The sequence below is a fragment of the Grus americana genome, chromosome Z (assembly GCF_028858705.1).
Source record: "Grus americana isolate bGruAme1 chromosome Z, bGruAme1.mat, whole genome shotgun sequence".
In the NCBI taxonomy this organism is placed as follows: domain Eukaryota; kingdom Metazoa; phylum Chordata; class Aves; order Gruiformes; family Gruidae; genus Grus; species Grus americana.
Genome location: NC_072891.1, coordinates 53914080 through 53975627, shown reverse-complemented (window position 1 = coordinate 53975627; position 61548 = coordinate 53914080). Strand labels below are relative to the sequence as shown.

At 43.3% G+C, this 61548-nt stretch overlaps 3 protein-coding genes across 4 annotated transcripts; 1 reads left to right on the top strand and 2 right to left on the bottom strand.

Moving 5' to 3' along the window:
• The first annotated feature begins 11901 nt into the window (after window positions 1-11901).
• Window positions 11902-33907, top strand: PDE6B (phosphodiesterase 6B). Its single transcript, XM_054809848.1, has 22 exons — window positions 11902-12312; window positions 14643-14795; window positions 15133-15222; window positions 17658-17798; window positions 18860-18934; window positions 19025-19089; window positions 20153-20219; window positions 20365-20412; window positions 20594-20743; window positions 21746-21889; window positions 22467-22532; window positions 23142-23288; window positions 24850-24957; window positions 25932-26041; window positions 27067-27154; window positions 27741-27841; window positions 29229-29336; window positions 30074-30137; window positions 30886-30960; window positions 31890-31973; window positions 32250-32406; window positions 33579-33907. The coding sequence occupies exons 1-22, from the start codon at window positions 11902-11904 to the stop codon at window positions 33635-33637; spliced, it is 2511 nt and encodes an 836-aa protein (XP_054665823.1). The 3' UTR covers window positions 33638-33907.
• Window positions 33908-38934: 5027 nt separating this feature from the next.
• On the bottom strand, window positions 38935-42301 carry ATP5ME (ATP synthase membrane subunit e). Its single transcript, XM_054809974.1, has 4 exons — window positions 41195-42301; window positions 40913-40967; window positions 40527-40625; window positions 38935-39070 (listed from the first exon to the last, which is right to left on the bottom strand). Exons 1-4 carry the CDS (start codon window positions 41228-41230, stop codon window positions 39045-39047), a joined length of 216 nt encoding a protein of 71 aa, XP_054665949.1. The 5' UTR covers window positions 41231-42301; the 3' UTR covers window positions 38935-39044.
• A 3502-nt stretch (window positions 42302-45803) lies between these two features.
• Window positions 45804-59360, bottom strand: TMEM175 (transmembrane protein 175). 2 transcript variants are annotated; one of them, XM_054809972.1, is made up of 10 exons: window positions 59146-59360; window positions 58523-58561; window positions 57295-57392; window positions 55240-55291; window positions 53931-53966; window positions 52673-52756; window positions 51845-52009; window positions 50465-50543; window positions 48581-48722; window positions 45804-48039 (listed from the first exon to the last, which is right to left on the bottom strand). In XM_054809972.1, exons 1-10 carry the CDS (start codon window positions 59308-59310, stop codon window positions 47376-47378), a joined length of 1524 nt encoding a protein of 507 aa, XP_054665947.1. In that variant the 5' UTR covers window positions 59311-59360; the 3' UTR covers window positions 45804-47375. The 2 variants fall into 2 exon arrangements, with proteins under 2 accessions (XP_054665947.1, XP_054665948.1); XM_054809973.1 differs by lacking the exon at window positions 57295-57392 and having other exon boundaries at window positions 59146-59244.
• Window positions 59361-61548: the final 2188 nt, after the last annotated feature.

The window sequence follows — 61548 nt, the reverse complement described above, 5'->3', positions numbered from 1 at the left end:
CATTATTTGCTGTTTGGGACAAGAAGAAAACAAAATCAAACTAACCTTCATTTTCACAGTATCATGGTAATTTGTGCTGGGCATAGAAAAAAAAGGGAGGCATCAAAGCACTGAAGCATTTTCCTGGGCCTGTTAAATGTGATGTAACATGAAGCGGATTGTATAAAAACAAAGGTGCACTGCAGGATCTGGTTGTCAAAGAAGATATCTAAGGGTGTATTCCATACCTGCTCATCAAAACTGTCTGTTTTTTAATAGAAGAGGTGGCCTGACCAAATAAAACATATATTCAGTGTACTGGACTCAGCACAAGAGTGACTGGTAGTTTTAATGGCCTGTTGTAAAACAGGTATGCAGATGAGATGATTAATCTTATCTTCTGCCCTATCCTATGAAATATAGCAGTAGCAGTTTTGGATTTCCTACCCCTAACAGCCCTCCTTTTTCCTCCTTATTATTGGAATAAGCATTGGGTAAACTGTTCTGGGAATTACTGCAATTGCACTGCTGGTTTGGATTTAGTAACCTGTGCTAGCTCAGCAGCCAACGGCACAGTGTGAGATCTCCTGCATCAGGCATTGAGTTCCCTGCTGTCCAGCAGGCAATCAAGTTGTGGGCTTGTTTACCAGAGTGCTGGAGAACAACTACATGTAGATGCATTTTGAGTTGCCCTTGACAGCTTTTGTAGTGCTTATTGCACTGTAGGTCGGGAGGATTTCCTTCTCTAGCTTTAGATCTAATTTGTACTGCTGAGGATGCAGGGCTTCCTTCTGGGGTGTCAACACACATGTGCCTGCTTTGGTGGAGGACCTGGGTTCCTGTCCCAGGTCTGCCAAGGACTGAGAGGACAGCGACAGTCTGCTCTACTCCCTCACCAGGGTGGGAGGCAGGAGAAGTAAGGCTTTCCCATAGTGGCACACCACATGAAGGCCGTTGGCTAAGAGGTTCTCGGATTCTGTGACTTCTGCTCAGAAATGCTGATCTTTCCCAATGAAGAGAGTGATGCAATATAGAGGAAGAGGAAATAATTTGAAGTTTGTTCCTCTGTGGTTCAAGGGTAAGGTTCTTGGGTGTGTTACATCATTAGATAAAAAAGCATCATAAATCACTGCCTTATGACTTTCAAGGTGCCATTCAAATACCTCACAACTTTAAATGACATAAACTGAAAGGCACCTTCTTCTGAAGTATGATAGTGTCATTCTTGCTAAACGTGTTGGCTGACAATTGGTAGAGCAGGGGCTCACATGCTCCTGTGCACACAACACCTCTCAGACGCAGACAGGCACACATGTCCCCCAGTTCGCAAGTGAAAACAGGAGGGTGCTGAAAGCTTCTTTACCGTGACAGTTTCCCTAATGGCTTGTTGCTACTCTGTACCAAAAGACCATCCACGCCTGAGTCAACCTGATGAAGAAGGGACCTTTTTTGACCATCAAATAAAGAGGTAGACATTTTGGTGGTTGTTTTCTAGTATTTACTACTAGGCATACTGTTGACATATCTATATACATATCTAGTATTTACCACTACCGAACTGGTCCGTTTGCAGGCATTGGCAGGTTTGTTCATTTTAGTTGCAACATTTGTTTAAAGACAGAATATTTGTCTTTTTCTGCCAGCCCACCAGCTCCTGGAGGGCCTTTCAGCACAGGAAGCCTGGAGAGCCTGGCTTTTCAAAGTGAGTAAAGAGGGTGGCAGCTGCAAACATCAGGGGAGTTCAGCTGCCTGGGGCTAAGGTCTTTGCACTTGAAGACAGCCAGCCATAGGGTATCTCCATGGCCTGATACTACTGTTCTCCCCAGGGCAAGGCAGGAGGAAGGGGGTTGTTCCCTTGAGGCAGCCAGTATCCCCTGCCACATTTTGCAGTGAAGTAACAGACTGGAGCTTATTTATTCCCTGGTGCTATTCCCAGGATGTCTTCCTAAAACAAGAGGCACAGAGGGTATGTGAATATCCCTGAAGGTGTAAATCATGTGTGTAGTATTCTAAGTCTGATTCCTTTTCTGTTGATGCAACAGAAGCAGCTTAACACCAAAAAGGCAGGAATAAATCTACAGGCTCTAACTTGCTTCAAAGCACGATGTAACGGCACAACGTTATGTCCTCCATTACATATTACAGACAGCAGGTGCTGCCTCCAGATTATTGCTCCAGATTACTCCAATGGGATATTTACAGCTCCTTACATGGCACACATCTCAAGGTGCTTTACAAAAGTGATACTGCTGGCACAGAGCTTGAGTAGTTCTGCATAAGCCAGGATGTCCATGCCAGCCCTGATCTTGGATTTAAAAGCTAAAACCAGAAGCACAAATTACTGAAGCCAGGGGAATTTGTATGTACATGCAGCCAAAGGCCGTTAGCCAGGCACCTGGCCTTGGTAAGCAGTAGAGGTCACAGCTTCCATCTGCAGCAGAAGGCAGAAACAGACTAAGGAGCGAAGGTCAGAGCACCTCTGTGGACTCCAAGGAGAGGACAGTTGTGAACGTGAGGCTGATTAGTGAGTCACAGAGCTAGAGAATAAGCCACAAGCTTTCACATACAACTGCATTTCAGCTTTATATTTCTGCATCCTCTGTGGGAGAAAAGGATGGACTTCATTATATTGCTTTGGAAAAGGGAAAAGAACTGTAAGGTTTTTTCTGAGTAATGAAGGATGATAAAATTATTGCAGGTTTTTTTTTTCATGGAGGATTTTGTTTGTTTGTTTTATGCTTCAAGCAGCTGATTTTCTTTTAAGCTGCAAGACCTAAGGATAAATCTTCCATGGATAGGAAACCTCACTGTTTTCACCATGGCATGCTTCTTGTCAGCTGAGATAGTTACTAAAGCCTGTTAAAAACACCATAACTGCAGCAACCTCTGCAGCAGGAAATTAACATTAAGCATCCCTCTGCCCACAAGGAGAGAGGGAGAAGGGGACAGGCTGCAGTGTGCCCAAACACCATCAAAACCTCTGAAGGACTTATGGCAGTTCTGTGCCTGCAGTCCCACCACGGAGAGCTACAGCCACTCCTGTTAACGACCAGTAACACACTTGTATGACCAACCCTGTTGCTGGTCTCTGGAATACGATTGCTTGCTTCCTCTTTGCTGCAGCCTTGTACCTGCCGATGTTGTAGCCCTCTTTACACTGTTATGGTGTGTGCGCTGAGACTACACAGTCTCTACCAGCGTCTTCTCATGATTTCTTGGCATGACAGCTTTTGACCCATGGTGGCTATGCTCAGTCTAACACTTCTGGTTTCCTAGTTGTTCATAGTAGTCTGTCCTTTCAGTTAAAGTCACTTTCAGTGATTGCATCCCTGTGCTCAGCACTGTCACCTCATGCTGTCAAGGCCTATTCCTGAGCCACCTCCATCTTCATTATCTCAGTGTGCCATCAGCTGCTTTCTAAACTCACCTGATCACGTATTTCTCTGAGCATCTTCCCAGCCTGGTTTAGTCGTCCTGGAGCAGTTGTGTTGAGAATCACTCAGCATCACCTGTTCCTATCTGAGTAGCCAGAAGAAAACTCTGAAATTTTTCCCCATGGGACCCTTTCAGCCTTGATTTCCCCCTACCCAACAGCCCTCCCCCCCCGACTTGCAGAAATGCTTCTGTCCCCTGGACTTTCCCTGATGAGAGGCCCAAGTATTTTCCTCAATAACCAATTCCAGAAGCATGGATGGGCATTTTCTGTTGGCTTTTGCCCCATGACCCTCCTGACTCATCACAACTCTTTTTAATCACCATACTCTCCATACTCTCCATATTCCTTCCCAGGTTTCCATCCTTGGCTGTTTCCACAGCTTCTTATGGACTCAATAGTCCTTTTCTTTTTCCTCATTGCTTTATCATCTTTTTTGCTCTTTCTTTAGTCTTGAAGTTAGAGTCAGTTCCTCTGCTCCACTGCTTTTCTGCTAAACAATCCAGTTCTCTGTTTGTTTGTTCAGGTTTTTTGGGTTTTTATTCCCCATTGTGGCCATGTTTCCCACAAATCACTTCACTCATCTGGGATGCTGCCCTCTTGTTTTATGAACACCTGCAAACCTTTTCTTAGAGCCTCTTCTCTCCTCTTCATCATTTCCCCCTGACACTGCAGGAGCAAAACTACTTCTGGGTAGATCTGAGCACACATATTGTGTTATTAGTCTTCCTTATTAAAGTTTCATATGTCCTACCATAGTGTTTTCCTTAATTCCATGTCGAGAGTATTTGGGGAAGAAGTTGCATAGGAAGTGCACATGGTAGAGTTTGGGAAGAGTTTACTGATCTTTTTTGTTCTTCAGCTTCACAGGACGTTTGATCAACTAAGTAATCTTCTTACTCAAGGTTCAGTGATTTGTGCTAAGAGCTTTGGATACAATCTGTCAGTTGAAAGATAATAAACTCATGCAGTCTTATTGCAGAAATTGCCATTGCTACTGTATTGTAATAATTTTTTTAACTGAGCCTTCTCTCTAGAAAATTAAGAGGAAGAGAATCCGTGCATGTTTACAAAGCATACAAGGAGGATAAAGAGAAGGCGGCACGTGGTCCTGTCAGGTATGGTGGACTTACTCAAGGCTCAGGTACATTTCTAGTATTCTGGCATGGCAAAGATATCTTTTCTCATAGATGTCTCTCAAAAAACAACAGCCAGACTTGCCAAATCCCAAAGTGACTTATGTGCTAGAGTGCAAGTGAAGGGCTGCCACTTTTGGAAACCCAGGACTTGTCCTGGAGCGCTGGGCAGTGCGGAGTGCGGTCTCTTACACCCTACCATTCCCTTGAGTGAAGTACCTCCTATGTAACAGGTGCTCTTATCCATTCTCTTAACACTTGGCAATTATTAAAACAACAACAACCCCCCCCCCCCCCTTGGCATTTATTTTAAAATTTTGCAAGATTCTGCATTTAGGGAGAGGTTGGGTTGGGTTTTTTTCAGAAATAAAATAAAATTATTAACTGTGCTAGCCTCACATTAACCTGAAGACGTACTTTCAGAGTATTATCAATTTGTGAAATTAGAAAGCATTTTGGCAAGCTAACCCAGCATGCCTATTGATTGTGGCTTACTCAGAAAACACTACTGATCTGAAGTAAAACTTTGTATTTATGTGTGTGTCCATAGCATCATCTTCTTTCTGCAAGAACCATTAAGATTCAAATCTCTGACTGTTTCCTGCAATTCACCAATGCAATACTTAAATTAGTATGCTAATTTTAAAGTAATTCTCCAAAAGAATTAATAAGATGTGGGCTGATGTTCCCTGGTCATGACGAGATGGAGCCAATATTCTGGCCAAAATGCAAGCAAAATTTTCTGAAGGGTGTCCAGACACTAATTTTGACTCTAAAACACATTGTTCACCCTTTGTAATTGAACGGCCAGCAGCACACTTTCCTCTGTCCACAGTAGTGGATGGGATTTATACTTCATTATAAATGTTGAAAAATCCTGCTAGAATTCAGATATCACCTATCCAGTAAGCAAGAAAACAGACCTCTAGCGTAACCAGCTACTGCTCAAGCTGCATTTTCTGTAGACCTAGAATCGTCACTAAGTCGTGCTGCTGTGCTCCACTGCTGTATTTCTGTGCAACAGGCTGGTGACATTAAAACAGGTATGCAGCTCAGGCTGTGCTCAGGCATGCACTGCAGCAGACACACATCCCTGTTGCTGCCATCCTGCACCTCCACCAGGCTCCTGCCAGCCCGGGGCAGGACTCAGTGCTTGCCCAGGCTGGGCTGTAGGAGGTTCCTGGTAGCTGTTTCTCCAGCCTGCATAGGTCCCTCTGAAGGGCAGCCCTGCTGTCTCCTCTCCCAATTTGGTACACCCCCCCCCGCCAAGACTTGCCTGCGTGCCCTCCACCCCCCCGTCCAGCTCCATCTGCCTTGCCCAGGGTGCCGGCAGGGAGGCTGCGGCAGTTTCCCACCCGCCGGTGGCTCTGCCAGCCAGGGCAGCAGGTGGGAATGGGGCCCAGGCGGTGCCTGGCGCGGGGGCCGAGAGCCCAGGTGACAGGGTCATGCTGTGGTGCATCTAAAGGTCCCCAGCGAGCCATGGAGGGGAAGGAAAAGCCAGGGGAGGATGCTGAGCAACAGCCCTGAGGTTTTGCACGCTAGCCTTCTGTGTGGCAAGAGACAGTCTGTGTGCGGCTGGAGGACCAGGCTGGACTTTGGGAGCAGAAGACGACCCTGGCCCAGGAAGGGTGAGGGACACGGCTCTGATCCTCGCTGGGCTCCCATGGCTCCAGGCAGGAAAGCTTATTCTTGGATACAAGCAGGTGGCATGAGAATATTACTTGGTAAATCAGATAAGCTGCAATCTCTTTATGCCAACAGATGAGTGGGCCAGAAAGGTTCGGGTGTAGCTGTCAATACAGCATCCTGTAGGGATAATGCCTAATCAAATTAATCACTTGCAGCTCCCCTCCCCACAGCCTCTTGGTTAGGAGGAAAACATTGGTCCCATGAAGGAGGGGGCAAAAGCATCTTCAGACCTAACATCCCCAAGGCTTGCCCTCACCCTTTCTGCTTTGCAGGTAGTGTCTGCACCATCTGCTTTGGACACAGTCCCATAAATGGCTCTAACAGTACTGCTTCTCTGGGGCAGTATGTTTTACTTCACAATTGGAGTTTTACGTAGTGTCTATCCTAGGACTGGGAAGAGACTGTGATATGAGTTGTTGGGAGGGGAGGAATTTTATTCCCAGAGACTCCAGCTCATTTTCCCAGCCATCAGCCAAGCTTTCAGGGCAGCTTAAGCATTTGAGGTTTCCATTTGAAACACTGTTTAAAGGACACCCATCAACACCCAATGAGACAGAGGTGTTATGCCAACGCTGCAATTCAGTTTTAAAGCTATTAAAAACAAATGTGTGCAGCCACACGTGCTCAGATATTATTATGCTGTGTGACAGCCTAGTGCAAGTTTCCTGAAATAGCAACCTCATCCTCCTCCAAAATCCTCCATTGTCTGCCTAAGTCCAATCAAACAGCATTATCCTGTTGCAAGCTTAGACTGTATCCACCTCAGTTATCATTGGCATGCCAGCAATGGCTTTCATGGTGCCACCTAAGTTTCCCTGAAGGCCTAGGGAACACCTGCAGCCTTTGCACCATGCTTTAAATTCTGGGTACATCAGCCCACCCTTCTCCAAGGGGTTTGCTCTGGCACTGCTGGCTCCCTTTGCACAGATGATTTAGATTTCCACCCGCCATTCCTACGTGGTTTCAGTTCCACTGCAGTTATACAGCCCTGGCTTGGCTGAACCAGTGTTTCAGTTTCTCAGTTCCTCCACTTCTGCAGCTACAAACTTCAGTATGTTAGGACCTTTATCCTTTCCCCTTGTTAAGGGGAAATCATCTTGTTAAGTTTCAAATCCTGAGTGCAGAAGAAAGAACTGAGCTTGAATCTTTCGTATTTTGACCCTGGAGTGTCACTGTTGGACACTGCTTGTTTTTCTTACAAATGTTTCAGAACAAAAACATTTATCTTGAACTGAACGGAATGTTTCATATCAAAGTGCAGATATCTGGGAGGTTTGGATCCACAAGAGTGCCAACTTCGATTCAATATGAATAGTTCACCCATTTGCAATTTTTCAGCTCCCAAATCACAACCCAAAAGCATGTACAATGATTTGCATACCCCTTAATACAGAGACCAAACCTGTTTATGTCAGCTTATACAAGAAGAGTGAAGCCATACAGCCTGGAAAACACCATATGTCACCAAGCCCAAAGGACCTTCTGTTCAGAAACAGGGCATCCTGAGTACTTCCTCCAACTATATAGCTCTGTGCTGTGATATCCATTTCATACACAGCCTGATTCCTGGACATTGAAATAATTCAGGGAAGTGGTTATAAGCTCCCAGGAGACCTTCTTTTCTTTCACAAATCTGGCCTCCTGGCACAAGGAAATTCCACTAGATCAGAAAAACTGACAGGCCACAGTATGCTAGATCATAAGAGGAGCTACACTTCAGACCTTCTTCAAAGTCCAGGCGATAGGAAACATCATTCCTTTGGGATACCAGAATCCAGAACGCATTCATCCCCTGGCGATTCTTTTAATTGGTTTTACTTTACCCAGTCCTTTTTTTCTCCCCATCATTGTGGGATGAAACAAGGCTCGTACTTTACAGCACACTAGAAAGCCTAGGTTGATACAGTGGTGGAGGCCTTGGAAGGCAGAAGGATGCCTCCAGCTTCCATCATACATTAATCACCAATAAAATTACTCCCATCTGGCAGGTCTACACTGCTGCAAATGAAGTTTTTCCTGGTGTCCAAGCAATGATTTCCTCCCATATAATTGGCCTGAGAGGCCGTGGACTGTGGGAGGCTGGACCCACAGAAAAACATGTTTCCCTCCACAAGTTGTTTGTCCATACCACTTCCAGCAGGCTGGTGTAATTACATGTGCATCATTTCTGACAAAAGGTGATCACAGGGAAAAAGGATGGCGTCTCTGTTTCTAGGGCTATCTAAGATAAGGTGAGAACCATCTCTTCCCACTGTTGTGGAGGCCCTTTCAGTGCAGATCTGAAATCTCCTGTCCTACATGACTTTGGAGAACAGACTGTTCCCTTTTTCTTAGCAGTAGCCTTTTATACAATTGGGGGCTGCTATGTTTACAAAAAAAAGGTGACTCAAAAGAGACATGACAAACCTCAGTTTTTCCTCGGAGGTGACATTTTCCCCACTATCTTCCAGGTGACACGTCTGTTTAGTACAGTGTGGCATAATCTGTTATGTAATAGAAGGTTCCTCGTTCTGCCTGGTAGTGTTGACACATGTTCAGCCTGTGATAAGCCCAGATAGCGACTCATCCCCATGAATTCACCTGGTGACTGTTCTCTACATAAGAAGGGCTTTCCACACACCCTTGGTGAGTTCTAGTCCTCTCCTGTACACACCTGTCTGCAATTCAGTTTTAAGATGGTGCTCAAACACATTTACGGACACCTGACTGCAGCTCATACTCTGACTTAATATGCAATTGTCCACCCATCAGTGGAAATAATGAGATGGTCTACATCTAAGACAACCTCCGCAGAGAATCTACTCAAGAAGTTCTTACATTTCATTAGTGAGCTACTAACAACAACTTGGCATCTTCCAAATAGATTTGCCACCACCTTTTAACTATTATTTCATCTAAGCCCTCACCTTAAGAGACAGAATATCCCATATGTCATTTCCTCATGAGTCAAGAGCTGTGACAGTCGTTACTTTCCTTCTGTCCACAGACTTCTTGCTCTGGCGTAGAGGAAATTATGCTGGTATGACACAGTTTGCTCTTGAAAAAACCACACTGGCTGTTACTTTTCTCCTCTAGTTGTTTACAGAAACATGTTTGTTCCTATACATTCTTAGAAGCTAGATTCAAAGCAGTCTGTTGTAGAATTCTCCAATTCTTCTTTTTTCCGGTTTTGCTGAAAGAATCATTACATCTTCCTTTTCCCAGCATTTCAGAACCTCAGAAGACTCTCCGCTAATTGTCATAAAAAGCCATAAACAGCTTGGAGGTTACTTTGTGCAACCCTCTAAGCACTTCAGTCCTTCAATAATTTCCTTGATGTTCCTACTCTTGCCATTATGACAACAGAAAATGCTCATTGTCCTTCATGTTCCTAATTTAATCTCATTTTGGATCTTGACCTTTCTGACTTTCCATTTTTACGGGTTCATGGTATTTTTATACTAATCTTCAATAATTTGGCCATGCTTACATACTTTTGGTCTGTTTTTCTCTTGCTTAAGATTAACAAGAGCACATAATTTACAAAATGGCCTGTTTTTTCCAATTTCAAACTCTTATTTCATGGTCTCACTCGCCTAAGTTGTCTCCCACCTTCAAGTTCTCAGCTAGTTTCCCTTGGTCCAGTCAAATCCAAAGAAAATTTCCTCTTGCTCTTTCTGCCATCATTTGTACCCAGACAGCTGCAACATGCAAGAACTTGCTGAACAGCCTGCAACCTGAACTGTTGCCATACCTACACATGTCAGGTAAGTAAAATTTCCCACTGCCACCAAGTCCTATGCTTGGGACAGTCCTGCTTGCTGCTCACAAAAAGGCTTCATCCACCCCCATTCTGGAGACTTGGAGCAGACACCCACCATACTAGTCCCTCCGTTAGAACATGGACGTTGGAGGCAGTGTATGTACCCCTGGCACACATCACCTCCTCCAAGTCTTCTTGAGCAATAATTCTATTTTAATATCCTGACTTCGAGAATTACCAGAGCAAGTCTCTGCCACACTAGTATGAAGGCATCTAAGACATTCAATCAGTTGACCCATCAACTTTCCTTCTGCATCTCCAGTGATCCAGGGAACTGAAGGAGGGAATAGGAGAAAATGGAATTATAAGTAATAAACTTGTAGATCTTTGTTTCCACTGTTTTACCTACAATCTTCTGAAAGGATTTTTCTAACTCCCTTCCCCTATACTCCCATGGCTTTGTGTAAGGGTGTTCACCTCCTGTTTCAGGGGTGAACAGGGATGGATCAGCAGCTATCTGTTCTGTCCACCCTGCTGGATGGGAGTCAAAGCCTTCCTCCCCTGTACCCCTCCTGAGCTCCAGACCCACCTGCATAAGTATTTCTAACACTGCTACTACAGCTTCTTCTCTTGTCACCCTTCTCCTAGGCACCCACAGTCACATTTGGGCTGGTTTGCACTACTCCTGGCAGTAGTGCCAATGCTCACGGGAAAGGGGAGCCTGCACCTTTACTCCTTTAGCAAGTGAGTCTTGGTTATCTTCCAGCAACATGGCGGATGGGACTTATGGTTCCCCCTGTTCCTCACTGATGAAAACTCTTGTGTATAGTTTAGTTCCTCTGAAGAATAGTAGCTGCCATAGCATTTTGCTTCCCAGTGTGATGCTGACCCTCACCTGCTGTTTGCATGGCATGGTGGCTTCATTGATGTGAAACAATTTCTGTCCCTCATAGCCATATTTCCCATCCTTTCTCCACTCATAGAGATGAGGGAAATTCTTCTACCTTCCTGGCTATTTTGGTGTGGGTTTGGTTTGTTTTGTTTGATTTTGTTTGTTGGTTTGGTTTGGTTTGGTTTGGTTTGGTTTTCTGCAAGGCTTCCCATGATTCCTCAGAGTGTTTGAATCCAGCCACTCCAACCTGAAGCTCTCCAGATTCCTTCCTAAAGGGATGTCACTAAGAGACATATTTTTCTCTCCTGATTCTTACTAGCAAGAAGAAGGGGACACAGACTGTGCAAGTTCAATTCAAATCCTGGACTAAAGCATTCAGAATTGGTGCCTCCATTTGAGAACAGCCCTTACAGCAGCAAATAAAGAACCATGCAGCAGTAGAGGGAGCCATGAAAGAGCAGCATTACCTCACTATTTTATTTCTGACCACTGTGCTCTTTTGTGAAGAATGCACTTCCTACTACTGCAGGGAGCTGGGAGAGCAGAAATAATAAGATGCTCACCTTGTTAGCCAAGGATTAGGCCCAAGCAGTATATATTTAATTAGACTTTAAAGAGCTTATTTCAATGTTAGGAGATGCAGTTCTTCCCTGTTGCTGCTGCCTCAATATAATTGCTCCAGTAACTGTTCTGCTCATCAAGAGAAAGGAGAGTGTTTTCAGACATTGTGAGTACTTAGTTTTTGTTTGCATTTAGATTAAGAAGAAGAAAGTTGACCCAAAGCTCTTGTAGAGGTCATCTAATCTGTTTGGTTGAGAAGATCTGTCCTCCCACAGACTCACCTTCAGCGCTATAAAGGAATACCTCTTCCTGATGACAAGCTCTCTTTGCAGTGTTACCTCCCCCTTGGTCATTCTAGAAGCAACGCCTTCTACTACAAAAATTTAGTAACTACAGCAGAAATTAGAGTGCTGTTTGCATAGACTACATCCTTGGACCACTACCTACCACAAGACCGAGGGCATTCACAATGAGCATTAGTGAAGACGATGTGGAGAAGTTTCTTGATGGCAACCCTGCTTTTGCCAAGCAGTACTTTGAGAAGAAACTGAGAACAGAGTCCTGGGATAGCAATGAGAGTGACATCCTTTTTGAGTTGATCCAAGACATGCAAGAAAGCATCAACATGGAGAAAGTGGTTTTCAAGACCTTGAGAAGAATCAGGTCCCTTATTCATGCTGACCGCTGTAGTCTCTTCATGTACAGGCAGAGAAATGGCACGCCTGAACTAGCAACAAGGCTTTTCAACATCCAAGAGGGAAGCACCCTGGAGGAATGTCTTGTCTCCCCAGACTGCGAGATTGTCTATCCATTGGACATAGGCATTGTGGGCTACGTTGCGCAAACCAAGAAAACCATGAATATCAAGGATGTCAGTGAGGTAGGTTGTCCATTTATTCATTCAAATGGTAGAAGAAAAGCTCACATGCTTACTAGTACAAAGGGGTCAAGAGGTAGCAGGGAATCTCATTGCTTGGTCAAACCTCTTGCAGTGTAATAGCTGTGTAGTGGAAACCAAAGCACCAGTAATAAGTCTGTAAGTTACTTCCAGTTTCATTTATGGAGTGAGGTAAAGCTAAGCACATTAATTACAGTAGGTGTTAATGCCTGCAGACAAGTACACTGTCACACCTTGCCTGTCTAATTAAAAAAAAATAAAAATCACATCTAGTCCAGCAGAGAAGAGAGAGGTACAGCCAGATCTGCGCTGAACACATGGAATTTTCCACACACATTTATATTCCATGAGTAATTGGCAAAGAGAGAGAATTCCTTTACAGCAAGTCCAGAAAGGGTTTTGCACCATGAATGACATTTGAAAATGTTTGCTGTCTGATGAAGCTTGGGCCAAGGGCTTGTAGAGGCATTTTTATCAACCAGAGGGAGTGGCCCTTAGAGCAGGTGGGTTAGTTAACCTGTATATGAGTGATCTTCATCACAAGCAGCAAGAGATAAACTTTGACCAAAAAACCGCTTTCAGCAAACACTGCACACTGCAATACCAGGAGGGATCCAAGGAATTTTAATGTTTTATTTTTATGCCTTCATGACAATATTTACCCCCCCATACTCCTGGGTTGAATCATATAACTCTGAATGGCAGCAATAACAATCCGCTTGTTCTAATCATAGGTATAAAACTAAAATCCATGTGACCCACATATGGCATTTGGGATTACTCTAGCTATTGTTTGCTAGTTACAAAGAGACCATCTGTTTATCCATCCATTTGTTGCTCAATATAAGCATATCCAAATGCTTCAGCAAGAACTTCCTTGTCCTCCACAGAACATATTGAGACATTGATTTGGCTTTGCAACCATTTTTTGAGGAGGGGGAAAAAAAAAGACATCAGAATGGACTTAAATTTTTGAAGCTTCCTGGCTTCAGACATTTCTCCAAAAATATGGAAGGATTTCAGTGCTGTGAGCCAAGTGCTGCACTCCAACTCTGGTGCTTTCAGGCACTGCCATCAGGCAATTCCTTTGAAGGATATCCAGAGACTTAATGCTTGGTTTACCCCAATTGGCAGGGAAGGTCAGCAGTGGGGGAGGCGTGGGGAGAAGCTGCCTTAGGGAATAATTATTCTTTCTGGTGCAGTCTTCTGAATATGATCAGAGCTGTGGCACTTTTTCTAACCCAACTAGAAGGAATTGAAGCTGACAAGTTATTCAACGGAGCAGGGAGAAGATCTTGGGTCAGCAAGACCATCCCTGCACTCCCAAGTGATGATGGTGTCAATAAGGCCCTGTGCAGGCAAGATGATGGGTCATCTGCCTTCCCTGCACTACCCTGTCTCAGCTTTGTTTTCTTTTGGGATGGGGGACTGTGACATTCACATAAGGAACAACTGGTTGAGTTCCCTTTGTGTTGCCCCTAGAGCAAGCTAGTGGTCTTCCAGTGGCTGGAATGGTGATTACCCCATGGGCAGGACTCCCTGGGCAGCCCGGTCCATAGCAGTTCTATCTGCACATTGCATCCCCTGCCAAAATGCTCCTGGGGCAGAAGGGGGTGGGCCTCTCTCAGGGGCAGGGGGAGAGTGCAAGAAATCACATGCCGCTGTTGCCAGCTGCATCCTCTGTTGGGATGCCTTCCCTATCATCTACCATCCCATGCACAAAGGCCCAGCAACATGGGAGGGAAAGCCTGGGATAATATTTTCAAGAGAAATGAGGGGTAGATGGCTTCATGAAGGCTGCAGGCTGACAGCAGCTTCAGGGCCTGGGCAAAAGCAGAAGAAAAATGAGAGTGAGTGAACTTCCCAGTGACTGTACCAAACAGCACTGGTTTATAAACTGTGGCTACGCGGTGCTGCTTGGTAACTGGCTGTACCCCCTTTGCAGGGTTAACGAGAAGTCAGAGGGAAGGATGGAGGAGGTAGTATGAAGGATGCCAGCGATATGAGAATGACCAGTGGAGAGTGTCCTTGTTCTGACAGAGTTGGACATGTTAAAGCTTATGATTTGCAAGATCTTTGCAAAAAGTGAAAAAGTGCGTGTGTTGCAGTCAGAAGCCACAGTAGGTCCTCTTGATGGTAGCTTTAATCACCTGTACGTTGTCCAATTTTCTGCTAATTAATTTCTCTTCCTCAATAATTTTTTAAGCAAAACTTTCTTCAGGCAGCTTACTTTGAGAGGCTGTGCTTTGACTTGGTTTTAAGACTACAGACAGTGTGGAAAATGCTTGATTTGTAAATTCTCTATTGAACAGTGTGCCCAGTTCAGTCCATTTGTTGATGAGCTCACCGACTACACTACGAAAAGCATCCTTGCGACACCCATCTTGAACGGCAAAGATTTAGTTGCTGTCATTGTGGCTATTAATAAGCTGAACGGCCCACACTTCACCAGCTCTGATGAAACAGTAAGTGGTCAGTAGCTCGGTTTCTATCAAGCGGTTGTTGCTTTTGCCACGTAACACAGACTCTTCTACACTAGGAATGTCTGCTGTAGTGAAGCTCCACTGGTATGAATTTCCCTACAGGGGACTCACCCTCTAACAGAAGAAGCTTATTATGTGGATGCTTATCTCAAAAATCTTTCAGGGAAGTTACAGTGGGATAAGCCTTATCTTACACCCAGTGCAAAGCAAAGCATTTATGCAGGGGAATTACCATGACGTTGCTAAAGGAGTGTTATGAAATCCAGTACGCACGAGGCTGCTACTGCATTTGACTCAATCTCATTGTCTGCCTTTTCAGCTTTTCCTGAAGTACCTGAATTTTGCCTCTTTGAACTTGAAAATTTATCACTTGAGTTATCTTCACAACTGTGAGACTCGAAGAGGCCAGGTAAGAGTGAAAATGCGGATTAGGCTATAACTCAAAATCAAATTAGTGCATTCTTCTGATTCCAAAGGTGTAGCTGATCTGCTTCAGAGATTTGTGCCTGAAGAGCAGAAGGAAAAAAGTGCCCTCATCCACTTTCAGATACTGTTCCTTCCCCAGAGTCCTTCTTTAGTCTCTCTTCCTGCTGCTGTTGGTAAAACTGCAGGAGCTGAGGCAGTGGCACCAGCTTCAGCAGGACTGAGCTCCAGATGTTTTATTGAACTCAGGCTGTGAAACACTCTTGGGGTCTTTAACCACGTCACCCAGCAGCACCAAGAGGTTGCCCAAAACAATTCAGAATGTGGTATTTTTTCCTTATCTGCTTATTAAAAAGTGCTATTGAGTTTCTTCTTGGCACCAGTAAAATGATTCTTATATGCCTGTTTTATTGGCCTCCCTCAGTAGAAATGAACATAGAAGAGGGTTTTAGGGTATTCTCAGTTGAAACAATTCAGCCACCATTCTTTTCCATGACCTGGGTTATGAAAGGACTCTCAAATTTATTGGGATGGGTGTGAATCCATGCGATCACTTTCTACAGCAGACAACTGGTTGTCATTGAGGATGTGCAATTGCATCTATGCCTCATGCATATGCCATGCTCTTGTCTCCAGTAGGGGTTCCCATGGGGGATAAACATCTCTTTCAGCAAAGTGGTTGCAGAATGAAAGTTTATTTTAGAAGCTTTGGGACAGCGCTTGTACTTACTAATTCATTATCCCATGTTCTTCATGTAATTTTTTCAGTAATCAAAAACATAAGCAATGGTCAGGTGATACAGGCATATAGCAACGTGGGGTAATTCAACTAAAGTAGAACTAGCTATGGTTTATTCCTGTTGAGGGCTTAGCAGTAGGGCTGGGGAAGGTAAGGAAGGAGCTAGAAGATGAAGTGGAGGCCCAAGAGGAGGAAGGTCTGATGTCGCCCATAGGGTGCTCTGGTCTGGGTCTGAGCTGCATCAGCAGGTCCCACAGAAAGGGAGTAAGTCAAGAACCAGACACAAGACACTCTCCTAGTTCCATTAACAGTGCAGTTGTCAGACCTTTGGCCATCTAGATCCAAAGCTCTGTGTGACAGTTAATATGGTTCACTGTGTTCAACTTAAAAATACCAAAGTACAGAGTGAGCAAATGACATTCTCAAAGGTGGCCTAGGATTATAATACTGCAAATCCCAACTGCAAAGACTGGGAGATACTGTAAGTAAATGGCTTGTGCAAAGACAGTTCAGTCTGCTTGTGCTCAGGTACTGTGTAAGAGTCTTCTTAGAACACCATATAACACATTTTGCCCAATTTCTTTGCATTATTCCATGAACTGGCCATTCCTCAGGTGTTTCTTTCAGTCCTCGTCACTGGGCTTCTGGCTTTCAGCATTACTTACTGCATGCTGTAAAATGCCAAAAATAAGCCATTGCTCATTTTCCTCTAATGGTTTGTATAACACTATCCTATCTGAGGGATGCTCAGAGGCCAGTGACATTGAACACATCAGACTTTATAAGAGTGGCAGAGTAGTCCCAATTTACAGCTTAGAAACAGACAACAATGCAGCTCAGAATTGTCAGAAATATCTACTAGTGCCCAGTGAAGAGGTGACACACATTTTTCCTGATTGTGGCCATTTAACAGGACTTCTTATTCAAAGCACAGGTCCAGTCGGCTTCAGGTAGCAGCTCTCTGTGCTTCTGAAGCACTGCTCCTGATGTCTCCTGGGCTCAGAAAGCAAAGCACACATACGTAGATATAGGCACTTATGCACTAGATAAGCTAGGCAACTGCATAGGTGGCTTCCTTACCATTTCAGAGAAAATTAAGTTCTCCCTTAGGCCCACAAAGACCCTCCTTGTGCCACCAGAAATACTTGCCTACTTCGCTGCATAACATCCTTTTTTACAAATGAAGGAGCCTAATAGCAACAGCTTGCTTAAGCGTACATCTGCAGAGCACTGGACAGGACAAGGATCATCAGCTGATGTGCATGCAAAGCAGCTGTGCAAAGACTTTGAGGAAAGTGTTAATTCAGGTATTTCCAACTGCAGCCTCTGGAATTTGCAACACTTTTGGTGTTAACTGGTTTTGGATGCAAGTTTTTACTTATGGGTATAAAATGTATGTGGGACCATCTCTTGATCTGGCACTACTACTTTTTTGTGCTGTATTTGTGAGACTGAACTTGTACATAGCACTCCACGATGACCTGACTCTTCCTCAGTGCATCTTTCCCTAGCAATTCCCAGTGTGAATAAGCAATGCTTTTACATTTTGCAGTATAGGTTGCTATTGCACTTTTCAGGAACTGTAGTATAAAAACTCAGTTGTTTCCTTGTTACTCCAAACAAATTTGGGAAGCCCAGCTCTCAGGGAGGGGCTGTGCCTACATTTAGATTTTATCCTGCAGGTGCTGTTGTGGTCAGCTAATAAGGTTTTTGAGGAACTGACAGACATTGAGAGGCAGTTCCACAAGGCTTTTTACACGGTGAGAGCATACCTGAACTGTGACCGGTACTCAGTAGGTCTCCTGGACATGACAAAGCAGAAGGTGAGTGTTCACATGTGTGTTGTACATCTTTCTGCATAACTGCTATCCACTGAGGGGTGATATGTGGAGATAAATTTTACTGGGACAGACGAAGTGCAAGCTAGCTTTGAGTCATTATTCCTGCTTTGGTTGACTTTTTTTTTTTTATTCCATTGTGCAAATGAAAAGCATGGGATAAAGAAAAGAGAGGGAAAGGAAAAAGCTTATCACTAGAATGGAAATGTTGAAGGAGCCTGAGGCTGGGATGACAAAGGAAGGGCAAATGTGTCTGACCATGGCAATCCTGGTTAAAGCCTGCAACATAAGCACAGCCTCACAAAGTCTGTGGATATCAGAAGTATAGTGAGATACCTGTGGAAACCCCTAGCAGCGAAGCAGCCACCTTCCCCAGTAACTCATCCATGTGTATGTTATCCAGGCTTTTAGGTGAAATTTGGCTTCATAAAAATGCAAACTGACAGAAGCTGTTACTTCTGCAGCTCTGATTTTGTCTGATAGTTTGCAGCTTTGGTAAGCTTTATGTAAGAGTTACACAGCAGCCTTGTTATAGGAGCTCTGCTTTATTCCATGGTTGGCCTGACCAAGGCTACCATGGACTTGGATCTCCACCATGTTCGCAGAGCCTTTATAGCATGCTGTCTTGTGAAGAGGTGTATTAAAAGATCATTAGTGTGCTAAAGATACCTTGATCAGCATTGTAATGTAGCCTAAGGGGGGGAAAAAAAAATCAAATCACTTTAGCAAGCTAGCAAGTAGTAGATCAGCCCTATGATCACACTTTGGAAAATGAAGAACACATAAAATATTGTCAGCCCATGCTGTTCACTGAGTGAAGCAGCATCCTGTATATAGGCAGTAGATGACTATATACAGCCATATAATGCACCTGACACTTCCTGATTTAGAGATATCATTCTGCTGCCTAGTATCGAACTAGTCTTATTATTTCATGCCTTGTTTACACAGTACCGAAACCAGCATGGTAGAGCAGTAGTTACTTTGTGGCTCAAGGCAGAATGCACTTTTCTACTCTAAAAATACCTCTTTCATTTTAAAACCAGGAATTTTTTGACCTGTGGCCAGTCCTGCTGGGAGAAGTTCCCCCCTACTCAGGACCTCGCACCCCAGATGGCAGGGTATGTGAAAGCCAGATTTCTTAAACTCTCTCCTGTCTGGCTGGATTGCCCCACCATTAATTCTAACACCACTCTTATTTCTATTTGTAGGAAATAGTCTTTTACAAGGTCATTGATTATATATTACATGGAAAGGAAGACATTAAAGTCATCCCGTAAGTGCCCAGTTTCTGTATGCTAGGTACTGACACAGAGTGTAGCTAAACCCAAGGTTCCCCATGATTTACAGGCACTCATGAGGAGATATGCAAAGGACCAATAGAAGACTGGGTAAGAGAGCCAGAATTGAAGTTGGTGCTTTGACTTACATTTCTGTGGGACAAAGATTTCCTCCAGGGCATTGGGATCCTGGCTTGCAAGTCAGGCTCTAAAAGTCACTGCAACCAATGATTCTTTTTAGATGCATGAGTGGACTGCCTTGACCGCCTGCAGTTTTGCCACTTGCCTTGCCAGGCTGAGGCTTTACTCCTCCTTGGCACCTTCCCTGGGTCAGTGGGTCACTCTGTCCAGGTTGCCTTTGTATTGAGGCACCCACTGACCCAGCCCTGCCCCTCACCCCTTTATACCCTCCCAGTTTCTCATGGTCACTCCTGCTCCCCTGTCTGTCCTTCAGCTTCCTTGCTATCTTATCCTCCAGTCATTGACCACACCTCAGGGTTATCCCTGGCTTTTCTTCCTTTCTTGACACCACACTGAGACACCCTCTTTCTGAAAACCACCCTCTCATTCCACTGAATTTTTCAGAAGAGCCTTGGGCACCTTGGACACACCTGACATAACAGGGGTTTTGCCCAGCTGTGGTCACACCACCTTGTATCAGTGTAAGTGCTGCAAGAAAGGCCCCCATTGCTTAGGCACAGCAGTCTTCAAAAGTTCAGGCTGGCAGACACCCTTAGCCAGGAGCTCTTATCTTTCTCTGGGCTGAAGGTCTGAAACATAGTCCCCACTCCCAGGAACAATTTTTTTCCTAAAGTCTATGCAGGTGATGATATTTTATGAGTTACTCTATATTGAATCCTTGAAGGAAAAGTATTTTCTTACGTGAAAATTTTTTGGCTTGCACACATGGGTCCTTTGAAAGTAACAGGACTGCTTAGTAACTGAGGGTGAAACATGTAAATGTGGATTGTGCAGTCAGCTGGATACATTTCAGCTTTATGATCATTCTTCAGTAAATGTATATCCTTAATTTTCCTTATGCATTTTTCTTTCCTTCAGAAATCCTAGTCCAGACCACTGGGCACTAGTTACTGGACTGCCAACCTATGTGGCTGAAAGTGGATTTGTAAGTACTTAATTTAGGCTTCATCAAGGCTTTCTGAGATGAAGTCATACTAATGCTGCTTTCTCATCAATTCAGGTTTTTGTTTTAGTATTTAAACTTCTCACTGCCCATATTGTAAAACTATTTCTTTTGTGTGATCCCCTAGATTTGCAACATTATGAATGCAGCTGCAGATGAGATGTTTAACTTTCAGGTACCGTGAAAACTTCCAGTCCCATCCAGGATTCTACTTTGCTTGCAGAAATGTAATTTAGAGTCAATATGAGGCATATAAATGTTTCTTTAGCCTGTAGTCTTGATGTAAAATGAAAGTGCTGGTGTATTTAGAAAACACGTTAAGTACATGATATCTTTCTGCTTGCTGTTGCTTCAAGGAAGGTCCTCTAGATGAATCAGGATGGACTATCAAAAATGTTCTCTCCATGCCAATAGTGAACAAAAAGGAAGAAATTGTTGGGGTTGTCACATTTTATAACAGAAAAGATGGGAAACCATTTGACGAACAGGATGAGACCCTCATGGAGGTATAGTTCCTTGCTGTGGCTGGAAATAGTTCATATGTTTGAGAGAGGTCACTGTTGCTCATTGTACATCATCCCCCAGTGTTTTGCAGTTAAGTAAGTTTCTTTGTTTCTTACAGAGGTGTTATGCATCAGCTTGAAAGTTTTGAAAGGAACTATATGAAATACTAGGGTTTTTTCAGTCTTGGAAACCCAGCTGTGTTCTCATCATTTTGTTTCAGCGTTCTTGGATTGGACAACTAGCCATGAGCAGCTACAATGTACTAACATGACCATTCTGACCAGTGTTCACATACATGACAGCTGGCTTGCACTGCCTGGGCAACTCCCTCAAGAAATTATACAGAAATTGTCTGTGTGGCTAAGATAGATACAAAGGGTGGCCGGCTATTGAATCTACCAACAGCACCTGTAATTAAAGACTTTGCTGCTTAGAAACGCTCCTGTGCTAGTTTCAATCCAATAGAGGCGTTCAGGTCTTGGTATGTTATCAATCAGAACATTTCCTGAAATAGGCTTTTCTTACCAAACAAAAAGACTGCAAAAAAAATAGTGGGTTTGAATTGGCCACTGGACAGCAAACAAGCTGAGAGCAAACACAGGGTGTGAGTAAACATATCTGAAAGGTAATGAGACCACCTTGCTCTCCCTTGATACAAGAGTTCCTGACTTGCTGTCACCATTGTGGCACCAACCTTACCACAGGCATGGAGACACTTACAACAACACAGAAGTAGCTTTCCATATGCTGAGCTGCACAGAGGGTCCTCCAACCTCCACAGCATGGATGCTCTGGAGGCCTAGGCAGATTCAGCAGCTGGGGAGCTGCTGTGCTGAGGAGCAAGAAGTGGTTGGGAGCAAGCACACAGTTGCTCATTGCTAGACTTGTGGCCACAGTGAAGCTTGTGTTTCTCTAAAACTATATCATGCGGTGTTATATTTCTGTGTCTTTGAGGAGCACATGTTTTAGTTATTTCACCATTTCCTTCTTTTCCTCTCACCAAGTCCTTGACACAGTTCCTGGGCTGGTCGGTACTCAACACAGACACATATGATAAGATGAACAAGCTGGAGAATCGGAAGGATATTGCTCAGGATATGGTGCTCTACCATGTGAAATGTGACAGGGATGAAATCCAGGAAATTCTGGTAATGCCTCGCAACATGCAGCACACCCACAAGTGTACTGGCCTGGCCCCCGACTTAGGGCATGGACACAGGTCTCCCATCCCATGGAAATGCTTCCAGCCACCATGGTGTGGAGGCAGCACCTGGGACCCCAGTTACTGCACAGTAGCAGAACAAGTCTTGGTTTTAACTCTGAGTCCTGCCCTCCACCTCGGCACACTGCCATCCTGTGTCCTTTCTGATTTCCTCAGCAAAGCCAGCCCTGGAGGTGGGCTCACACAGGGCAGGGCTGTAGGGGTGGAAGAGTAGCTGATTTATTCCCCAAAACCTCCTTGTTGCAGAGGATGTGGAGTTAGAGGATGCAGCTGGGACACTGGCTCTAGGGAGACATTTGCAAGTGGGAGAAACACAAACCAAAATCAGGGAGAGGGACAACATTTTTACTAGGAAGAATGGGTTGAAAGACCAGAAATAAAAGTAAGGTCCAGGAAGAAAACACAATTTGCATATGAGAGCTGCCCTAGATTGCCCCAAAGCTACACAGTGCAAAGTCCATTGGGGTTCAGTCATCAGTTTAACATGTCCATGCTCTTTGCAGCCAACACGAGAAAAGCTGGGGAAGGAGCCAAGTGAGTGTGAGGAAGAGGAGCTGGCAAGCATCCTGGTAAGAGCAATGTACCACGGGAATGGGCAGCCCTGACAAACAAGTATTGCCCACGTGGATGCAGGAAGAGCTCCCAGTGTTTGTACACTGATACGCATCGACAGGGCAGCTGGTGAAGGGTGAAGCAGAGCACACCCTGCCCTCCTCTGCTGTGTGAGTGTGAGGTTATTATTATCAGGTGCAGCGAATGCCTTCCCCAGCTCCTGGGGAGTACCTGCTCTCTGCTGCTTTATCTCAAGGGGTTCAAACTCCAACTGGAAACACATCAGCCACCTTGACTTGTCACGCATGTTGTTCTCCGGAGTAAATATGAAGGGCTGTAAGTCTTCCCCTGTAAGACCTGTGAAGTTTGGACAAACTGTATCAAGAAAAGTGCTTAGCAGGAAACAAGCAATGTTTCTTGCACTTGACTAAAAACGCCCTCTTCGTTACCCCACTAACAGATTTATAACGTCAAGCTGCATTTCAGTCTATTTATGTGTTATATTCTAAAAGGAAAAGTTCCCAGCAGTATCAGACTGACAATTTTTTATTAAGCAAAACCCATTCCAGGTGTTTCTAGGGATGGCATAAGTAGCACAGCAATAAACTGTCCCACCTCTCTTACAGAAAGAAGAACTCCCGGGGCCCACCAAGTTTGAAATCTATGAGTTCAGGTTCTCTGATTTTGACTGCACCGAACTAGAGCTGGTGAAGTGTGGCATTCAGATGTACTACGAGCTTGGCGTTGTGAAAAAGTTCCAGATCCCACAGGAGGTAGGAGCTGGCAACACCCAAGGACTCCCATCTTGGATGGCCAGCAGACTCGTCACCTGGCTGATGTCCCCGCATGTGCCCTGTGCAGCTCATGGGGCGGGCAGAGGTCTGGGTTCACAGAGGCTTGCAAGGAAAGGGGCGTGCATCCTGAGCCCCTGAGCCCCAGTAAAAGCAGGGAACCCCCTCTCAAAGCCCCTGGTCACTACGCATGGGTTTGGAGCATGAAGCTGTACTCTTCTGCTTTGCGCTGTCTGCTACAGGTGTGGGTTTGCTATCGGGTCTATATAGATGGGGGCTGCACCACGCAAAACATTGCTCGCGCTTGCCGTGATAATGCCACTCACAGTGTAAAAGCACAGTTTCCAGGTGCAACACAGGGCAGCGCGTACTTGTGTGCATGTTTTGTTTGCTATAGTTTCCTATAGCTTTCAGCCAACAAATGCTAAAACTCACACTGGCAGGTTCCTCTGCTTTTCTTCCCCCTGCAAACACGGACGTGCCTTCACCGGGTGCGGTGGTGCCCAGCTTCCTGACCGCTGGTGACAGGAGCGGGGTGGCCCCGTGAGAACAGGGACCCCGTAGCCCCCGATGTGCGAGTTCACGGCTTTTGCCGTAACTCAAGCCCCTGTGGGATTTGTGAAATTGGCATTTCAGCAGCTCTGTTGCTCCCGAAGGGATTTCTCAGCACTTCATATGAGGTTTATTTCCATCTAGTGGGATCTGGAGGTAACTGCAGGAAGAGTTTTCCCCCTGGAAAGGCAGGCTGGGGAGTAAGTAAGAGGGAAGTGCAGGGCGCTGAATGGGAATTACTTCTGTCCTTCTTAGTTACAGCATGTCAATGTCAAAAAGTATTCATAATAGCTACTCTGGAAAAGACTAACCCTTGATACAAGTGTGAAAAGTAGTCATTCTTGGCTGCCACTCCGAGCAGTTGACATTTTAAAAAATGAATACTCATCCATGATTAATTTGCTCTCTAATGAGAAAACCTATATAGCTACAAGAGGTAGTACATGTGGAGAAGTAGAATGCAGAGGGGGAAAACCCCCCCAACTTGTTATTTAATGCCCTATGTGGTGTTTGTTTAGGTGATATAAACACCACCCATCTTTACATTTACAGAGCCATATCTCTTGAAGAGAGATATCAGTAAATTTCAAGACATGGGAGGGACAAATCTTACGAGTAACAACATAGAGAAACACAGAAATTCAATAAATTCAGAAACAGTAGGATAAAATTTCTTTTCCTCTAGACACTGTTGTTGCTTGTACCCCCCCCCCCATCTCTGTGATTTTATTTTTCTTAAAAAAAAAAAAAAAGACAAATATTAGAAAGCAAAGAGCTGTATTTTAGTGTCCCCTTTAGCTCTCCAATAGGCTTTACTATAACAACACCATCAGGGAAGCCTGATGATGTTACAGCTTCTGATTCCTTTCTGTGGCCACCTCTGTAAAGCTGGTCTGAACCTCACCCATGATTTCTGTATGTGGTCTTTATTGCAAGAGCAACAAGCAGCAGCTTCATCACACAAACTAACGTTCTCTTCCCCAATTTGCAGGTTCTGGTAAGGTTTGTGTACTCCGTCAGCAAAGGCTACCGGAAGATAACTTACCACAACTGGCGCCATGGCTTCAACGTTGCACAGACCATGTTCACGCTCCTGATGGTAAGGTAACACCACCCCAGTTAATCTGTGGCACAACTTTATTTACAGGAAGTCTTCAGTTGTGCCCTGGAGATGTGCAGGGCTCCCTTTGAATCCTGGTGTAGGGGAAGAGTTTGTCACTCCTAGCACAGGTCCTGCTAAATGAGGTCTCCATTTGCCTTAAGTGACAGTGCTTGCATTACACTTAAAGCCATGGCTGATATTGCCTAATGAATGAAGTGCTTTAATTCTCATAGCTACAGATGTGTATGACGTTGAATAACCTCCAGATTAAATCATTCTGCAGGGTATGGGAGAGATAGTACAGGACTTCCCTTCCTCCAGTAGTTTGTGACAGTAAGAGCCAGACTGAAGTTAGCTGGCTGGGATGGAGACCACCTCACGATTTCCATTTCCAGGCAGGACGGGCACAGGTGTAAGTCTATTGCTAGTGTGAATGTGGCAAGTGACACTTCTCACAGGATCTAAGGGCAACCGGTCCCCCAGGAAGAAAAACAGGTGTCAGTCTGGTGCTCCACACCAGGGATGGACTAGCACCAGGACCCAGTGCAGACACTATGGCCCGCACAGCTGGCAGAAGAATTATGTCTACCAGCCCCAGGCAATCCTCTGGGCGATTCAGCTTGGACATCCCATTGCTCAGAAAGTTGCAGAGACCCTTTGCAAAGTACTTTGTGTCCCGTGACTGGAGGGGTGCTTGTGAGAACCTTGGTGTCCCTAGGGCACAAGGCTGCTATAGCAGGAGGGCATCGAGCACATATGCACAACACGCATGCCTACCTGAGTCTGAAATTATTCATTTCCAGCTGCTTCCCCATTTTAACCTCAGTGAACCGTGTATTGCATTTAGCTTCACAAGTATTTTCAGTTCTGGACTGTTTCAATGAGGAGATTCCCAGCACAGAGCAGTCACAGCTGAGTACGTTTTCCCATAAGAGATACTAACAGATGACATGCAAATTTTTACCCTCCAGACTGGCAAACTGAAGCGTTACTACACCGACCTCGAAGCCCTTGCAATGGTAACTGCTGCTCTGTGCCATGATATTGACCACAGGGGAACCAACAACCTTTACCAAATGAAGTAAGCACTTTCCTACCATTTCGAACTGTTTACTGTTGCTCTCGTGTGGAGTTGGATCAAGCTGTGCTCACACCAAACTCCTGTGCAGCTCTGTTTGTTTTATAGACAAGGAGTAATGTCCTTCTTTTGCAAATAACCTTGCTTTTCAGCTTGCTACAGCACTTGGGCTTATGCTTTGGCCAGTGGGGAAACTGAAATTTTACAGTGCTCTCCGGGGCTTTTGTTACCCCCTACGAAACCTCCTTTGGTTGAACTTTATGTTACCATTACAGGGTGGAACAAGTGCAGCGCAGGCCTTTAGTGGCCTGAGCATCATAGGAGACTCAGGATGCCACAAGGAGCATCCTGGACATAAGAAGCCTGCTTTTTGATGGAAGGTATCTATGGAGAAAGCACCATGCATGGTACTGACCTCACCACCTGCAGAAACAAAGCACCTGAGAGTATGAGGGTGCTGTTCTCAGTAGGTGGTTACTAGCTACACAAAAACAGTTGCTTGATTTCATTGACCAGTTAAGTCTGTGTTGCTCACTTAAAGTAGTGTCAGATCACACTGGTCTGGCTTGCTGGATGTACTGTCTTACTCTTTTCTGGAGATTTGGAAAAATAGGAGTTCAACATAGTGAAGTGAAGCTGGCTGGTGTTTTGCATACAAGAAGGTCTTGCTTTTCAGCAAGGAAAGTGTCCAAAGACTGCTGGTTTTTCTGTTCCTATTACCAGATATCAACATATAGTTATTCAGGAATTAAACAAGTTTACAACATGAGCAATAACAGTCTAGTCATAAACAATGTTTTGGGTGACATTTGTAGTCGGAAGAATGTTTTATATGGTGTCAAATAGTTACAAGCAGTGCAAAAAGTCTTTTATTAGACTGAAGTCATTAGCTATTAAAAATAATACTCCTAAACCTTTTAAAATGAGTTGAACTTGTGTGTATGAAAAAAATAAATATAAAATGGGACACTTTCTTTTATTTTTAAGTGCTGCGCTAACATCTTTAACTTTTTCCTTTACACAACCAGATCTCAAAATCCTTTAGCTAAACTTCATGGATCCTCAATTTTAGAGAGACATCACTTGGAATTTGGAAAATTCTTGCTTTCTGAAGAGGTTGGTAATGAACTCCAGTGTAAGAACATGAATAATTTACTCTCAGGGAAGATTTTCAGCAACAACAAAGCTGTCAGCTTAGCACAAGACCTTTCTCTGGATTGGATATCTGAGGAACTACAGTTGCCTCACTCCTCACATACTCTACACTCACCCAGGACCAAAACACATAGGCTTCCTAAATGAATGACTTGGTTTCTTCAGAAGTTATATTGTTGAACTCATAGGAATATATTAAATACAGGATTGTCCTCCTGTAGCCCCTCTGACAGGCCCAAGGCTGACAAACTCCCCCAGCTAACTTTTCATTTCAGGCAAATTCGCACTGGGGCCAGGGGCCAGGGTTTGGGCACACGCTGTGTGACAAGCTTCAGGGCACTGACCCTGTTCAGTGAACAGAATGGGAGGCTAGGCACCAACATACAGTGAACGGGGCTCACAGCCCTTGCACCTTAGGGGAGCAAGCTGAAGCTATTAAAAAAAAAAAAAAAAAAAAAAAGTGAGCACGTTTGAGAAAGGCAGATGGCCAGTAACTCACAACACCACAGTGCTTGGATTTCGCAGCTCCCTTTCCTTTGCTTTTCAGTCGCTGAATATATGTCAGAACCTCAACCGCAGACAGCATGAGCACATGATTCACCTGATGGAAATTGCCATTATAGCAACAGACCTGGCACTCTACTTCAAGTAAGTCAGTCACGTTACACTGTATGTGAAGGGCAGAAAGCAGCTGGTACTTTACAACGGCACAACATGATGCTCTGAGAGCCCCTGGTGCAGCAATCCTCTTCACAAACACTGCCTCCACGAGGCTGCTTTTAATATTGACATCAGAGCTGGCATGGAGAAAAACTGTTCAAAAGAATTTTGAACTTTTACTTATTAGATCACATATATGACTTTTTAACCCTCTATTTCCAATAAGGCAGTGCTATATGATCTAATTGAAAGAGATGTCTGATTTATCTTTTTCCACCCAGCACTTCAGCACTAAAAATACTCATAAGTTGCAAGTGTCTTGGCCAGGGCTACATCAACTTCCCTGGGAGTGCAGCACAACCCAAATAACAAGTGGCCCATTTTAGGTGAATATCCAGTTCATAGTCTATTTCACACCCAAAAGCCAAAAATGCCAAACATCTTGGAGGTGCATGTGCTGACTTCATGGGACATAAGACTGGAAGTCAACAACATATGACTTCCTAATTAGCAAGGAGCTTTCAAAATGTGCTTTCAAAATACAGTGCTGAGACCAGAGACTGCTGCTGTGTTTTGCACTGAAGAATGATTATGCAAAATATAAGCAGTCCACAAAAAAGGAATATGAGGGAGGGTGCAATACCCAGTCCTCTTACTCCAGAGGTAGGGTGTCTATATGGGAGCAGATACCACCACTTCCTTACCTTGTGGGAACAAGCTAGTCTTTGCCCTCCTTGGTCCATGGTCTGCAAGCAAAGGCTTCATTGAGATCAGACCCAGGGCAAAATGATATGGACAGAACATGTATGCAAATTGCTTTGTGGATCTGGGCTATATTTCTTCTCTGCTACCACTGTAACAGCAGATTTTTCCAGATTTCACACCACTTGAAACATGGGTGTGTTGTGTATAAACCCTCCCCAGACTATGCTGCATATATTTACATATATAAATAAGGTAAACAAGGTGAAACTAAGTATATAAACCCAGGTATCTTTACAAATACTCCAGCCAGCTCTAGGTTTCCAGTTTGCTTAACATTCAGGCAAAAAGCCTTCTTGTGCTGCCAACAAACATGGAAGCATTTCTCAGCTGACATAACTTGCAGTAAGACATAGTTTCAAGTTCCTGCTCATGTGTCACCCCTATACTTATTTTTAAGTAATTTACAATAGTTTCTTCTACTTAAGAGAAGCAGGTGATGGTGCTTGGTTTTGTTGGGGGCTTCCTTGAGGACTTAAATGCCAAAACAGCAACTACTGGAAACCTTTCTGGAAGGGTTATCAATGCGATCAACCATCTGTTTTTAACACATTTGTTTCCTCATTTTGGAGCTTTTTTTTTTCTTTTTCTTTTTTTTTTTTCCCCCTCAAAGAAAGAGAACAATGTTCCAGAAGATTGTTGATGAGTCCAAGACGTATGATAGCATGACTGCCTGGACTGAATACCTGTCTCTGGAGACGACAAAGAAAGAGGTTGTCATGTGAGTAATCACCTCTGGAAAGGTTAATGATACGGTCACCTCTGCCATCCTGGTGAGAGCTCCAGAACATGCCTTGCGTTGCACTTAGCGCAAAATCAGTACGTGATATGTTACTGTCCACTCAAATCTGATCTGGAGAAGCAGGGAAAAAAGTTTAAAGTGGTTATTCATACAGGTGAGTGACTGGTTTTGGAGTGTCCTGGTCATATACTCCTAACGAGATGCAGGATTGCTTCTGGCCGTGTACTCCTACCAGACCACCCTGTAGGCCACAAGCTAGGGCAGACTGCAATGGCAGATCTACGGGAATCCAATTCATTAGTTGTTCTTCCCAGTGCCAACCAATCTGAGTTGCACAATGCTGTTGTTGTGATGCTTTACAGGATGCTTTGCACTGGCGATGAAGTGCACCCACAACCTCACTGCAGTCTGCACTGCTACACCTCCGTGAGGGAGCCAAAGATGTTACTTCAAAGTCATAAAGTTCAGCCCAGCAGCGACTAAAGCAGCAAATATCCTAGTGCCAGAAGCAAGCAGTTCCCTAGCATTATTCCATTTTAACCAAGAGAGCAATCCTTGATGAGTGTCCCAGTCAGAGCCAAGGCTGTTACAGCAGCCCATCTTTCTTCAACTATCACTTCAGCAGGGACTGGGGGATACCTGACACAGTGCTGGGGAGCCTGCAAGAGGTACAGTGCAGGCTGTAGAGAATAAGCTAATTTCTTTCCTGTTTTTAGGGCCATGATGATGACTGCCTGTGATTTGTCAGCAATCACAAAGCCTTGGGAAGTCCAGAGTAAGGTCAGATGCTTGATATACTGTTAAACTTCTCTAGCTTATACTTCAAAGTAATGAAATTTCCTGAGCTGCCTAGAAGCTGAATCAAAGTCTCCTACCAAAGCTACCAAAAGGACTTGAGAATAACTATGGTTTTGATGGATAAATCAATCTTTAAGATTGTAGTTGAAAATTCTGTAGAAAATTCATGTTTACCAAAAAAGAAAAGAAAACCCACAAGTATATAGCTTCTTGGGTTACAGTGAGGGGGTTTTGCATGTAACATACAAGTTGTTTTTTATACAGCAATACCTACTCTTTGCTCAGTTGTTTGATTTCCTTTAGGAGTTCCTTCCTGAACTGTACTTGAACAATTGCTAAGTAAGAAACATTAAAATTTAAAGGATCATAAAAGAAATCAATCCCACCTTCCTGTTCAGTGTGGAGAAAGGACAACTGAGACAGTTGTAATAGACAGCCATACCTGTGACCAAGAGGCAAATCCTTGAGGGGGACACCCTGGAAATGTTTCTTAATAGATGAGCAGTGGACTAAAGAGCTCCAGTGCAATAAGGTTGTTTGAGCTGTCATTACACGGGTACAACCCCATTGCCACTTCTGCTCTTCCCAGCAGAAGGCTGGGGCTGGGTTGGACATGAAACAACAGAAGGGCTAGAAGTGAGATTTGCTTCATAGTGGAGACCTAAAGCTCATCAAGTTAGAAAGCCGAAGTCAGTGCTAAATTTTCTTTTTTCCCTCCTTCGCAATGTAGGTAGCTCTCCTGGTGGCAGCTGAGTTCTGGGAGCAAGGAGACTTAGAAATAAGCGTCCTTCAGCAACAGCCTATTGTAAGTACCATGTGAGAGCCAGACAGTTCAGTTCAGACAGCAAGTCTCAGCAAAGACTTACTAGAAGTAATGCTGCTCTTAGAGTGCTGTGAGTCTTCCTGAAATCACCATGCCTGACAAAATCCATTAGAAAAGTAGGTACTCAGCTAGGGAAGACCGTCTGTGACAGAGCCTCTTGTCCAGATCTCGATGTAGTTAGATGGGTCCCACTAGATGTGAACCAGCAAGGAGTGACTGTCTCCTCGGAGAATTTGCTGGTCCGTAAAAGGAAAAAGGAAAATGAAATACCTATGTCTTAGAGGAAAACAGAGTTTCCAATAAAGATAAAAACTACAAACACAAACTTCGTAGAGTCCAGAGATTATTTCTGGCAAATGGAAGTGCACTAGCGTAGTGTTTCTTAACAATTTTTTTTTTCTGCTATAATAACAAATACTTAAAATTCACATTGAAAGAGCCAAGAGTCATTCCTTGATGTGACTTCCACCTATGTGGTTTCGGTTTTCTTTAAGTAGACTTTCATACACATCCTCTACCCACAGAGGCATCACAAATGATACAGCAAGCAACAACGCCTTATAAGAATTTCATGTTAAGTTACGTTTTAGAGATATGAAAACCTCTTCAGCACTTTATAAAATGAACCTTCTCTCAGGTGTCCGGTTGAGAGGCGCAAGGGAAAAACTCTCTGTCCTCCTCCCCATCCATAGGAACTGAAAAAGCTGTCTAAAATTTCTGCTAAAATGGCAAAGGAAGCAAGCCCATTTCACTCTGTGCAGCGGAGGAAGAGGGCTGTGACGGACAGCCTTCATGGATGGCATGGCAGAACTGCCAGGCTGGCACAACAAGGCAGTTTTGCGGAAAAAAAAGAGAAGTGTTTTTCAATGAAGTGTTCTCATAAATCATGGTGAACTTGTGTCCTCCCACAGCCCATGATGGACCGGAGGAAAGCTGCTGAGCTTCCAAAGCTTCAAGTGGGTTTCATCGACTTTGTGTGCACGTTTGTCTATAAGGTAAGCAAAGCACACCCTTGCACACCCCATCCTTCTCAACAGGGGTTCAAATCCCAGATGAGTGAGTCCCAATGCAGCAACACATGGGGAGAAGGACAGGTAGAGGAGACAACAGCTGCCCCTCTCCAGGACACTGCAGTGTGGTCCCTCTTTGTGCCATTAATGCTTTCGCTGCATGAGCCGGCCAGGGAGGCGAGGTGTTGGGGTCCATCCAAGGGTATGATGGACAAGCACTGCCTCTGTGCTGTGTTGTGATGATGGGTGTGTTTTGGTCAGGAATTTTCCCGTTTCCATGAGGAAATTCAGCCTATGCTCGATGGGCTGCTGAACAACAGAAATGAGTGGAAGACCCGTGCTGATGAGTATGACGCAAAAATGAAAGCTCTGGAGGAAGAGAAGAAAAAAGAGGAAGAGAAGATGGCTGCAAAGAAAGGTCAGAAACAATACTTATATTTTTATTCCTAACTCAAAAACATACTTATGTGATACTCTCCCAGATCTGCAGCAAGCTTTGCTGACATGGCAAAGAGTCAGATGCCCAGAACAAGTTTCCTCATTCTTACTCCACTGGCAAGGTTGAAGGCACCTTGTCTTCAAACCTGACACCATGACAGGCTGTCAAAAAGGCCACCTGCTCAAATGCCCCAGGGCTAGTGCCTGAGAAATTAGTGAGACTACATTCAGCACAAGCAGTCATGCAGCTGGGGACAGCAGAAAGTCCTTCACAGTGTATGTATGTCCCTGGAAAAGAGCAGGGAGACATCCCTTTGTACACAGGGGCTGTGGCCGATGTGCTGTGCCACAGGTCATGAAGCAGAAGGAGTTAAGAAAAATTAACACACTCCTAGGGAGAACACTTGAGGAATTACAGTTCATCGCATTTCTAGACCAGATTAGGTACCACCGAGAAGCAAGTAGTAGCAGTAGTAGTAGTAGTAGTAGTAGTAGTAGCTAGTAGCAATTTTTTTTGGTGAAATCCATTTTTCTTCTTCTGTGGGCTCAGCCTGTGTAGCACTGAAATCCATCAGCTGCAGCGAGCATTGGGTGAAAGCTTGTTTGATAGCCTGAGGATTTGTTTGACTCTCAGAAAGGTGGAAGCAGAAGGGTCTCCTTGCCTCTCCCAAGTGTATGAGCAAACATCCATCAGAAGTTAGTGCCTCCACCCCACAGAGACTGTATCTGAAGTCTCCTTTTGTTCCAAACTGGACCAAAATCCCAACAGTCCATGGGGTGGACATTCCTCAAATGACAGTTTAGAAATTATTAGAGCTATCTAGATGTCTAATCTCAGCTTAATTCATAGTAATTAGCTTAAAATATCAAAAGTAAGTGTTTTAGTATGATTTGGAAAATTTCTGAAGAATTATTTCCTGACTAAGTAATTGGTATCTGAGTGAGAAAGGTTTCTACTAACTCTAAAAAACTTTTTCCAAGCAGCCTTACATGTACAATTACTTTGCACAGCAGACAGCTCTAGATATGGGTACTATAGGTATGACCTACATTGATCACTGGATAACTTAAAAGTGCTAAAAAACTCTTGTAATGACTGAGAAGGACATTTATGACTGTACCTCTAATTCTGTGTTTCTTTTTATATGGCAGATGGAATAACCTGTAATGGTGGAACAGCTCCAGCTTCCAAAACCTGTAGCATACTTTAGACCTATTATCAATGCAATATATGCCACCCAAAATGACAATGCCCATGCTTTTAAAAAAAAAACAAAAAAGTAATCATGGCATACAAATACATTCCTGATTGGACTGTTCTGCCACTTTAATTAGGTTTATGACCAACCAGGGAAGGGCTAGATCTCGTTTGCCTTAATTGCATCTCTTCTGGACGGTGAGGAGCCAGTTCTGGCCTGTCTCTTGCTCCATTTAATGCACCTGATGTCAGATGGCATATGGCGAGTCAGAACAACATGTGGTCCAATAAATCAGGTTGCATGGCTATGGAAGAGCATTTTTCCTGCACTGAAACACTTCTTACCCCAAAGCTGATGGGCCAGTTGAATTCACACCCTGCTCCATACAACCCCATGCAATTGACAATGTATGCAACCATAGCCCTCAGAGTAGGAAAACTGAAGAAGAGCCAAATTTATTATATCTAAGCCTGTATCTGCTAGGATATCAGAAAGAAATCTGTGGGTAGGGATAAAACATGAAAACTGACCATAATAAACCTTAGAACTGCTCTAAAAAAGTTACAATTCCATGTAAATCCAAGAAATACTCACAGAGATAATAGTTCTGCACTTTCTTCAAGAATTTGTATAGGTAGCTGCTCTAAAGCATGGAGCCATTCATGCAACACTCAGTAGCTGCCATCTTCACAAGCAGGATCCACACTGTGCGCTAACCGAGGCTTTGCTCTGTAACAGAATTGTAAGAAGACAGTGTTATCACTACCCATTACAGCTGCAGTTGCAGTTACCCAAGAAACCTGAATCGTGGCATCTCCTAAATTTGTTCTGTTTTGCCTCATAATGCCAATGATATTTAACACATTCCTCTTCCGATCAGTACCACCCCTCCTTCCTTTCCTCATCCTGTTCTGAGATGTATGGTTTTTAGATTCTCCTCCAGACTTTGAAAGACTGATGACTTGTACTCTTTTATTTCAGATAAAAGTTAGTTTTCGTGTTTATTCATGCAACTGTATTAGAACACTCAGTTACACTCTTGTAGCAGTAGACACCCTTCTCTGCTCCTCTCTCTCTCTTTTTTTTTTTTTTAAAGTGTTTGGAGATCTGTTTTGCTGGGGATTTTTTTCTTCTTCTTCTATTACTCCTGCTACCTTCAGTGCTTTTACCCTTCAGTATCTCATTTTGCATTACAAAATTACTGCAAGTAAAAGGAAAACTATGGTAGTACCTGGTGATCGTTTATCCGTGTCTCAGTGTAGCAAGTAAGATGTAATCTTCTATCACTACGCAGCAATTCTGTGAGCAGCAAGTTGTCTTTCAAGAAAATACAGAAACCTGTCCACTTGCATGAAAGCTAAATATGCCACTAGTAATGACTTCACACTGTATGTCTCAGTTTCATTCAGAACCACGTAGGAGGTTTTCATCATACAGTATACAAAGTGCCCCATCAGCCCGCACGCACCTGGGGGTGCAGCTCACCCCACACAGCATCAGGGTGGGCATACTGCCGTGTATTTCTGAGGGGGACCACGCATACACGTGGAGGGGTGTCCATGGACATGCAGGGTGGTGTGCCAGTGGAGGAGGCAGTTTCTCAAAGGTGACCCATTTCTGTGGGGGCAGGAGTGTCTCTGAGGCTCCTTTCTGCAACGGTGGTGCTTGGGCAGCCTGGGACCCCCACTGCAGCAGGGACCTCATGTCCATGTGCCACAGGAAGCTGTGCCTCGCTGGTGGGGACAGGGCAAGTGTCCCCGTCTCCCCCTCCAGCTCCCATGTTCCCCTCCTGCCGCTCCCCGTCTGCTCGCGACACCTCAGGCAACCTAAGCAGGGCACACAGCTCTGCCACCTGTGACCCTTGGTTGGACCATTTCACCTCAGTGTCGTGTGTCCTATTTGCTCTGCAGCTGTCTCTCATGTCACTGTGGGAAGTCACATGCAGCTATCAGAGGGCAGTAAGAGAAACAGCTAGCCAAGACCTTCAATTTTCCTTTATTTTCCCCTTGCACTATATCTATTTCTGATAGGATACAGTCTGTAGGTAAAACTTTTTCCCTGCACCTTAATCTCAGGGGCTGCAGAGTTCTTGCTTGTCTTCTGCACAGCAGTTGCATCCCTGCTGGACAGTCATCGGTAACCTCGCCTTCGAGGGGAAAGACCTGTGACAGGAGGCAGAAGAGATCCTTGCAGGTCCGTAGGCAAGCAGCACATCTGCACTGGTGAAGCTGAAAGGAGGTGCAAGGTGGGGTGAAAGCACCAGCGAGACAACATTCAGCTGCAGTATGAGATTATCGAACCGTAAAGTGCAGGGTAGCACTTGTTGCTCATCCATGGTACTCTGGGAAAGGCCCCAACCCCTCGCCTCCTGGGCTGGCTCATCCAGGGAAAGCATTGATGGCACAATGCAATGCCCCGGAGAGGGGCAGGTGGAGGGAGGAAACCCTTCCCTCCCCACGCCTGGGGAGACACTCTGATGAGATGCTCTGTCTGCTGCTCCTGCAGCCTTCTCGCCTGATGCACGGATCATCTCCAGCCACAGCACGTATAGCCCTGAGCTCCAGGCAGCCTGCCCTTCCCTTCTGCTCCTCACTGTGGCGCTCACTCCCAATGCCTAACACGCTGAGTGTCTGAGGGGAGCACCGACTTCCGTGTACTACGCAGGTCAGGTGATGAAATTAATTATTTTCGTTTGCAAAATGGTACCACCTAACCACATCGCCGCTTTGCCAAAAGACTGGGACCACTGTCCTTTCTGGTCAGCAATCCCTTACTAACAGATGCTTCTAAATCTTGTTGCACCACCGCAACCACACCAGTTGCAGCTTGCTTCCCACTGGAGGCATTAGCCAGTTAGCTGCATGCGAAACCCTGCACGCTTCCTACCCACGCTGCTCACCCTCGGCAGCTGAGAGCTGGCTGCCCAGATTTACTGGGCATGGAGAAGGGAAGGGCCAAGATACAGATTTTTCCAGCATCTTCCCAGGCCTGACAGAAAAGCGATGTCATTGCAACGTAATTTCAGAGTAATTTCAACTATTGCCTGGACAGAAAGGGGTGGCAGAGGAGTAATGGGATGGCTGTAATGAGGCTTGCGGTGCCTTTCCCACCCCCAGGGGAATTCATCCCAATGTAAGAGGTATTACAAGGACAGCTTTCTCGCCTGGCCCTGCAGCCACGTTTTGAGAACTGTATGGAAAGGGTGGCTCTTCTGCATCATCCTGTGTGGTGGATTCTTGTACCCTAATCCCTGCAGATCTGACAGACATCCTTGACTGCAAAGGAAGAACCCACCCCCTTCGTATTTAGAACCCAGGAAGGTAACAAAGACAGTATGCAAAAGCCAACAGGAGAGTTCAGATCAAGTCATTTGTGGCCCTAGAGCTAGGCAAGACAGCAAAACTCCAGGCAGCTAGCGATGCAGAAATCTCCGTGTATGGCCACTGTGAAGTGTCCTCTAGGGAGACCCCTTACCCCTTGGCACAGGCTGGGATGCTACCCTATGAAAAGCCCCACATGTGCGTACCAGGAAGGACAGGCTCAGCTCTGCTGGGAGCAGCCACAGTGTCCTCAGGGGTACTGAATCAGTGCTGGCATAAACAGATACCTCAGTGAAGTAAAAGGAGGGGAGGGATGAACCCCCCACCCTCCTCTCTGGTACACTCTGCACTTTAACGAGGTGGGAGAGTAGGAGCAGGTGAAGGTGACCACATCCAGCCCTCTGGTGAGCAGCAGGCCATAGCTGTTCCAGAAACTGGGGCCAGCTCCAGCAACCCAAAGATAAAAGCAGTACCTACCTGTACGGCCGGCTCTTAATGGGACAGCAGTAAAGGTATTTCAGCTTGAAGTAAATAAGGATCCTGTTATCATCACATTTTGCTCAAGCACTGAGTCGCAGCTCAATCCCAAGTGTTGAGTTTCAGTGGGTTTTCAGTAGCACTTATTTCACATAACCATCATTTGACAGCTTACAGACTATCACCACATGAGCAACAGTGCTTTAAAAAAATTTTTTTCCAGCACTTCAGATCTAATTTACAGCCCCTAAACATAAAAGGCTTTTGGAATATTAGCTTTTAAGTATGCAACACATCCTGTTATCCTGAGAGGCCAGGATACGATGCATTATTTCAGTTTTACAGAAATAACATTTTAAACTAACTGGCAGTCTAGATGTTTGCTTTCATTAGCATCCCTAATCATTTCAAACCAAGAAATAACTAAAAAACCAATCAAGACAACATATAGCTGATTTTCCTGTTCCTTTTTTCTCCTTGAAAACATCACATCTCAGCCCTTTTTCCCTTATTAGTTATTAGATATGTTACACTCTCAATTCAAATCCAGTTTTATTTCCCTATACTCCATAGGACTGCTTTATTATTGAAGAACATGTGTACCAAAGTAATCTAAAAGAGACTGTGTATTTATAAAGAGCAACTAGTTTAACAAAACGTACGACAATGTTTCCTGAAAGTTTGCTATCACTTAGAAAGATTTAGAGCTGAAATCACTGCCTCAGCTGTCTAATCCGCAATGTCAGAAAAAGGAAGCTAGCCATTGCCCAAAGAAGCCAGATCCCCTGAATCTTTTGAGTTACTAGTCTTACTTACAGTGAGAAAAACCAAGAACACAGAACAAGTCACTAGAGACCACAATCTACAGGGATAGGCTTTTTACCTTCTTCTGGGACATATGAGGTCTGTACAGCTGAGGAGATGCCTTAGCAGTTTACATGCTAAAAGCAGACTTAATTTCACATTAAAGGCCACTAATTTTTTAAACATCAGTCCCCGGCATAGCCAGTCACTTTTTGCAAAAGAGACAGACTACAATTAGACTGCAACTTGTTCTTAGTTTTGGGGAAACACCATTTGTTAAATCTGAAAAGGTTTAGAAACAACTGACTAGTGAGTCAGCACTAACTTGTCAGATCTCAGCACGGCTTGACAAAGTCACAATCAAATTTGACTGCACTGTCAAACACAAGAATTGTGCAATAATCCATTGTGATAGCAAAGCTGAAAAAAGATGACAGCAACTCCCTGGAGAAGCCATTTAATAAATAGGTCCAGGCAGACAGTGCCATGCCAGCCTCCCCCACCTGCCCATACATATTGAATTGTATGTATTTTCTGATCACAAACATCACCTATGCGTAATAGGTGTAGTGGACTGGCCGTTGCTGGAGGAATACAACTGGTGTTTCAGCTGCAGCACTGGCCAGCTTGTGACAAATGCTTCCTGTCACATTCTGTAAATATTTCTGCTGCTGTTCTGTGCAATTCACTCAAAAAATACCAATCAAAGCGTTGTAAGCATTTTATTGATAGAATAGCATGCAAAGTCCACCAACTACTGAACAGTTCAGAGCCTAGCCATGTATTTCCATGTGTGAAATTAAGATCCAATCTTTTGTTCATTTCAGTATAGATTCTTCACTTGCTAGAAGAGAAGAAAAAACAAACATAGTTAGGACTACTAGTTACTCCCATGCAGTACTAAAATATGCAAAGCCTTAGTGGGATCAAAGGCTACCTTTAAGTATGCCATTTCTTTCTAGCCAGTTGTTATGATTCCACCTTCTGCTTATTCAACAGAACTGTATTTCATTGCTTTGGAATCAAGGCACTTTTTTGGCTTACACATTAGTAAATGGCAGTTTTCTGAACTGACAATTCAAATAAGCCCAGAAAAAGCTATCATTACAGATACATCCAGTTATTCCTCTTTAAAGAACAATCTTCAACAAATGAATGAAGTTTTAATAACTGCTTTTTTAACTGGAAAACTACACCAAAACCACTGCCCATTATCTCCAAAAATACAAAAGGTTTCAGCCAAACTAGAAAACATCTAAAAGACTCATTTATTTAGTGCACGGCCAATGGAGACTACGTATTTAAGACAGTAAAACAGCTGTACAAAATAGCTGTCTCTCTAGTAAGCAATACAACTCACCAACTTGCATATTTGATTTTATGTATGTGTAGTTAATTTAATTTTATAGGGTTTTGTTGAACATTAGTCTTGTTTAGGATAACATAAATGTCACTGTTTCCCGGGGAAATAGTTACCAAGTGTATAGCTGCACCAAGTACAGCTTCAGTTATAAATCAATTTTCTTAAAGTTCTTCCTAACTGCTGGTCCACCTAAAAAACCTAGGTCAATTCAAGCTAGAGAGCACACTCCCCTGTAAGGCAGGGGTGGGGGGAATCCTGTTAGAAATGCACAGGGGACCCAAGAAATAATCCTAAGGATGGTGGAAAGCATGCTGCAGCAGGAATATTATAGGGTGGAAGGGAATGAGAAAAAAAGCAACAGCACTAATCCCAGTTAACTGGCTTCTGCATATTCTCTTCACATGAGACGTACAACAAATGAAGATAACCTTTAACACTATGCTAGCAATACCATTTAAAAGTTTGAGGTGCAATCACAAGCAGTTTTCTGTAACTTCTGGTTTTGATCATTTGTGACACTTCTGTATTGTATGGAGAAAAGGGATCATAAGTTTGCTGCATGCAGCTGAATAAGGGACATCTGAGTACACTTAATACACAATTTCAGTTATTCCTCACAGAATAACCAGTAGCTTTTAACAGCTTATTTTCTCAGTGGAAATTCAGATAGACATTTAACAAGTCCTGCTCAGCTGCAAAAGTGTTTTGAACTCTTCCTCTACTGATGCTTACATTCTGAAAAGCTTGGCAAACAGCAGCACTATTTATCCTTCACGTAACCCTAACCACTGGTCCGTGAATCCACACGGGTCTGCAGCCCACTGGCTGCAAGCCTGAATTCCCCTAAAAAGACTGTAGTAAAACAGCAGTCCACCTGCAAGCCCGTGTGCATGCGCAGGCTTTGGCATGGGATGAATATGTTAAGTTGAGGGACTACCTTCTGCAAGCTCTTTTGCAATCCGCTCAAGTTCTTCACGTTTCTTTTTCTCTTCAGCCTCTATTCTTCTCTCTTCTTCAGCAATAGGCTTTAGGTAGTCTGTCATTAACAAACTTGCTTTAAAACACAATTTCTAGAACCCGGCAGAAAGCTCTGCACGAGCTAGCTCGCTCAGAAAGGAAGAAAAAGCAGTCTCTCTAGTACAAAGGCACATTTCATACGAATCTGCGCCTTCAAACCGGTAAGAGCCCGCCCCTGAGGGCTGCAACGGGGAGGGGGGAAATGGCGGCCGGGCCCGCAGCTGCGCGGCCCGCTCCGGCCGCTTCAAGGTGCCCTTGCGGGCCGCGCGGGGGAGGGGGAGAGGCCGCCCGGGGCGCCGCACTCACCGTATCGCTTCTTGCCATAGATCATCCCCACCAGCAGGGCCGAGTACCGGGTGAACTGCGGGAGGCAGAGACAAGGACGCGCCCTTCGCTCAGCTCACACGCACCGCCAGGCCCGGCCCGCCGCCGCCTGCCTGCCTGCCTCCCGCCCGCCCGCCCGTCTGTCCGTCCGTCCGTCCGTCCGTCCGTGCCCATCCAGACCACCTGCCGGCCGCCCCCCCCCCCCCGCCCCGGAGCGTAGCGGAACACCCCCGCGCCGCCGGAGCAGCCGCCCGCCGCCCTCACCTTGATGAGCGGCGAGACCTGCACCGGCGGAATCATCCTGGCGGCGGTGGCACGGCGGATGGAAGTGACGCCCACAGAGCGGCGGCGGGGCGGAAGGAAAGGAGAGCTCCGCCCACCGGCGTCGGGGTAACCGAAACACGTCTTGCGTCAGAGCGGCAGGTAGAGGTGATAATCATTTCGTTTTGTAAAATGCTTTGACGGTCCAGCGCCAGATTTTAGCGTCTGATCACGCGTCACCCAGGAGTGCGGAGCCATCGACGTCACAAGATGGACCGTGCTCACTCCCCTGTGACAGAAAATGGAGGAGCCGTCCGCGCGGCCCATCCCTCGGCCGCCGCGGGGAGGAGCGGACTCGGCTTTTACTCTGAGCTTACGGGAATGACATTGGGACCCTTAGCGTTGTCATCCCGCCGTGCCGCAACGCGGAGTGCGAGGAGCGGGGGCACGCAGCAGCCCGTCACACGGCTCTCCCTGCAGTGACGGGGACCCGCACGCTTATGGCGTGGGTTGACACGTCACCACTCGTGCCCTGCGGACAAACTGCTTTCTGCAGGCACCGATCCCCGAGAAACTGCATTAACAGCATGCAGTTTTACGTGTTTGACCCAGAGGGCAAAGGCCACTTTAGCAGAGACTATGAAGTATACACCTGTGACTGGTTCTTGAACCATTACAAAATCATGTTGTGGTGTGCCAGGCAACTAAGAAATCTGGACTGTGTTTCATAATCTGTCATAAAATCAAGGAGTCTGAATCTTGGCTGACTGCTCATTAGTGCCATCATTTTCAAATCTTTGCCTAAAGTTAAACATGCACAGTGAAAGCCTAAGGATATGATTATTAAACTCCCTGGAAGCAAATTGCCTGTGCTATTTTCTGCTAAGCAAGCCACAGGTAATTGAAATTCTGTCACTAAAAGAGATCTGAAATGTTTTTCTCTTTAGGGAAGATTCTCAGTATTCCATTCATTTGTAGTATCATGAAGTTTTTTTAATCATTGTTGTATGTCCTATATCAGTAAGACCTGAAAGTCCTTTCATGGATGGAATGTATGTAACCTATCGCTTTTCTTACATTTCTTCTTTTTTATTTACTTGCAGTAGCAAGAACTCTGAGAGACAGTTGGAGCATTACAAATGAGAGGTCACTGCTGGGTGGATATCACTTTAGTTCCAAACACCAACAGCAGTTGTTAATGCCATAATAATTCATCACAAAGCTCAATGCCAAGTCAGTAACACTAGTGAAGTTACTAGTGGCACAATGATTGTCTATTCAGCCACTTTTGTCCAATGCATGTCCAGGTAAGATTTTTAAAATCCTTAAATGCCCAACAGTGGCATGATATTAATTAAATGTTATAAATCTCACAAACACAAAGCAGCAGTTGTATAACTAGGATTCTTTATGTTGGTCTGTGAAGAGAACACACACTGAGTTGGAGACCAGCACTTGGAGAACTAGAACCCAGTCTGGCATTTCTGCAGATGCTACTGTACCAGTTTTAAAAGCAGGTAATTCAAGTTAGATCATACATTAGCCAGAAGTGTTTTTCAACTTACTACTACAAAGGAAAAAGTTAGAAACTGCTATGGTCTTGAATTACAGCATCACTCATTTTCAAATACAGCTGACTTTAATCAGCCACCTAATCAGCCACAGGGTACCACCAGCCTGAAACGCCTTCTGATGACCTAGACTAAGAAATTTAGTGCTAACTTCGTTTTGTGACTCACATGAATGTGGGCACTAAATACAAATTAACTTTTAAAAAAGGAAATAAGTTTCATATGCTAAAAGTTCCAAACTCCCAAGACAGGGTGAGAAAAAAAGAAGCAGGTTATACATCTTTCTAAAATTAATTCTGCAGAAGGAGTACATGAGTAACAGCAGATTCTGCTCTTCAGCCAGTGCCTTTATGACTTAGCACTAACTCATTTTTTGAGCTTTTGGTTTGCAGAATTGCTTTACTGAGTTACTGAGCTTGATGTATTCAAAGCAACAAAATGCTCAATGTTTTAATGATTTTGATCAATTAATTGAATGACATGCCTATGCTGGATGCTTAAACAGAAAGCACTAAAGCTCTGAGAAAATATCACCACTGCTCTTCATTTCTTTTGATGATACACAGATAGAAAAGATGTTCTGGTCTGATGTAGCAGGCAACTTGGGACTACAAGTCGTGGTGCTACACCATCACACAAGGAGAAAAGAAGTAAATGGCATCATGTAGTTACCTGCAACAACATCTCAAATTACAAGCATTAAGAGAGATGTGTGCTTTCTGCTCACCACAAAAACATTTACCTTTTTGCCCCATTCAGTAGTAGCAAGCAAATAGGTCACAGTTACCTGACACTGTCCTGAGTAATCACAGAGGTTCCCAAGCTGAGGGCTGCAAACCAAGTTCCTACCATGAATTTAAGCTTTGCACCTGCTGTTTAAGTACCCTCACACTGAAAAATTAAACTGAGCAAGTCCAAAATTCTGGTTACTGAATTTATTTTACTGAAAAATCCAATTGCAAGAGCTGCTCTTGGTTTATCAGATGTCGAGCAATAGCTTTGTCTGTGTCTGCTTCAAACTTCATAGAAGTTTGAGTCATTTTAAGAAACAGCTTCCCAATACGTTGCAAGAGCATTATGTGCACTAACTCAGTTGTTTTCAAGTAAAATGGAAAAAAAGTCATAAACCATTTACAATGTTTATAGTGATTAAACACAAATCCTGTCTCTGCAAAGAACTCTAGCTATGACTGTTCCTCTTTGGAAGTAAACTAAGAGCTCTGTATGCTCATCATTATTCTGAAGGCTCCAAGCTGAAACTGCATCCTTCAGCAGTCTTTAACAGAATTGTTAAGCTAGCACTATTTGTTATGCAAAGCAGAGATGGCAGTGCTGCCTGTAAGTAGCTGTTACCATCTTTTAATGTCTTGAATGGATTAATCTTGAACATGAATCCGTTAACAAGGCCAAGCAGTCTGAACAAACAGCTGTCATTATGGAATCACAATTGTGAACTGAGAGACAATGGACTTCTCAAATACCTTCTCATCCATGACCACATTTTGTTCAACCTGACCTATTCAGTTTAGGAGGCAGTTGTTCGTAACTGGCAGTACCAGTACCAGAGGCAAAAAATTTCAGTGTCATCAGAAGGGACGATTTACTGCAATGTTTTACTGCCGTTTTACTTCACTTTCAGGAGATTTTGTTTAATTAAAGCTATTCTGGCAAAGAAGGCCAGCAGCCTCCTGTACTTGGGAAAAGTGCCACTGGCAGGTGAAGGGTGATTGGTGAGAGCATTTCCAGTGTGCTGTGTCCAGCTCTCCCCTCCCCAGTACAGGAGAGGTGTAGACATTTTAAGGCAAGTCCACCAAAGGGTGATGGACACGACACAAGGACTGGAGCATCTCTCATACAAGGGAGACTGAGAGAGCTGCGACTATGCAGCTTGCAAGAGAAGAATCAGGGGGGATCTTAGCAATGTTTGTGAGTACTTGATGGGGAGGAGCAAAGACTGAACCAGGCTCTTCTCAGTGGTGCCCAGTGACAGGATGAGAAGCAATGGGCACAAACTAAAATACAGGAAATTCCTTTTAAATGGAAGAAAAAAGAAAAAAGAACCCCTTTTTTCCACTGTAAGGGCGACTGAACACTCAAACAGGTTGACCTGTTGAGTGGTTGTGGTGATTCTCTCTGTGCAGATGCTGTGTCTTGACTGGACACAGTCCTTACCAACCAGCTCTAGCTGACCCTATTTTAAACAGGAGGGTTAGACTAGACAGTCTCCAGAGATCCCTTCCAACATCAGCCATTCTGTGATTCTGGGATTATTAAAATCATTGTGTTTCACTTTAACTTTTCTAGAGACAAAAACCTGTGGTCATTAGTAATTCTGTAAAGAACAGCTAGTTACAGTTAGATTTGGGAATGTTCTTTCTACCTGAGAATCACACAATTCAAATTAATGCCTTGTTTTGAAATGCTGTTTGTTTCTCCAGAACTTACCAAAACTATCAGAATGATCCTAAACCAACTTGTTCATATGAAACCTCAGGTCAAGTTTGCCTTCAAGTTTAGGTTCTGAGATATGACTAAATTTGGTTTGAATAATGGTATCTCGACTACAAGCAAAAAAATCTCTTCTTTCTGGAGAACAAATTACTTCCTGGCAAGTGAGGTAAAAAATAAAAAAGGAAAAATGCATTAGTTAGCCAATACGGTTCCTTCTATTTATACGTTGCAATTCACTGCTCTTCAAAGCACCCCTGGAAATACTGGGAAGAAACTCCATCAGATTCAGTTTCAGGTCTCATTTTCTTTGACTGAACAGAACTAGAATCAACATTTCTTTATATTACATTAGAAGCTTTTGGATGTTTCACACAAAATCACAGAATGGTTGAGGTTAGAAGGGACCTTGATGATTCTGAAGGAAAAAAAAAGATGTCCAACATAATTTTAATTGTAGACATCAGATTTAAGTTTCATCTGCAGAACAGTAATAAGGGGCTAGAAGCTTCTCCTGACTGACTGAAATTTATTACAAATACACATATTCATTGTTTATTATGTGCCTGCTGCACATTAGAAACAAAACCATATAGAACCAAAAGTGCTTTTATTAAATATCAGAAAAAAACAGTGATACACAACACAATGCAGAATCCTACTGCGAGTCATTTAACCTCAACCAGGTATAAAACATCTGAACATACTTTCTCACAAGAAGTACGTAATACTAACAATTACACATTGGTACCAAGGTGCTTCAAATAAAAAGCACAAGTGCTTTCAAGACTGATCTAAACTGTGATGAGATACCTGAATTTGTTTTCACTAACAATTACTTGAGGCATTCTTTGCCACAGTATTTTTTAATTTTTTTTTGAAGAGGAACAACAAAATCCCTCAAATGCCTTTAAACATGGCATTAAAGTTATCAGGCACTAAGACACTTCAAGATACAAACTAATGGCTCTGCCAAAAAGAAGTGTAATGGTTTCCAGGGCAGCCAGAGGCTAAATGACTTTGCCCACTCCTTCTGTACAGCTCTCTGCAGGGTAACATTTGATAAGCATAAAGCTTATCAAACTGCACATACGCATAAAAAAATTCAACGTGCCATGGAGTGGCATTTCTACAGGATTAGTTTCTTTTGCTGTCTTGCTGAGACTCAGAAATCTGTGGGATCTCTTAGTTAGCCTCTACTTAGGGAAAAACTCCTTCTCCTAATGGGGAACTCTTATACATGGAAGAAAAGTCTCATACTCTCTCTGAATATGACGTTATACCTTCAGAATAACAGAAGGATGTTCCTTTCAATAGGCATGAAAACAGACACAAGAAGCCTGAGAAACCAAAACCTTTCCTTTCAGATGAGCAGCTGCTTCAGAACTGAAAACAAATTTACCTCTAGTCCCACAGGTCTTTGAATCTCTCCCCTGGGAGATACCAAAGCTAGTTCAAATCTTGGATACATAGCCACATCAGTCTTCATTTGTTATGCCTGAAGAACTTGTGTTCAGGTAGCCTGGAAGACTGCATATGAGTCACGATTGCAAGTCCCATCTAAACTCATGCTCAGAGCCAAGCACAAGTAGTTTTCAAAATGCTATCACAAGTTTGTGACTATGCAGCAGAGACCTTGTAACTATTAAAAAAATGCGGGGGGTGGGGGGGTAGGGTGGGGAGAGGGGGAGGGAAGAACCAACAACCCGTATGCACAAACATTTTACCATGATGCACCATCCAGAAATTCAGAGGTTTCCATGTCTTCCAAGCCTCACTCCCTGGCTTATAGCAGCACAACCAGCTTCTATACGTATGTTTGGCTGCCATAACCACTGCCGTATGTCAGAGAAAAGGGCATTTTGCTGGGCATCTGTTCATGCACTTCTTAATCGATTATCACTGCAGTTACATGTCAAGCAGCATTTTTTCCAAAAGGGTACCTCTAAAGGAAGGGAAACATGCTTTTCTTTGTCTCCTCTATTTACCCAATTTTTTCAATTATAGGTTTTGGAGAAAACGTCTTAAGCATGACCAGCTAAAACTTAAATATGCCCCAGTTATGGCCAACACGGGCTTTGGTTTAGATCAATATAATCCACACATGAAGATAATGAGAGTTAGAAGAACCGAAGTTAATAACTTCACATGCACTGCACAGAAATTTAGGACAGTGTTTCACTAGGAGACAAACATGCCTCCTCTTCTTCTAACAATACAGCCTTCCGTCTGGAGAGAGACATCACGGACTTTATGACAGTTAAAGAAATTCTAACAAAAATGCGCAAGGCAAGAAAAGCAAATGGGATTACAATCTGCATAAGATGGAAAATTGTTGTGCTAAATTCACTTAACAAGCATGTTAGAAAAAAGGCCCCAAGGCTTACACAAGGGTAGAGAGCCAGCTTGGCAAACATGAAGGCATGCTCCTTGCCACCATATCTAGCAAAAGGATGCAAAGTTTCCCTTTCATGGAGGAGGGCTGTAGTCCATATTGCAAACTGAAATATGCTGGCAAAGAAAGTGATAACACAGCTGACCTGAATGGCTTCTATTTCATTGTGAGACCTCTCTGCAAATTCACTGGTCAGCTGGTAAGCTAGCGGAAGTCCACCAATGAAAGCCAATGAAAGTATATTAAGCAGTCCCATTAATCGTGTAGCTTTTGTTACATAAAGGAAAAGTGAGTGATGGACAAACCACAGGAGACCAATTGTTACAAATGAGCCAAAGTAGGCAAGGTAGTTTGGCCCATATTCACTTAAAGCTTCAAGAAGGCTGCCATGGAACTTCTCCTCAACTTCTCTGGGATCAGGGACGTTATCTTCACTGTGGAGAGAAAACTTACTTTACTTTGCGTGTTAATGTTACAAAAACACCTGCAGCACTGAACTATGTCACTTTACTCTGAGCAAGTAGGGAACAACAGGCATCCATTCTGTAGTTCTCTAATTTGTAACTTAAAAGCAGCATTTCAAATAACAGCTCTACAAATAAATTAGATCTGAAAGGAAATCTAAAAGTAAGTTGACGTTCCTTTAGGTTAATGTAATAAAGTTGCCACAGTGACTGAACAGCTTTTGTTGATAAAAGCCTTTTATCTGAAAACATGACTAAGCATAAAGGAAGCTTTGTTCTTCAAGAGTCCCCACCCCAACACACATTAAATAGACTGATGATCACTACTGCTGAAATGTGGGCATTAGAAATATCTTTTGTGTTCTGTTATCTTTCCAGAAAATCATACACTGCAGGTTTTAGAAGGCAAAGACAATGTTTTGTTCATTTTATTTCCTCAAATATTACATGCAGACAAAAGCTAGTATTACATTTAACAACACAAAGTATAAGAGGCAACACAAAGCCTTACCATATATCCAAAATGAGCAGGGTTGCTACAATAGCATAGACTCCATCACTGAATGCTTCTACCCGTTCCTTACTCAAAGGCTCACTGAGGTAAAAAGTGAAGGTTTCTAAGCTATGGTGTGCCTCCTCTTCATCTCTCTGGCCTGCTAATGAAAAACAGAATCAGGTAGTATATGACCTTTCCCATTCTCACCACCTGCAAAAATCTTTCTGTGGAAAGAAGAGTGTTGTTCATCCACACAGGTCAGTCACTCCACTTTTTTTGGCAGCTCTGCCTCTCCCTGAAGTTCATGTTGCTTTCAGGACAACAAGTGCTGCAGACACAAAAAACCCCTGTCCTTTAAACTGTATGGCAGACCATTTCTACCAAGTGAGTGATGACTCAAAGCTGTAACTGAACAAAACATTTGAGCTAAACAAATCAGATGCTGTGCCTTGGGAAGCCCTAATAGCTATGGGTCCTCTAAAACAGTGTAGAGAACTTATACCGCATGGGAGAAGAAACTTACTGGAGCACAGGGGCTGCTCTGGGACATCAAATGGTCTGCTTTAAAATAAATCCAGTCTTTGGTCAAAAGGTGGGGCTCTAGAGCTCTTATAGGAAATGTCAAACACCTCCCTAAAGACTGGACTCTGAACTGCCCAGCTAGCCAAGCTGTACCACTTCAGGATTACAGACTGGACAAACAAAAAGCTTACAGCTTCCAGAGGAAGGAGAGAAACTGAATGAAAACCAAGTGTAGTCACAACTCAGTCAATACAGCAATAATTTATGTCAGCCATCTGACCGGGTGAGACATACACAGACATGACCTGACTGCAAACCGCAGCGCCCCCGTCACAGTAAGCACAGACAATATTTGCACAGGCAATATTTGCACAGGCAATATTTGTATGTGTTTATTCTCTGGCTCTGAGAGTCTGGCTTTAGCTGTCTCAAAGCATTTCTGCCTCCCCAGCCATTACTGCTGCCACGTGGTGGAGTCAAAAGTATGTTCCCATTTGTGGTGTACACAGATGGACTTGTACTAGGCTGAACAGCAGCGGGAGAAGCACGAAGGTGTTACTCCTGTGAGTCACCTTGTGAGTGCCAACTCCAAACACATGATCTATTCACTCTTTTTATGGTCAGTTTATATTGCTCTCAAAGAGGGAAACTCCAGCTTTTGGCTGAGTAGGTTGCACAATACCACCTTCTCCTTTATTTTGGCAATGGCAACCTCCTCCTCAGCAGAGTTTAAAAGCCGTTCTGGCTGTTGCTGTGGTTGTGGAATTGTTAGTGCTGACAAAGGGGGGCAGAGAGAACATAAGCAAGGAGGGTGGTGGAAGGAAGCATGGATTTAGGCTGACTTAAACCACTTGTGAAGGCACACCTTTAGACCACAGCAGTTAGATTAATGAGCTGTAACACCCTAAACAGTTAATCACCCTGAAAAAGTTTGATTTATAGGTGCTCTGCTTGCCAGTTTGAAAATGTGGGACCATACAGTATTGCTGAGAAGAAAGTGATACAAGCATAGCACTTGCTTCCTATATTCTTCAATCCCCATGCTCCCTTTTTAGGAGGGAAAAGGGATAGATGGCCTGCAGCCATTACTCGTGTGTGTGTGCGCGCGTGTGAATATTCAGGACAAACCAGAGAGGTTTTGAATTCAGAAATGATCTTTGAATGTGTTGTACTTTACACAAATCTAGGCATAAATTAAGGGAAACAAGGGAGCGAGGGAGAAACTGTTTGGAAGCACAGCAATAAACCCCAAAATTACTGCGTTCCAAGACTGAACATGGAAGTAGAACTAAAATTACTTCATTCCAGGCTGTTTGGAAAACATGTTGACAACCTCCTAACATATCTGAACATACTCCTATGAATATTATTACTCACCAACAATCTTCGTTTTACACCACATAATGAATCGAGTGAGATGGGGAAAAACGATTACGAGTCCAAGAAGTACATAAGACTATGGAGGGGAAAATGAATACAGTTTAAATTATTATAATATAAATTACCTTCCAAGCTGAATATGAAACGATTACTCTCAATCTTTAGGTATAATCACATTGAGAAAAACAAATCTTGACTTTATGACATGAAAAAGGCTCACCTGAAATGCACACGCACCTCCTGAATATTGCATGTGCAATTTAATACTGCTTTTGATAGCTAATTGATTATCAGTAATGAAGCAAGCTAGAACAAGAAGGGAAATAATTCTGCTAACAAAAATGCAGTAATGACTTCTTTGGAAGTTGGGAGAACTGTCCCATGTGATCCTTATGGGTCCCTTCCCACTCGAGATACTCTGTGATCCTGTAATTCTACTACTTGTGTCCCAAAGACACCTCAGTGGGTGGTAAGTGGTTCACAGGCTTTGCACAGGTCTAAGTGAAAGAGCAACTTGGAGACTACTTTGACTGCTATTAACATTAAAAGAAAATACACTAATGAACGAGGTGAGGGAGAAGAGGGAAGTAAGGGTGTAAGAGGAAAACGTATTTTCAGTTAAAATTAGGCCTTTTCATGTTTGGACTCATAACTGTCCCTTTTATTGACAGCAACCTGTTTCCTCCCAAATTTGGGGATTATTTAAACACTGCTAATTCCCATAGAATCTTTCTCAAAATTCAGTTAAATCCACCTTATCCTATAGAAAAAGACAGAGGAAAGAAAGCTCAGGATACATCTGAAAACTAGATTTCAATTCCAAGCAGGTGTTCTGAGAAAGATAAAAGCTATTAATAAGTTGGAGCAACGCATTGCCATTTAATAAAGATGGCAGAGAAAAAGGCTAAGAGCAGCCCTTAGGCAAAAACATTTGTTTTGAGATGCAGGTTGGCTAACTGGTCTGCTTATTCTGTTTGCTCTTACACCCTGAGTTAGTGCAGTGATTATATTCACTTGTCTTCAGTTTGTGCAATGTGTTTATTTCATGTAACCTTCCTATGATTGAGCAAGATGCTAAGTTACAGTTTAGAAGACTTGCTTCTAATTAAAAGAAGCATTTAAAAAAAATCAGGCAGAGCAAGTAAAGCAAATATTCTTTCAGAATATTCTTTCAGAATATTCTTTCAAAATTATGCAAACTCATGAATCAAATTATGATTGGTCTGTGTGCATTGCAGCCATGATTACAACACCACAGAACTGGCAACTGAGAAAGTCTGCATATTTGACATGGACATTGTTATTTTAATACACAGTCCTAAATATAACTAATATAACCCGCTGCATCAAAGTTTTTGGTTAACTGGGAGAACTTACCAAAGGAATAAAGAAAAAAGAAAAGATGGCTGCTAAAAAGCATAAAATTGGTCCTCTTAGGATAATCTTTAAGATATGTCTTTTATAGAAATTCTGATTTTCAGACAACTGTATCTGTTGATTCAGTAAGTGTGGGTGATAGAATCCATATGCTACTATCACAGCCTGCAAGGAGAAGAGCATTACTGAAGTTATTACACAGAAGTATGTGCAGCATTTCAAATATAAAACTGTAAAACTATAAATCAACAAATTCCAAAACACATTCAACCTTATTTTTCATTCCCACATGGAGGGCTGGTCTTAGAAACTCTGAGATTTCACAATACACGGCATATCAAGATTTTAATCTCCTCTGCAGACCTTGTCATGACCATGGATCTTATATGAAGAGGAATGAAGACCTCCACAATTATGAACAGAAAGCAACAAGACACTGCACCAGGAGAAAACCAGTGCCACTGGACTGAGGCTGAAAGCCCATGTTCACTTAGCCATCTCTGCACAGCTCAGAAAGAAACTTGGCAGGAAAAGCCAATTGCTATTTCCCCAAGGCATTTTTAGAGAGTGGAAAAGGGTTTACTATTCTGTGGACTTTGAGATCAGCAGATTTAGTTCCATAAATCAGCTTCACAGGACAGTGGCAATGCAAACTTTCATCTTATATACAGGTACTATATTATCACAACAGGCACAACTTTGGAAAAGAATGCTATACAAACAAAAAATACATTTAGCAATTTATACCCATAGCTAAGAAATGTTAATATTTGTTCTACCCAAGACAATCTATTTAAAAGTGAAAATGTAAACAGATAGCTCCAATACCTGTATAAGGCCAATGACAACAGCACAGGCACTGAACAGGAAAATGCCAAAAGGTACATCTGGAAAGGCGGCCATTAAGGAAAACTAGAAAAAAATGCAACTAGATCAAATATTTAATTACGAAGCAATGTAGGAACAACAGTAGAGAAATGGAAGCACTCTTCATTCGATAATGAAATTCGAAAATCTAAATAATACTTTGCATTTCAACATAATTCCACCAAATGCAATTTCTTTGCTCTCACGTTGATACTGCAAAACCATAAACTCTCTGACACTTTGTCTCCATAATGACTACAGACTGGCTTGTAGCTGAGCATAAAGTTTAACAGTGTTTTCAGTGGATAAGAATTTCATAGCTGTGAAAATTCTTAGTATGAGGATACCTTTTTGAATCTTTTAATTTCTCTACCCTCCATGGCTCCCTGTTGTATTATCTTCTGCAGCCTCATTGGGGGTGTGTGGGGGAAGCAAGGAGTAGTGTTAGGGTAACATTGACAACTTTCCAAAAGTTATTTCAGCTTCAAGGCAAAGTAAATGGTATGTGTTCTTGCTGAAAAAGATTGTTTTACTGACCACGGCCTTATTCTATGCAGATTAATACATAACACAGATATATCCACAAACAAACAGGTGCCTGTCATATAAATCTGTTCTATGCATACAATAAAAGTCAAGATGCATTTTAAGCAACTGTTTTGTTCTGCTAATATGGTGTTCATCTGCAAATATTCTTGCTAGGTTTAAAGGTCATCCACCAGAAATTGTGCAGAATATCAAATCTGCAGATTTAAAAAATGAATGATTGGCTGCCAGAATCAACCCTACTGAGTAAGTCAAATGTGATACCAAAAACTCTGTCTAGGTTACAAAAGGGAAATGTTCTGTCATCTAAAGAGGAGTTTGAAATGTAGCTTTAGTTCCCTTAGAAAATGCAAAAGTCTCATCAGGTAACTTTGACCTTTTTCAGTACAGCTGCATTTTTAAAAGAAATCATGGGAAACTATGACTTTCCATGATTATAATTTTTCTTCTAAAACACCCATTTTCTGCCAGGTCTATAACATGCAGTAATTGAAAGTTATAACATGGCCTCATGAATTTAAAAAAAATAAGGCTTAACTATTACAAGGGATTCGGGGTTTATACTATAGTAACACTTTCCTGGGTTCTAAATACTTTGGTAAAGTCTTTCCAAATAAATAAAGGAAGAAAACCTGTAATTTAAAAATACGTCAAATTTTAGAAAAGTACTTACTGTGTATGGCAAGAAAGTTATGATCATCATACAAGCCTAAAAAGGAAAAAAAGTGTACTGAAACACTAGGCAAAATACAAAGCAAGCAATTCCCTCATTAAAGATGCGTCCAGAGACCGCAACACAAACAGATCCAATGCTAATGCGGCATCATGAAAAAAACCCACATTTCTGAAGTTGCTGAGCTTTGACTGTAACAAATGGCTAGTTCTCTACACATCTTCCATGTTTGCTATGCAAACTATACAGGCTTATTTTAGAAAACACTACAGCTTTGTTACCAATACCACAGGTAAAAGTTTTGCTATGATTCTTAGCAGACTTATTTCTAAAGTAGTGATGCCAAAAGTACCACAACTCCTAAAGAGGTGTTTCTGATTCACCAAAAACATTAATCTCTGATCACAAATATTTCATATACAAAAAGGACAAATTAAAAGAAAACATAACACCTCAAGCACAAAGAAATGCATTGCTTTGAAAGCTACATTAGATAAGAATTACATGCCTTAAGTTAGTCCTCTAAAATAATTTCCTGTAGTGTTATCCCATGGAGTTTAAACTCAGTATTATTATTAACTAAATTAAATTAAATTGTGTGGTTGTGCATTGTCAGAGAACAGAATTTTAAACAATATAGCAAAAACCAAAGCTCTATATGTTCACCATCGCAGCATCCCATTATAACTGTTAGTAACGAAGATATTACAGGGTGGCTCATCAAAAAACATACATAAACAAATTTTTAAGAGTGATTATTTAGACAAGTGTAAAGCTCAAAACACTGATTCAGAGACTGGTCTCTCAGTGGTAGTTTTTGAAAGATGATATAATCCGCTGTTTCAGATAAGCTTCAGAATGAATTTCTGAGGAACTTAAACAGAGAAATGACTGAAAACATAAATGTAATTCAAACCTACCACTAAGATTTTTTGCCACAAAAGACATAGCATTTCATTTTATTAAGCCTGGAGGACAGATACTTCAGCTGGACACAGATGAACAGAATCAAAAGCTTTTGCCATAGGTGCCTCTTCAGTTCCCTCAGATGAACTTCAGACTAACCTGTTGTGGAGCTTCTTTTGGCTTCAAATAAAACGTGGAAGTTAAAAGCAAGTTAGTTATCCATCAGTCACTCTGGCAAGGAGGAATTCAAGCTCTTTGTATTTTCCCGACTTGGAAATTTGGCAAAGTTACGGTCTTTAAATGAAACGTCTGGACATATACATACAGACTTAAGAAAAAGTAACCTAAGAAAAAGTGACCTGTACTTGCTAGATAAACTTGCAGCGTGTCTGCCAAGACTCACCAGATTTAGAAGAGCGAGGACATCATCTATAAGCTCTATCACCTGAAACAACCTGTCAAGGCAAGGCAAGATATGAACAAGCCAGCTCCCGCAATATGTTTTACAACACTGTATACAAATTGTACATTTATGATATTATAGGGGAACCTGATTTCCCTTGCTCCAGAATTTATACAAGTAGTCGAGATGCTACTAAAACTCATTAACTCAAACGTGGAAGTAATTTGTTAGAAAAATCTGCAAGCAGGATACAAACGGTCAAGTTCAATCATGGAGCAGTTATTAAGAATCTCATTTCTGTTTGAAGGATAAGTGGCATATGATGTAGCAAACAGGCTTTTTTTTTTCCCCACTCTATTGTTCCTCTACACCTGTAATTATATATTTAGTTCAAAGTAAATTTCACCATTGTTACGAGCCAATTAATCGGTGAAGAAGTGATCCAGATGTCAGTTCTGACCCATCGAGTCACATACCAAAAACCTAACAAGGCAGTGAGCTACAAATGGATATCATTCCTTGGAAAATGGCAGATATGGGGGTGATTCCAGAGCAGGAGTTGATGACAATTCTCTGGAGGACTTGCCACTTCACTATAGGATGAAATACAGCCAGGTCACCTGGCAGGCCACTGGTTTGCTTTCTCCCACAGCAGTTTTGTTCCAGAACAGCTCTATCTTTTGCCACCTGACATACCTGGCACAGGACAGCCAGCAAACTGCTAGTGAGCCACACAAGGCTTGGCAGCCACAGGACAACTATTATTAGTTGTCAATTAATCACCTATTTACTTAAACACAGGCAAGGCCCAGAACTAACTGGAGGCTGACAGCCTGTGCTCACTGCTCAAGCAAATGCTTCTGAAGCGTGAACAAAGGCAGACTTTCACCAGCAGGCACTGTTCACTGCTCACACAAGAACATGAAAAAGTCCAACTGATACTCTGATATCAAAATAAAAACATAGGCACAAGACTGACTTTTAGCTTGTCAGATGAAGCAATGTTGTATAGAGATCTGAGCCATGCAGTAGCACGGCTCAGATCTTCTGTTGCAGATCCAGATGTTCAGAGTCCATCCAGAGTCTCAGATTTTTCTTTGTTTCATATGCCATTGAGAAGAGCTATTATTCTGATTTTCTCTGAGTTTTACTTGGGAGAACAGAGGCAAGTTCATGTTGTTAGGGCCAGAGTATTTTCAGAATTTTAAGGCTTAAAATTATTTCTCCTGAAGATACAATGTAGTTATTATAATGCAAAGAAAATAAGCCTTTCTTCCAAACTGCCCCACACCTTGTTACTGAAATTCCTCATCCACAGAAGTGTCACTTAGAAACAATGGAACCAATCACCCTCCACAAAACCCCAAACTATTCAAAGACTATGCCTCAGCATTTACGTATACAATAAAATAAATGTGATAAAAGCCCTGAAGTACCAGTACTGAATTACAGGTTGCACATCTCTATTAGAATGCAGTCAATCCACTTTTTTAAGGAAAGAATATAGTAACAATTGTAAATTTCAAAATTCAAAAAAACCCTGCCCTGATTCCAGTACCATGCCTGCTTGTCAATTTCTTTTTAACTACCAAAACAGAGGCAGGTGGTGGTATCCACAGCTCTACAAAATGCAGCATCTGCAACATTACAGTTAATTTTGTGAGAAGCACTGCTTAGGACAGAGAGACAAGTTTTAGGCCAGCTGTACTATTTCAGTTCCTCTATTTGTGTAGCAGACAAGTTACACAGTCGTGCTTTTTCAGCATAATTAGAAGTTTAATTCCATCTAGAATATGAAGTAAAATGAAGATAATATATGTAACTAATTTGAAAGATATATAATGCTTGTTTTTCTCTGTATCCCTGTGTCAGTGGTGTAAAAGTACAGTTATTCACTGCTTAGGGTAGCATTTCTTTACAATGAATTTTTATATTATCCAACAAAAGACAATTCAGAAATATATCAGTAAGACAGAAATGTATCACACACATGGTTACCTCCTGTCCTTTCAAACAATTCTTCTTAAACTTTGGAGTTAAACACTGTGTTCCTACCTTACATGAGCTGCCCATGCCACTGTAACTATTAAGAAGGTCATCAAGTACACTGCAATTTTTGCTAGAAGAAGTTGCTGAACGCTTTCACCTAGTTTCTGAAAATGACACCCAGAGACAAAGGAAAGCAAAAGTTAAAGGTTACATTGTGAAATTAGTAGCAGTATCTGAAAATGAGGAAGGACATGCATGTAACAGATTTTTTGAAATGCCTGCCAAGAATGCAGTTCTGTTCCAGCAATCTTTCTACTACCATGCAGAGGAACTGGTTTATTAGACACTTGTAAGTATGCTGAAATATGTAGTTAGTGGCATATGATGTACCAACACGTCTTCAATCTGTAAAAGGGCTTCCCAATGCTCTGCTCACCTTGTGATTCATTTATGCACTCTCTCATCACCGTTACTGTGATCATGCATTTTAGAGGAGGGCTGGCCACAAAATGCCTCTTTTATGTTCTTAGCACTGACTTCTGGAGCAGAAACTTCACACAAGTTTTCATGTGATGACTGTTAACAATGAGGTAGGGAAGGACTTAACCACAGCAAATTTTGCATGTACCACCACAATGGCTTTAATAGATTCATGCAGCATATCTGCCATGTTGTGGATCGTACTTGAGTTTCCTAAACTGAGACAAAATGTTTGCATCTAGGTCAGTTTTAAAGAGCAGAAAGATAAGTCATGATAAAAAAAAACCCCAAACCTGTAAACTTGCTCAAATGATTAATTTATGTCTCCTAACATTCCTGTTTCTTTCAGAATTAGTTTATTTTCTGTAGTCTTCTTTTTCCACCTTTGCTTATTCTGGTAACATTTATTATTAATCTGAGTTTTAAACCAGCATTCAGCTTGCAATATGTAAGTAGCTTCTCTAAGTGATGATGTATTACCAAAAATAGCAGATGCTTTCTGAAGGATGTTTTGGTCAGATGGGCAATTAATTTTTCATACAAAAGTAACCATTTAAAATCTATGGCCTACAGTATACAGCTCATTCAGGTTTTATATCGCAATTTCTGCAGATTACACAGATTTTTAGTACTTATATTCTTCACCCCAAGTTCAACAGTTCCTCCTCTAGGGGAAATGTCTGTTGGTTTTAATGTTACATAATGGTTTGAGCTTTTTGAAAGTCTGGAACTTGAAACGAAGCGGGGGTGCTAAATTAGGATGTTACAGGTACTTGCAAAGACAAGAAACAACAAACCAAAAGACATATGATACCTGATCAGGATGTATTTTTGTGTGAGCCACAGGCAAAATCTGAAATAACAAAACCTTATTAGTACATGGCATTCTTTTCCTTATTGAGAGCTTTATTGAAATCTAAAAAAAACCTTCAGGTGGCCGCAAATACTCGTGGATCACGCAGCTGCTAACAGCTTGCCGTTCTGGAAGTCGGAATCCCTTTCGGGCGCGCAGGAACAACGCTGTCACCCCCGCCCCGCGACCGCGCACCGCTGCCCGGGGACTCCCCGCCGCGCTCTCCGGCTCCCAGGCTCCGGGACCGGCGCCCACATTTCGCTGTATCGCTGCAGGAATGGGGCTTGGGGATGGGCGGGACAGGCGAACACGGCTCCTCGAAAGCGCCCGGGCTGGGAGGCAGCTCGCCAGGCTGAGAAGCGCACGGATAGGGCACGGACGCAACCCGCAGAGCCCCGGACAACCTGAGGCTGCTCGGGGTTTTCCCCTCACGCCGCCCGACGGCGGCCCCCGGGCTTGGCGGCCCTGCCGCCCCCGCCCCGCGGCGTCAGCCCGCCCCGAGCCTCGCACAACGCCGCCGACCCGGGTTCCACGGCGGGGCCAGGTCGGACAGGCCCCGCGCCGCAGCTGGGCCGGGCGCTCACCATCACCGTGGCGATGATGGAGAGCAGCGCGTCGCTGTAAGCCAGCAGTCGGTGCGACGTCTGCGTGCTGCTCCCCAGCTCCAGCTCCAGCCCCCGGCCGCGCACCGGCTCCCGTTCCGCCGCCCCGGCGCCAGCGTCCGGCGCCGCGGCCCGTGGAGCCGACATGGCCCCGCTGCGCTCCGCCCGCGGCTCCAGCGGCGGCAGTCGTTGGGCGGGGCGGGAGCGGTGGTGCCCCTCCCGCGGCCTTCTGTGAGGCGCCGGCCTCCGCAGGAGGGGAGGCCTGACGGGTCTCCCGGGCGGGGAGAAGGCGGGGTGTTCCCGGGGGTAATTCGTGCTGCTGTTGGAAATAACTAAGGGTGATTTTCCTCACATCTGGGAATGTCTGTGTTGGTGTCTTGAAATCTTAAAGTTGATGGGTGATGCAGGTGACACGAGTTAGTGGGCTCAGGGGGAAGAAAGTGTTATAAATGATGCATTGATGTGCTACACGCCACCAAAGCTCGTTACAGCTAACGTGTATACACCAAAGGTTACACTTACCAGAGGCTGTAGTGTCTGGAGATACTCAGCTTTGTTTATAAATTGTATTTTAAAATCCATATCTGAATTCCAAAGTAACTTCTCCCCCCACCCCGGGTTTTGTTTTGTTTTACCAGCCTAACCAGCTTTGTCCCATCACTTCAAACCATTTGCTGTTTATTTTATGTGCCACCTTCTGTCCTTTGGAGCTGTGAACTGAAGGCTTTTGGTTTATGTTCAGGTTTCTATCCTGTTGGCACATTAAGTTCATACCATAATGCTAGTCTGCTTGGAATATATAGGGCTTTTAGTTTCCAGTCAAGTTGTGCTCTAACTGAAGCGATTCAAACACTTAGAAAGTGGTTTTATTGCAGAGAAATATTTGCAATTTTAAAGCTTTTGCTGTAACTGAAAGACAATCAGGGTCTTCAAAGGAAACATACCTGAATTTGTGATAGATTTTTGTCTGACAGTGTCTTTGTCATCATAAACTTTTTATTTTCACTTTCTAGAAAGGTTATTCAATAAATAATGGATGTCATAAGAGAAACCCAGAGAAGCCGCCAAGAATTCAAATTTCATATGAAGAACTCAAATTGCAAAAACATACTGTGATGCGGTGAAAGTGTTCTGGGTTTGGAGAAATTCCAATCTGAAAATACATTGAGAATGCAGTTTAATTCACAAACAGTTGGCTCAGCTTACTGATGGGAATTAGATATCCAAGAAAAACATCAGGATACTGCTTTCTTGTAGTACAAGACGCTGCCTCCAGTAAATGGTAGCTGATTTTCCTCTGTTCCTGTATCAACTAAAGCTAGAAGTACAGATCAGAAATACCAGCTGAGTACGTAGTACAAATTTGAATGAATTTGTAATAGACTTTTGTGAAGGAAGAGTCATGGAGATATGCTAGAGCTGCTGTGGAAATCTCTGAAATTTATAAATAGGAGCTGGAAATAATACAATACAATCTAGCCAGTAGTTGGAAGAACCTGTGGAAATCACTCAGCTGTGCCCCAGACTCTGCTGAAGAGGTGTTTCTATGTCTGGTTGAAGTCAGCTCTTAAACTAGTTGGGGTCTGCAGGCAAGTGGGTGAATGCTGTAGACCTGCCTATATGCCAGAACCAGTCAGCCTGAGAGTGTGATATGCCTCAAACTTGCAGTGGTCTTCATAGAAAGAAGAACGTGAGAAAAGCCAGGAATCTTGGCTGCACTCAGAAGCAAGAAGCGGCTGGAAGAAAGTGCTGAAAAGCTGGGAGGCCTCACCTGGAAAAAAGCAGCAGCCAAGTAGCCTTTTAACATGCGTATGGGGAGACTCTTGTCAGGCACTAGCAATGGGCATCAGCAAAGACCAGGCTGGGGAATCACCTTGGGAGATCTTGGTGGAGTGCCAGAAACAGGTTAGAGAGAAGGGCCTGAATACATTTGCCCTTAAGGGCAGTATTTGTTCAGCAGAAGTTTCCTGAGGCAGGTTATGTTAATGAACGAAATTTTCATTTGGGGCTGACGTGAGTGTTCTGAGCTGGAGCACACATTGTTGAACTAATTGCAGAAGTGACTGAGATACAAGAGCCACTTCAACTGTGAGATCTCAATCTGTTTTCATAGCAAATTGAACTAAAGTATTTTATGGATGATGAGAGAAAATAGCAGTACTGTGGCAAAAAAAAATTGTAAAACAAAAAGAAGCAAGCCTTTGGCTGAAATACTGAATTGGTGTGCGAAATCTAAGCAGAATATGCATGGACTTCAGTTGGGACAGGTACAGTTCTGAGGCTCCAACAGTAGTTTTTTCATGAGGTCCTGGGATGCAGAGCAATATTGAAACTTCAGCTGCTGAAGTGATCCCATTTTTAAAAGGTCTTCCAGTTCATCTCTCC

Bases quoted from the DNA above. Each gene is read 5' to 3' on its own strand.
- PDE6B (XM_054809848.1), top strand. From the start codon at position 11,902: ATGAGCATTAGTGAAGACGATGTGGAGAAGTTTCTTGATGGCAACCCT. The intron at 29,337-30,073 runs GTGAGTAATCAC...TCCTGTTTTTAG, and splicing joins ACAAAGAAAGAGGTTGTCAT to GGCCATGATGATGACTGCCT. The intron at 31,974-32,249 runs GTAAGCAAAGCA...TGTTTTGGTCAG, and splicing joins TGTGCACGTTTGTCTATAAG to GAATTTTCCCGTTTCCATGA.
- ATP5ME (XM_054809974.1), bottom strand. From the start codon at position 41,230: ATGATTCCGCCGGTGCAGGTCTCGCCGCTCATCAAG. The intron at 40,968-41,194 runs GTGAGGGCGGCG...TGCCTCCCGCAG, and splicing joins AGGTCTCGCCGCTCATCAAG to TTCACCCGGTACTCGGCCCT. The intron at 39,071-40,526 runs GTAGTCCCTCAA...CTTCTCTTCTAG, and splicing joins TGCAAAAGAGCTTGCAGAAG to CAAGTGAAGAATCTATACTG.
- TMEM175 (XM_054809972.1), bottom strand. From the start codon at position 59,310: ATGTCGGCTCCACGGGCCGCGGCGCCGGACGCTGGCGCCGGGGCGGCG. The intron at 58,562-59,145 runs GTGAGCGCCCGG...TTGTTATTTCAG, and splicing joins CCATCATCGCCACGGTGATG to ATTTTGCCTGTGGCTCACAC. The intron at 52,010-52,672 runs GTATTGGAGCTA...TTCTCCTTGCAG, and splicing joins TTGTCATTGGCCTTATACAG to GCTGTGATAGTAGCATATGG.